We start from the raw sequence: 72,089 nt of genomic DNA, 5'->3' as shown, positions 1-72,089 counted from the left end.
GCAGTGATGCGAATTAGATGCAGCCAGGTGTGTTTCTTATAAGTCTGAATGTTTCATACTTGTCATCTATGCTGATAATATTTCAATTCCTGGGAAGAACAGCTCAATGCTTGACAGGTGGTAAAAGATGACACTAAGCCCTTGTTTGATACCCATTTTTCTTAAAATACATTTTTCTCTCTCTTGATTTCAACCACACATTCTTTAATAAAATAATATTACATACACTGAAACCTTTTCTTAATTCTTAACCATACATTCCTCGCCAATTAGCTATTTCAAAATGCATTCTTACTTAAAAATGGGAAACAAATAGGGGCTAAGCTAAAATCATATTTTTTCTTGTTAGGGTATTCAAGTTCAGGAGTACTTTGGAAACTTCTGTAAACGCATTCCAACAGATGTTGATCTACCTGCTGTACGTCTGTCTCTCTCTCCCTCCCTATACTACTAGATACTCATTCAGGTGTTGGTTAATGATCTGTAGGATCTTGACATAATTAAAGAAATGAAGGAATTTTATTACACAATTTAACCATTTTTAGGCATGAATTTACTTGACACTGATTTAGGCTTTAGTTAATAATAACCTATATCTAATGTCATAGTGGCCAACTGATCACTGAATCCATGATATTACATAGTCCTGAAGTATAAGTTTCTCATTCTTACTTGCATCCTCTGAACAGACGCAGATAGAGTGACGCTTCCTCTATTTTCTATTAATTAGAAACATCCATAGCATCAGTTTCCTCTCTTTTCTATTACTGAGAATAATATATAACATAAGCATGAAAATCTTTCAAGATCTTCGGTAGGAATGATCTGTAAGATTAGAAAAATAGTACTCATTATCTAGATTGTTTCATAGTTGGAATTGCAATTCATCCTTTTTTGTGTGTGTGTGTGTGTGTGTGTGTGTCTGGGGTGGAGGGTGGGGGGGTTGTTTCACATTTGTCCTTAATCCCAATTATTGAAGACACAATATTCATGAATACATATGTTTTAGATGTGATGGTTAAAATTTTATTAGAGTCATGCAGAAGACATACTACATATAATGCTACTACTTTTCATACTCGGGATGGTATTAATAAAGGTGGCATGCACAGGATGTTCATGGAGTCCGTGCCTTCCATGCCTCCCTGAGACTGGTGTCCAAGCTCTGAATAACTCTCGCATCCACCTATATATTAAAAGTTATGCATGTGTTAGGTCTTTGATGGGAAAAAATAACTCGGCTTGTACGTGAGGGGTCGTGTTGAATACACAACTTAGATTAATATATCTGACCCTCTCTGATGCTTAAGTTTTTAGATGTCATGGTTAACATAAAATTGCTGGGAAGAATCTTTGTTTATTATTGGTGTTGCACATTGACATTTAACTTAATGCTATTGTGGTTTTATAATGGCATTGGCCTGTTTCGACTTCTACTAAGACTTCATTTTTGCAGATTGACTGTGACAAAACAATAATGGTAACCCTAAAACATGATGACAAATTGCAGGAAGGTTCAGAATGTTCTTTTCAGGTACGATTTCAATTCTTAGCATGATATTTTTTACTTGGAACTCTTCATCTATGATGTTTTTCTCTGTTTCTTTTGTTGAAGAAGCCACTGGTCGACTAATCACTTGGTATAATTATGTTGTCTAGTGTGCTCTTCTCTACACCACTGTATATGGGCAAAGAAGAATCCGCGTTTCAACTTTGTCCCTTCCTTGCACCACACTGCTGAGTAATCTGTTTCGCTCTGCTGACTTAGATACCCAATTTGCTTGTGTCCTGAAGCAAGGTAGTTTGCTGGGCATGTCCCTTATTAATTTTGTCCTTAAATTTCTTAAAATTGAAAATTTATAGCAGATTTCATCTCTTTATTATATTTATGTATCTAATGGCATAAAATATTTTTATTGTAAATAGTCCCTAGTGTGAAGCTTGGCCTCTGCTCTTCCCCATCCCCACCCCCCATTTCCCTCCCACCTGTAGTTGCTTTTTGGCCAATTATAACAAATTCTAGCATTGATTTCTACTTGGTTGATTACATACTGACTGTGCTATCTTATTTTCTCATGTGACAGTGGCTAATGAAATTCCTTCAGCTCCACTCATGCAAGTCAGGGAGCAAGCAACAAATGTTTGCATTAACATTCTGCACTCTTATCGCAAATTTTGTGCTACAGCGTCATCTTCTGGACAACTCATTCTTCCTGAGGCACTTAAACTGTTGCCTCTATACACGCTTGGTATGTCTTAAAAATGTGATACTTTTCGTCTCTTTTAGAGTCTAACAATGTTAGCTAGTGGGGTTTCACCTCCTGAGTCCTTCTGTCCTGATTTTGCTTATAAATATGTAGTTGCCACTTCGTGGAAATTTCTCTTAATGTCATGAATGTCGCAACAGAATGTTATTATCATTTAGTTCTTCATCCGATGAAATCACTACAATTCATCAATACCAGCTTCTTAATCTAATTTTGAGGAACAAAAAAAGAATGAAAGAGAGATGGATTTTTTCCAATTTTGCTTTTATCTAGTTCCTTTCTACCTTTTCCAGCTCTGCTCAAAAGTACTGGATTGAGAGCTGATGGAAGAGTCGATGATAGGTCCTTTTGGATCAATTATGTTTCCCCTTTATCTACTCCTTTGGCAATCCCATTGGTGTGCCCCAGGATGATAACCATCCATGATCTTGATCAGAAGGTATGTAATTGTTTGTGTGATATTGTAATTTTAGTATTATGCTCCTTCCCCTAAAATCTTTATACTGAACTGTCAGGAGTTGGATCATTCCCCTATTCCTCCTCCCGTCCCACTATCTAGTGCGGACATTTCTGACGAAGGAATATACCTCCTCGAGAATGGTGAAGATTGTTTAATTTATGTAGGCAACTCTGTCAGTCTGGATATTTTGCAACGTTTGTTTGGTATTTCTTCAATTGAAGAAATCCCTAATCAGGTATTCTACATGTTGTTTTCGTAACTCTTATTTGTTGATTGTCATCTTAACCTTCATTTAGATTCCTTTGCCTGCTAAGATGTCGGCAACACATCCACAGAAGAGTAACTTTAGAAATAAATATTCCAAATATTATTCTACCCAGAATCGTTCGATTCCAGTGCCCTTTTAGACTGTGTATTGCTGAAGTTTCCGAAATCTGATTGCAAACAATTTTTTACTCATTATTTGTGTTGGAAAATGTCTAGTGTCTCCAACTTAATGGTGTTGTACTTTGTCAGTATGTACTGCAGCAATACGACAATCCACTGTCAAAGAAACTGAATGATGTTGTGAATGAAATAAGGCGCCAGAGATTTTCCTACTTACGGTATGATTATCCTTTTAGGCAAATAATGTTGCCCTTTATATTGAATAAAGTTTTTTATTTTTTAATTGTGGCAACTTTTTCTTCTAATATTCTTTCTTTCTTCTCTTCAGCTTAAAGTTGTGCAGAAAAGGGGACCCATCAGGTTAGTGAATCATACAACCCTTTAGCACAGCATAACACTAGACGTGTCTCCTTATGGGGAAAAAAATGAAGCAAAACAAACACGTTTTTTGATATAATGAGACAAGCATGGGAGAGTTTTACAGTGAATGGAGGACTTTAGGGGTTATTAAAATTTAGCCGGCATGAGAGAGTACAAGAAATATGAAATTTAGTGGGATTTTGGGGTTTGACTAAATGAGGTTTTATGCAGTACAAGACGTGGTTTTGTCTGAGTTGAGCTGTATTATTTTCATCGTTATTATCATTTTTTATTTTTTTTTTAAATATTTTGCAGGGATGATGTTTTTCTCTTACATGGTAGAGGACAAGACTCCAAGTGGGCTTTCATATGTCGAATTTCTAGTGCATATCCATAGGCAGATTCAAAATAAATAGGGGTGAAGATACACACTTCTTTAGTTTTGTTTACAAGTTTTGTTACCTTTAGAGGGATGCACATGGATACAAGATCCAAGTATCTGAAATAGCGCAGTAATCTGCACTTCAAGGGAGCCTTCAGTTGTTCATTTGTGGTGAAGAGAAGCCAATCCGGACTTTTATTAGAGGTTTAGCAGTTTTGAAGGTTCCTATACTTGCAGGTGTGAATTTCAGTAATAAATTATAAGGATTGTTTTTATTTATGTGTCAGCTTCGTATCTGTCGTATTACATTCATTTTCAGTCGAAACTTTGGTTTGTGGGCGGATAATTTTGTAGTATATAGACGAAATTTTTTTCTTGCATTGCCAAGGGAGTTGTAAGACGCAATATTGATGCTGGTTTTCAGGTATATGTGATGTACAATGAAAGTAGGACATGAATTTGAAGAATAATTTGTTGCAGATGATGATATTTTTGAACCTAAAACTTTTGAAATATACTTCGGTAAAGGTATTTGTAACTTATTTAGCCCTTGTTTGAAAATCTTTAAAATTTTAAAGCTTGTTTGTCATCCATTATGGGAGAAAACATAGAGTTTTGAATAGTATTTTTTAGAGAATCTGTGGTTGAAATTTAAAGAAGTTTTATTGGTTTGTGTGTAGAATATTTTATTATGTAAATGTGTGATGGAGAATGTTACTGTAGCAAATAATTTAATTTGTTAAAGGATGACAAATAGGGACTTAAATTGTTTACTACAGTATTATTTTTCATCACACTTTCACATAATAAAATATTTTATACACAAACCAATAAAATTTCTTTACTTTTTAACCACGCATTTTTCAAAAAATACTATTTAAAACTCTTTAATTTTCAAATAATGGGTGACAAACAGGGCATTAGTAGCCTATATTGGTATTTGATTGATATGATCGTTGAAATTTGGTAGTCAATTAGAGTGTGGGATGCAAAAAAGATATGTTAATGTTATTTTTGGTCAGATAACTTTGATTTCTCTCACATCATTGAACTGCGATTTCTTTTAAATGTTAGTTACTGCTTGGGTCTTTGTTACTAAACTTAATGTTAAAATCTTATGTGAACGTTAAAAATTGAAGGCAATTTGACGTGTCATATGTTTCTAGGTAAACATTTGATGATCATAAAGTTTGAAAACATTTGTGTTTAAAAGTACGACTCTCGAGGTCTATCCATTCTACTTTCAAGATTTTGCGTCTGCAAGATGATTAAACACGGGTGAACAAAGAATTGAGATATTAAATTTAGGAGGGTGTTTGAGTTACATTATTTTGGTAATTATGCATTCTTGAATAGGGTATTGATGGGAAATGTGTGGTTAAAAAACAAGAAAATTTTTTTTATTTGCGTGTAATATTATTTTATTGAAGAATGTGTGGTTGAAATGATGTCAAATCACTGTTTAAAATGCATTTTTTTGGAATAATGTGGCTCAAACATGCTCTTAGTAATTTGGTTTAGTCCCCATTTGGTTGCAATTTTCAATCAAAAAAATCAATTTTTTGATTGTTATTTCATTATTTCAACCTTAATTTTTTATTTCTTCTCTTACAGGTGGAACTTACTTTTCTCTCTGACGATTAAAAAATCAATTCAAATAATCAGTAGTGAACAAAACCTTAGCAAAATGACAAAGTAAATTGAAGTTCGAAAGTTATATAAAATAGATAGTTTAATCATGTATAGTATAGAATTAATAAAATTTGATTTCTTTTTCTATTTTATTATTGTTCATCCTGAACACTAATGTGTCCAAAACAAGACATCAATGCAATCAAATCTGGCTTTCACAGTTTAAACATTTAGAAAACATACAAGTATTGAGAGTGGTATATCCATCACCCATTAATAGCAAAATTGGAGAAAAAGGACTAATAAAAGGAAATGCAATAAAAAATAATAATAATAACAAAAGGTATGCAGGGTTTGTCTAGTACTGTTTATATGGCTGACGTGGTTTACAGGCTATTGCGTCAACTCGAGGGTTTACCCAGTGTGCATTCGAAAAATAGCGGTTGTAGTTTTTTCCGTCATTAAAAAAAAAAAAAGGTATGTTGTATCCTAACTCTTAGGGTAAGTCCCATGGTCCTCCACATTCTGAAAATGTCGCACCAATGTCCCCAACTGAAAAAAATAAAAATAAAAAAATTCTGAACATTACATTGTCACGTGACACTTATGTAATGTTAGACTCATTATGAGTTCAAGACAAGCCGCTATGGTGAAATTGGTAGACAGTGTAAAATTGTTCAAAAAGTGGGTTTTTTTTTTTTTAATTCGTAAATAAATCAAGTGACAACAATTTCGTTTAAACATCCAAATTTGTAGAAGTCTTCACAGTTCATGAAACGTATCATGCAATTACTTCAATCTATCTATGACATCACATAAGTGTCCCATGACCTTTTATTATCCAAATTAACTTTTTCTTAGGGATGAAAAATTGCATGCCCTGATGTCGAATGCCAACATTGACCTATTGATGGCAATGTATCAGGGCGGAGTGCGGTGGAAGGGGATTAAAAAAACCCTCATTTATTACCCTGTTGAATTAATTAAGGGACTAATATTAAGTGCGAGAAAAAAAAAATTAAAAAAAAGGTAAGTTTTTTTAATTAAATGAAGTTAAAATTTAGTAAGCTTGATACAATAAGAGTTCTTATAAAAGAGTGACTTTTTTTTTATTATAAGAGAATAATATTGGATAAAACACTTACTTAAAAATGTAACTTTATTTTGCATTAAAATACAATTTTATTTTGTTTAAATTTAGACAAAATTATTATTATAAATTTATATTTTGAAATACTTGTCTATTTTTGAATACATCATAATTTGTCTTGATAGACATGAAATTGTAAACAATTCATATCATAAAGCAATTTGTTTGTAATTTAATCGTGTCAAAAAAAAAAAATGGATTGGAATTTATTAAATGAACAAGAAATTGTTGCAGGAACAAGTCATTTTACCAAACTTCACGTTCACTTGATTCCAAAGTCAAACATATGAATGGTTCAACATCCAACTATTTTTGGTACTAAATAAATGCTTTTATTTGCATAAAATACAATTCTAACTTTCAATACTATAATTCATTTAAAACATATAATTGTTCAAGTTGTCATGCAATTTCAACTAGATAATATTTAACGTTTTCTTCGTCTTTGGAAGCAATGATTTAACCATTTTTCTCGATAACTTGTATCGATACTTTCATTCAAGATCAAACATGTTATCAATAATGTATATATATGTTCAAGTCGAGCAATTTCGCCTAGATATTAATATTTAACGTTTTCTTCGACTTTAGAAGCATGATTTAACCATTTTTCTCGACAACTTGTATCGATACTTTCATTCAAGATCAAACATGTTATCAATAATGTATAGCAAACAGAAAAACACTAAAAACTTGTTCGCATTACAATTATAATCAAGGACATTCACGAAATGGACGAAATAAAATCTCAAGTTAATACTCAGAATATCCACCATCAGCCCCACCGCCTGCGCCACCATCTCCACCGCTATCGCCTCCACCAATAATACCTTCCATGACATTCTGGCCAACCTGCTGGAAAGCCCCTTCAACCAGCCCCTGCACCGCTGCCGTCATCAAGGTGGCGCCGAGCCCATTTACCATGTTTGGTTGCTGAATATTGTTCTGCATAGGCGGCGCCGGCGCCATATTTGTTGGCACAAACCCTGTATTCACAGGACCCATATGAGGATTTGTGATTCCACCCATACTTGCACCGTGCATCATATTATGGGGAGCCTGAAATTGTGATCCAGTGCTTGCAGAGTGAATCGGATGAGGATAATTAGGGTTCATAGGGATCCCAGGAGCCATTAGATGATTTTGATTACTTGCACTGGGAAATGAATGGTGATGATGCACAACAGGTTTAGGTTTAGGCATAGCTGTTGTACAATCCAAATGCACATCAAATTCGCAAAAACTGCATCGGTAAAGCCACTGCTTAGACCCAATCTGTCTACAGATATCACAGGAGAATCCTTTAGCCTCGTAAGGAATCTTGAAAGTTAGCTCAAGCGGGCACGAATGTGCACGATGAGTAACTTTCATCGGTTTTTTCGCACACAGAACGTGGAGATCATAATCACAATTTCCACAGTGGTAGCTGAACCCTTCGCCATAGCGGTTGCAGGCGTCGCAGTTGAACCTGCCGCCGGCGTAGGGGGAGACAGGGAGGAGAGTCAGATTGCAGCCGGGATGGGACGGGTGGGTGATCAGCTTCGGTAATTGAGCACATGTTGAGTGAAGAGTGAAATTACAGGGACTGCATTCGTACATAATTCCTGAGGCTTTAAGTTTGCATCCTGAACAAAGAATCGGATATTGAGGATCGGTCGGGATCAGTTCGAGTTCGTGAGGGTGGCTGAAGTGCTTGATCGGTGCCGGTGCGCCGCTACTTTGATTTACCCTTCCCATCGTCTGCGTTAATTTCTTCGAGTGTGTGTAATGGAAGAGGGGAGGGTGAAGATTGAAGAAGAGAAGGAATGTGAGAGTAGAAAATAAAGATGGAAACCAAGTTGACTTTTGGAGCATGGCTAAGTCAATTATTCCAACGCGTTTCCTGGTAGATAATGTCATTTTTGTAGACTTTTGAAGTCTTCTATCAATCTCTTCATGCGGTGGATGCATTAATGCTTGCCTTTTCTTTTTCATTCTTGATAATTAGTCATCAAAATTAATTATCAAGACATTTTTATAGCAAGACATTTTTATAGCATGTTTGATAAGAAGTGTTGAACAATATGCTTTCTGTTGTTATCAACTGCTATATGTATCGCATTTGGATCAATGTTGATTAGGAATAAGATGTTGGGCACCCGTGAATCCTAATGTCTTACTGACTGACTTAAATGTGATTCAGTATCGATGTACGTCACTACAATTGATAAGTAAAGACTTAAATACGTGTATTTGTGGAAGATTAAGTCATTTTGTGCATTTAGTCATTTAGGTTATTAAGTTTCTTAGTCCACAGTGTTTTATTGATTAGGAGCTTTTCAACTTGGATGTCTGATGCAAATGAGTAAGATCAAGCACCGACAGCATTATCTGTTATAACCCACTCACTCATAGTCAAAGTCAAGAAAATTATTTAGTCAAAGTCCAAAAATTCAATTGGTCAAAGTCAATATCAAATAGGGATTTAAATGAAATAAATTATTTTATTGGAGTTTAATTTATTATGAAAAATAGTTAAAGGTTTAAAATGGATAAAACTTAATTTTAGGGATCTACTTATATATTATTGAAAGCAAAGAAATATATGTTATATTAAATTGAAGAATAAGGACTTCCTTTGCAAAAATGGGTTGTGGAGTACATGTGGCAAGTAATTAACCCATTACCATTTTCATATGATATACACATGCGGAGAGATAAGGCTGGAGACGGGCAAAAGCAAGAAAAATCAAGAAAGAGAGGAAAAAAAAAAAGAAGAGGAAGAGGAAGGGAAAAAAAAAAAGGAAAGTTCGTCTATGTTGTTAGAAAATAAGTGGTCTACATTATTAGGCTTAAATTCCTCAATTTTGAAAGGTAAGTATAAAGTTACTTATTATCAAGTTATGTTTGATTTTATAATTGTTAGATTGATAGATTAAATTCAATTTTATTGAAAAGGTTAAGTATAATAAACTATAAAATTGAGTAAGATGAAAGAAAAAATAGTTTTAATGATTAAAAAGACTTTAAAAATCGCTTGAATGTGAAATGATTAAGTTTGAGTATTGCCTATTTAATTATTGAAATTATTTAAAATAATTAATTAATTATTTAAAAATTATATCGTATTTCAGGTGACGATACTGATATCAGAACAGCTTATCAACCGGGTTGATTTTGCAAACATAGTATTGTGAATGGAAAAATATAAATATTTTTAAAGTATTTATAAATTAAGTCTATTATCAAAGTATGTATAAATATGTATTCGATTATATGATTATAATGGAAATCTCTTTTATTATGATATATGTGGAATCTCAAAGATTATTTATGGTACATTTGTGACTTGATATATAAGACATGTGATATTGAGATTTGTTTGATATGTTAGACATAGAATATTGAGATCGGCTAGAAAAGTACTCGTAATTATATATTTCTTCCAATTCACAGAAGAGCCTTGGACGTGTTCTATCCTACATGGAGGGTCTTGACCGGTTATTGGTCTCGACCGTGTATATATAGTTCACAGAGGGGCCTTGACCGTATTCTAGAATTAATTACCAGAAGTCTTTGAGATTGGCTTTCGTTCACAGAGGGGGCCAAAGGCCCGTGACGAAAGTGCTTAGCCCAAGGGACATATTACAGATTTTAGTCAGAGGGTACATTTTTTGTGGATCACATGTGATGTGATGAGCTGATGACTATATCGTGATTATGAGATGATATTTACAGTGTTATAAGAATGACTTACTTTTTGCTATAATTGTATGAGTCTATCATGTGAATATTAAACGATATGAACTAAATGTTTGGTAAAAATGTTTAAAGGAGAAAATATAATTATTTTTGAACTCTTTCACTCATTGAGCTATAAACTCATATATTTTTTCGTAATTTTCCTATAGGTGGAAATTGATTCTTTTTAGTTGGAAGAGCCTAATGATTTCGGAATGAGAGCCACGTGATATTTTGAGTGTTATAACTCATTTTGATGAAGCACGAAGTAAATAATTTGGGGCCATCGCATTATGTTTTACATAAGCATTTGATTTTGTTGCATTTTTTGAAATAACTCATAGTCAACCTTGGTGATAGATTTGATATCTAGTCAGCATCTATTATCGGCGCACGTCACGTTTCGGATCCACTAGGGTGATTCGGGACGGGTCGTGTCAAAGTGGTATCAGAGCATGGTTTTAAAAAAATTTATGGTTCGTGCATGTTTAGTGGGTATGTCCACATGTCGTGGTAGCAGAAATTACAAGCTCTCTAGCTCGAATGTCTGGAACCAAAAATGATAGAAAAATATTTTTTTAACAGATTTAGAAATGACTAGTATTTAAGTGTGGTAGTTGTAGTGATCTGATGGTTGGAAATGTTATTAGTTGTTGGGTTGGAAGTATGTGTATATATAACATATTAAGATTTGAACAGATTTTGATGGTTTTGATGGGCATTCAAAGTTACAGATGTTACAACCACTTAATTATCAATTTATTTGTAGAACTACATGATTTTTTTGTATCTGTACATAGGAAAATTTTAGTTATAACTTGCACGATAAATATAGGGAAATGATTTAATATGTGATTGGTGATAACCAGTGAGGAATTTTAATTATTTTTGAAGTCAAATGGTCTTTAGTGTTATCAAAATTTTGTGGTGATTTGTGGCCATTTATATGGGATGATAAAAGAAATTATAATGGTGTATATTTATGCTATATGATAAGAAATTGTGGAAGACAAAATGATGATTTGTTGATTGATTGATGACAATGTGTTATTGTGTATTTTAGGCATTGAGGAAATTAATAGTAATTCCAATTATTTCGATTATTTATGAGTGGTTTGATTACAAGGAATGTGAGAATAATATGGATGAACTTCATAATGATTACCTATTATTGGGTGATTTGTTGCTTTTAAAATAGAATTAAATGGATATGTGCATTTAGGTATGTTTATGTGGAAAAAAAAATTGAAATTGAGAATGGTAGAATTGAAGTTTGTTGAGATTGCAAAATTAACATGCGGTATATTGATGTGTGAAATGTTCAAGTGAGAAATATGAAGGTTATCATCTTGTGATATTAAGAAAAATTTATATAATTAAATGTTTCAGGCATACGATATGACGATAAATACCCAAGGTTGTAAGATCATAACATGATATGATGAATAGCATGAAAATGAATGTAATGATTGTTCTATAACAAAGTAATGTGATGATTTATTTGGGTTATTTAAGTTAATGAATTTTGTTAAGGCCATTTGTTGATTACTGTGTTATATTTCATACAATTTGGAAGCGTCGAGTTAAATTTTGAAGTTAAGATGAATTTATTGAAATATTAGTGATGTAAATTTGGGCTATTTTTAATTGTATTTTGGATCATGAACAAAGTATTCCATTTTTGTCAAAATAAATTTGTTAAGGAATATAAGTAGGACATGTTGGCTATGTCTAAAGTTTAAGATGATCATCAAATATAGATTTTACTCATTGTGAAATAGTATTTTTAGATTACATTATCTTAATTAAATGTCTTTATGTGATATACAAAAAGGATTATGCATTGACGATAGATCAACGATCTATTTATAAAATAAGAAATAAGAGTATAGATTTTCATGGATTAAATGTTATTATTGTCCCTTCATAGAAATAGTTTTGCTATCAGGAAAGATTGAAAAAATATTTGCTCTTATATCTAAAGATGATAAGCAATTGATTCACGATAATAATTTATATTATGGTGTAGAAAATGTTCTCTAAGTGGAATGATAAAATATGGATTATATTGCAGATTGATAAAGATATATGATTAAATCATGATATATGGTTGGTTATATTGGGATTGACATTTAGAAATTGTGGCGTTATCACATGGTGGGAAGATCAATACTTACGGACCACGTGAGGTTAAGGTATATTTGTATTCAAAAAGGAGCCGAACTTGAAGCTTTGTATATATTATCGTTAGTTGATAAAATGAAAAGTTAAAAATATCACATATTTATATTAGGATGATATTTAAGGTATCGGTTCAACATGTATTCCATATGTTCGAGGGTTAATAAATGGACGTCAGATTTAACTAATGCTATAAGGTCATCAGTGGAGTTGGTTAAAAATCTTACATATGAAGAAAAATCAATTCGGATCTTGGATAGGAAATGAATAGATTATGTGCAGAAAGTCTATTTTGCTAGTTAAAGTTTGTTGGATAAATCACAAAAAAAACCAACTGAATTTCGAGGACGAAATTCATATATATATATATATATAAAAGGTTAGGCGGTGGAATTGGATTGACTTTTATATCAATCCAATTCCATACAAATCAAAACTCATTTTCATAATACACAGGTGAGAGAAGCCAAGAATGGAGAGAAAGAGAGAAAGAAAAGGAGAAAAAGAAAGGAAAAAAAAAGGAGAAGAGGAGGAAAAAATAATCTGAAAGTTCACCTATGTTGTTAGAAAATAAGTGATCTACATTATTAGGCTTGAATTTCTTAATTTTGAAATGTAAATAAAAAGTTATTTATTGTCAAGTTATGTTTGATTTTATAGTTATTAGATTGTTAGATTAAATTTAATTTTATTGAAGGGGTTAAGTATAATAAACTATGAAATTGAGTAAGATGAAAGAAAAACTAGTTTTAATGATTAAAGAGACTTTAGAAATCGCTTAAACGTGAAATGATTAAGTTTGGAGATCGCATATTTAATTATTGAAATTATTTAAAATAATTAATTGTTTATTTAAAAATTATATCGTATTTCAGGTGACGATACTGACATCAAAACAGCTTACCAATCGGGTTGATTTTGCGAACATAGTATTGTGAGTAGAAAAATATAAATATTTTTAGAGTATTTAGAAATTAAGTCTATTATCAAAGTATGTGCAAATATGTATTCGATTATGTTACATGTGGAATCTTAAAGATTATTTATGGCACATTTATGACTTGATATGTAAGACATGTGATATTGAGATTTGTTTGGTATGTGAGATATGCAATATTGAGATCGGTCAGAAAAGTACTCGTAATTATATATTTCTTCTAATTCACAAAGGGGCCTTGACCGTGTTATGTCCTACACAGAGGGTCTTGATCGGATATTGGTCTCGACCGTGTACATATAGTTTACAGATGGGCTTTGACCGTGTTCTAGAATTAATTACCAGAGGTTTTTGAGACTGATTTTCGTTCACGGAGGGAGCCAAAGGCCTGTGGCGAAACTGCCTAGCTCGAGGGGCAGATTACAAATTTTAGTCAGAGAGTACATTTTTGGTGGATCACATGTGATGTGATAAGTTGATGACTATATCGTGATTATGAGATGATATTTACAGTGTTATAAGAATGACTTACTTTTTGCTATAATTGTATGAGTTTATCATGTGAATATTAAACGATATGAACTGAATGTTTGGTAAAAATGTTTAAAGGAGAAAGTATAATTATTTTTGAACTCTTTCACTCACTGAGTTATAAACTCATATATTTTTCCGTAATTTTTCTACAGGTGGAAATTGATTCTTTTTAGCTGGAAGAGCCTAATGATTTCGGAATGAGAGTCACATGACATGTTGAGTGTTATAACTCATTTTGATGTAGCACGAAGTAAATAATTTGGGCACATCGCATTATGTTTTACATAAACATTTGATTTTTGTTGCATTTTTTGAAATAATTTATAGTTAGTTTTGGTGATAGATTTGACATCTAATCAGCATCTATCATAGGCGCATGTCATGTTTCGGGTCCACTAGAGTGATTCGAGACGGACGGGTTGTGTCATATCTTTCACCTTATGGTGCAACAATATCTTGTGCTAGATGGTTTACCTAAAAACATTCATTGTAGAAGTTGACTCATGAAGATCCGCTCATATTCTCGAATGCGGAGCACTAATGGTTGGAATATAAGGTTGTTGTCCTCTATTTGCTACCAAACACATTTTTCATGTTTATGTATTTTTCCTTTCTCTTAATTATAGTGCCACAAAAATAAATTTACTTTTCACTTCCAATAAATATATTTATATTTTAATCCCATTTAATCATAATAAGACAATATTAAATAAAAAATATTTCGACCATTTAACCATATTAACACAATGAATTGAATTTATATATAAAAAAAATTAAAAATATTTTCAATCATACGTCAATATTCTTTTTTTTTCCCACAAAATTTTAGGGTCATAATAGTAATATCCAAACTTTACGGAGGTGATTGTAATTTCCCAATGAATATGATGAATATCCATTAACCGACTGAGAACCTTCTTCTACCTTGCTCCTCAAGCAAAGAAAACGAGTCCCTTTATTCTTAACAAACGAAAAAAGAAAAAAGTTTCAAATTTGTCCAACACCGAAGCAAAAAATGGCTCTGCAATGGGTGATTCTGACATACGTGGTGGCAGCGGAGGCAGCTGTCGCAATTCTTTTGACACTGCCATCACCAAAGGCTTTGAAATCTAGCATTGTATCGCTTATCTCGCTTATTCTCCAGCCTTTACTCTTTATCATACCATTCGCCGCTTTTCAGCTCCTGGGTAAGTATATTTTGTTTAACCTTTTAAATGGTTTTGTGAATTTTCGGATTTTGGGTGTTGATATTTGAAATGGGTTTTTTATGATTTTTGTTTATGTGGATTTGTAATAGATATATACTGGAAGAATGAGCATCGATTGATGTGTACTGGGGAGATCTGCACTGCTGCTGAGAGGGATCGCTATGAGAAATCGGTAACAATTTTGGTTATCATTTTATATTTTTGTATTTTATATTTTCTTGGGCTGGTTTCATTAGTATTTGTAAATGATAAAATTGAAAGTAATTTGAATGTGGGTGAAAAATTTATTGTTAATTACTGGAATACTAGTTTGCCCTGTATGTAGAATAGAATAAATATGTAGAATAGAATAAATTTATTGTTCATTGTTTATAAACATTGAGAAGATTAGGAGCACGCTTGGCTTAGCTTAAAAGCTAAAAAGAAGCCGTTTTAAGTGAGGCTAAACATATTGGATTTCACGTAGATCCCTGACTCAGCTTACATTATGAAGGCTATTTTGGGAATTTTATTTATTTTTTTTTTTCTGTTGGCTTCTTGTTAATCAGTTTTGTATTTGTCAATTTTCTATTGGTTGAGTTTGTTATGTATAGAAAGGTGATTATTCCTTCTATCGTGGTCATAGGCTGTACATAAATAGGCTGGTTCCTTTGTATATATTTTCATTTCGATTCTGATGATTACAATGGAGAATTCCCAAGTTCATATATCATTTTCTTTCTTCTCTAACTTTCATATTTAAATTCTTATATGGTATCAGAGCAGGTGAACCAAATCAACCATGACTACAGAAATTCCTTCCACAGATTCTTCCCCTACATCTCCATCCAAAATTTCTAACCCCTTCCTCAATTTCACCGATGTCACCAATCCTTACCGTCTTGACCATGGTGATAATCCATCAATCTCTCTTGTTCCTGAACTTCTTACAGTTGACAATCACACTACTTGGTCTAGGGCAATGCGTAGAGCCCTTAGAGCCAAGAACAAATTAGGCTTCATCAGTGGTGCTATCACCAAGCCAACTACTTCAGACGACCCTTTGTTTGAGGCCTGGGAACGTTGTAATGACCTTGTGACCTCCTGGGTGCAGAATTCCATCTCCCCATCAATCAAGTCTAGCATAGCTCTTGTGGATGATGCTGCTGAGCTGTGGGATGAACTGAAGGAGCGGTTTACTCAGCAAAATGGTCCACGAATCTTCCAACTTAAGAAAGCCCTTTCAAGTTTGCAACAGGAGCAAGATTCAGTAAGTGTTTATTATGGGAAGTTGAAATCAATTTGGGATGAGCTCAATATGTTCGACCCTTTGCCTGACTGCACCTGTGGAAAGTTAACTACACTTTCTAACAGATACCAAAGGGATTGTGTGATATAGTTCTTGATGGGTTTAAATGATTCATACACGAACTCACGAGACCAGATTATGCTCCTTGATCCTTTACCCTCAATTGGGAAAATTTTATCCATGATCCAGCAACAAGAAATGCAGCACCTGATGCTTAACAACCTACCATCACCTAATTTGATGGGCTTAGCCAGTAGGAAGTTTCATCCCATTTCTAAACCAAGTGTTAAGACTGGCCAACCCAACAACCGTGACCGTCCTTATTGTACTCACTGTCATGCACCAGGGCATGATCTAGAGGCATGTTTTAAAGCAGGGAATGCCGAGCCACCAATCTGTACTCATTGCCATATGAGTGGTCATGTAGTTGGGAAGTGCTACAAACTTCATGGGTATCCACCTGGGCATAAGTACTTCAACAAGGGAAAATCTCCCAGACTTTTTGCTAATGCTGTCATTGCAGATCAAGAGGATGATTCAGATTCAAGAGTTGGTCTTACAAAGGGACAGTATCAACAATTGCTTTCTCTGTTGCAGCAAAAGGACAGTCCAATAATGCCTTCTATGTCCACCAATCCATCCAAGACAGCTTCTCATCCTGTAGCTAATGCAGCAAAGGCCCCTACCATGTTTGGTATATCTATCTTTTGTTCCACTTCTTCTCAAAGACTCTTATTCTCTGCCGAAACACCTTGGATTATCGACACAGGTGCTACAGACCACATGGTCTGCAGCATCTCCTTGTTTACTACCATCAATTCAGAAGTATCTTATTCTGTCAAGATGCCAAATGGTGATGAAGCACTTGTCACACACGTAGGAACAGTTCATATCACTGGAAAACTCGTTCTAGAAAATGTTTTATGTGTCCCGTCTTTTACATTTAACTTGATTTCTGCTAAAAGACTTGCCCACTCACTTACTTGCTGCCTTATTTTTTTTCTGATTGCTGTTTCCTCCAGGACCTTTTGTCTTGGACAACGATTGGGAAGGGTAAAGTGAAGAATGGACTCTATCAATTGCAGCATTCTAAAGTGTCTCCTGAAGCTCTTGTTGACAACTTTTCTAAGTATTTAAATAAGAATATCTTTGTTTCCACTTCTGTACTTGACAATAGTTCTTCCATAGATCTTTGGCATTATAGACTTGGCCATACACCTTTGTCTAGGATATCTTTGATCGATGATCCTGTTGTAAGTACTGAAATTACTGACATTAATGAAAATCCTTGCTGCATTTGTCCCATGGCTAAACAACATCGCCTTCCTTTTCCTACCAGCACACATATGAGCACCAGAATGTTTTAACTTATTTCTTGTGATATATGGGGGCCTTGTTCTGTTCCTGCACATGATGGATCCAAGTACTTTCTTACCATTGTGGATCATTTCTCTCGAAGTACTTGGGTCTATTTACTAAAAACAAAATCTGAAACTCGCCACTACATAGAGACTTTTTGTAACCTTGTTGAGAACCAGTTTGATGTCAAAATCAAAATCTTAAGAAGTGATAATGGGGCAGAGTTTAAAATGACAGATTTCTTTTGTAAAAGGGGTATTTTGCATCAAACAAGTTGTGTGGAAACACCACAGCAAAATGCTATTGTTGAACGTAAGCACCAGCACCTTTTAAACATTGCGAGAGCACTTAGGTTCCAAGCTTCACTTCCTATGAAGTTTTGGAATGAATGCATTTTAACTGCTGCTTACATTATCAATAGAATCCCTTCTCCTGTGCTGTCAAATAAAACCCCCTTTGAGTTACTTTTCAATAGAAAACCAACCTATGGTCACATGAAAGTATTTGGTTGCTTGTGTTTTGCTTCAACTATTTCACAAGGCAGAACTAAATTTGATTCCCGAGCTAGAAAATCCGTCTTTCTTGGCTATCCTTTTGGTGTTAAGGGATACAAGTTGTTTGACCTTGATACCAAGACCTTTTTCATCTCATGAGATGTTGTTTTTCATGAAATAGTCTTCCCCTTCCACACCATCACACTTGACAACCTGCCGCCAGAAACTACTAATAACAATAATTTCTGTCAACTTTCTCCTCAACCATTTCCTTTTAATGTTGAGCAGATTAATTCAGATTTTTCTCCTTCTCAATCTTCAAACTTAACACCTTTAGATCCTCCTTCTACTCCTGTCTTCATTAATAGCCCTGTTCAAACTTCTGAGGTAGTTGCTTCCTCTCCTACTTCTGATTTACCTCATACTACAGAAGAAATCACCCAAGAACAATCACCTATCCGCAAGTCAACAAGAGTTAGAAGAGCACCACAGTACCTGCAGGACTTTCATTGTCAACAAGTGCACTTCACTTCTCCAGACCAATCATTGACCAGGCAATTGTCTTCCAATACAGGTACAAATTTTCCTTTAACCAATTCCTTATCATATCATCGTTTATCTCGTAATTATGATGCTTTTTCAACTTCTATTTGCTCTCAAATTGATCCTCAAACATATCATCAAGCTGTTAAGGATCCGGGTTGGTGTGAGGCTATGAAGGCTGAATTGGATGCTCTTGAACTCAATCAGACTTGGGAATTAACTGATCTGCCACCTGGTAAGGAACCAATAAAGTGTAAGTATGTTTACAAGACCAAATTTAATTCAGATGGGACGGTTGAAAGGTTAAAGGCCAGATTAGTGGCCAAGGGCTATACACAACAAGAAGGGATTGACTATCACGAAACTTTTTCTCCAGTAGCCAAAATGGTCACAGTTCGTTGTCTCCTTGCACTTGCTGCCATACATGGCTGGCATTTGCAACAATTTGATGTTAATAACGCTTTCCTTCATGGGGAGCTAGAAGAGGAAATTTATATGTGTAAACCCCCTAGTTATAACAAAGGAAAACCCGAACAAGTGTGCAAACTGTTCAAAAGCTTATATGGCCTTAAGCAGGCATCTCGCCAATGGTACTCCAAATTTTCAGACTCACTTATACACTTTGGTTTTCAACAGTCCAAATCAGATTATAGCTTATTCACTATGATCAAAGAAGATGTTTTTACTGCCTTATTGGTTTATGTGGATGATATTGTGGTTGCTAGTAACTCCATTGATTGTATTAATTCTCTCAAAGTGTTCTTGAATACTGAGTTTAAGATTAAGGATCTTGGTGCCCTTCGTTATTTCCTTGGTATTGAAGTGGCAAGATCCATAAAAGGGATTCATTTATGTCAACGGAAGTATACACTTGACATACTAGCAGATTCAGGTACCCTTGGTTCCAAGCCAGCTAAACTTCCCATGGACCAAAATATCAAGCTTAGCAAAGAATCAGGGTGTATTCTTTCTGATCCAAGCATTTATAGAAGACTTGTAGGAAGGTTATTGTATTTAACTATTACAAGACCTGACATTAGCTATTCGGTGCAAGTACTCAGTCAGTTCATATCTAAGCCAACTGATCTTCACCTACGAGCTGCCCACAAAGTACTGAAATATCTAAAAGGTAGTCCTGGCCAGGGTATTTTACTTTCTTCTTCATCCCCTTTGCAATTAAATGGCTACTGTGATTCTGATTGGGCTTCATGTCCAGACACTCGACGCTCTATCACTGGCTTCTGCATTTTCTTGGGCAACTCTCTTATATCTTGGAAATCTAAGAAACAATCAATTGTTTCTCGCTCATCTGCAGAAGCGGAGTATCGGGCAATGGCAACAACTGTTTCTGAGTTTACTTGGATTAAACAATTGTTAAAAGATCTGCATATTTCTCATTCGTCTGCTGCAATTCTTCACTGCGACAATCAAGCAGCTTTGCATATTGCTGCCAATCCAGTATTCCACGAACGTACTAAACATATAGAGGTTGATTGCCATCTCATTAGAGACAAAATTCAGGAAGGTAGTATCATCACAGCTCATGTACCAACTCATTCACAACTGGCCGACATCTTCACTAAGGCTCTCTCTTCTTCTGTTCTTACTACTCTCCTCTCCAAGATGGGAATAGTAAATATCTATTCTCCATCTTGCGGGGGGGTATTGGATTTCACGTAGATCCCTGACTCAGCTTACATTATGAAGGCTATTTTGGGAATTTTATTTATTTATTTTTTTTCTGTTAGCTTCTTGTTAATCAGTTTTGTATTTGTCAATTTTCTATTGGTTGAGTTTGTTATGTATAGAAAGGTGATTATTCCTTCTGTCGTGGTCATAGGCTGTACATAAATAGGCTGGTTCCTTTGTATATATTTTCATTTCGATTCTGATGATTACAATGGAGAATTCCCAAGTTCATATATCATTTTCTTTCTTCTCTAACTTTCATATTTAAATTCTTATAAAACATGCTCTAGAGTCTTTAATGTAATTGTATAGTTGAGGTATATATCTTGCAAAGTAATCCATTTAACAAACAGATAGCCCAGTTTGGTTTGACTGGTTTTTGAAGTTTGATTCTCTAGTCTTCTATTGCTTGAAGTTGTCGGTCGATGTTTATTTCGATCATGACTTGTACTCTCCTAAACTATAGGTCCGTAGACGTTATTCCCCTGTCAGTACCATTGGCTGAGTTTTGAATTAACTGTTGTGAGACTTTCTCTGCTGGTACACATGCATTGAGATGAGGAACATCATAGATTGTGGTTTCTAAGTGTATAAACTCCAATTTAAATTTTGAAAGAGAAAAAGGTCCGTTAGATTTTTGGAATAGGTTAGCTCTCCGTTCCAATCCCCCTACACCAATGAAAAAGTTTGAAAAACCAAAAGGACCAAGAGGTTTTATGAAAGCACCCTTAGACTAGTATGGATCCAGAAATATGCTATTCTGGAATTTGAAAATTTAGAATAGCATTCGTTCAATGTCCGTGTCAGGTAGAGAACTTATTCTCCATTTTTGGTCTTAAATTCTCTTACCAGACAACTTCATTCTCCATTTATCCCCCCTTTTTGGTTAAAAAACTGAATCCTAAACCAAATTATAACAAAATTAGATGGGAGCTTGGCAACTTTAGCTGTATTTTGTCATCCATCAAAAGATAGATCTTGATAACACGTATCCTCTCTTTTTTTAAGCTATGTTATCCTTTGTGTGTGACTTGATGGTGGTCGTCTATGGCTTTACGTGCTACCTGTTATCTACCATTTGATCCCAAATGCTTGATAAGTATGGCCAATATTGCTGATGACGGGGTAAAGGAGTTATAACTGTACCGTACCATTTGATCCCCAGTGTTTGATAAGTAAGTCAAATATCATTGATGGCAGAATCTTTAATATGTTAAGATTCATAAATCAGTTCGTTTATTCTGGATGACATTTGTTTCCATATTTCTCTTTTTAATCCAACTCCGTTGATATTTACATCTTTGTTTTTTTCCTTATTCAAGATTTCTTTATGACTTTCAAATCCTATTGATTTGTTCTAAACAGCTGTATATCATTTTTGAAAGTACTACTCTTTCTGATATAGACGCTGATTCAATACACTAAGAATTTTTACTATTGGCAATAAGCATATTATTATTTCAGAAAATATTATGTATACATAGACTTGTGATTTGTATTCACAGAGCATGTTATAATACGGAAATTACATTTGGGAAACTCGTGTTGTGAATGCTGCCTAATAAATCTCCCAAGAGGTACCTAGAAATTACAAGTCTTCAGCATAAATCTAATAGCTGATTTCCTATGCTTTGTGATGGCATCATCTATCTTTAGCTTTTTCCGGGGAATTTATTAGCATAGACAGTGGAATCGCTATATTGTGTCTGTGACATGATGCTATTTTTATTACTCTATTGATGTTTTAAGCCTGTAGCATTAGGCCATCGGTTGCCTGTGCTTTTTATCAATTTGTGGTGTTGGGTGTGTGATGTAGATCTACAAGGCTCAGAGGAACGTTGTTCTATGCATTGCTGCGTGCCTCCTTTATTGGTAAGTGACCAGCACGTCCGACTACCTTATCTTCATATACAAGTATCTAGCCTTGTTTTTCACTAATTTTATGTGCTATCTCCTTTTAATGTTCATGCAGGTGCATCTACCGTATTTCCAAATTATACAGGGAGATTCAAATAAAGGAGGAATCCGAGAAGCGTTTAAAGGACGAGTAGATTCTCTTATGGCCTCATCTTCTGCCAAAACCTGTGGAGCGGACTGACAAGGCTAGCTGTAGCTTAATGGAAGAGGAAGAGCAAAGTTTTCTCTAATGATAGATATGTTTAATTTTCGTGTATCTACAACTGCTGTCTTCTATATGAATGTTTATTAGCATCTCGTTTTACTCTTATATGATTTATGAAGCGATGCGACTTGAATAAGAATGAAGAAATTAGAACCCTAACATCTATTAAGTCCTCACAATTTTTAGAAGTGTCAAGCTGTATAAAATAGTATCATATAACAGTAGTTAGTCCTGTCAAATAGAAAACTTGTTAGGGTTATGTTACTTTGACAGAGAGTGGTTGATAGATGGAGTGACATAATGTAATTTGGTAATATATAATTGGATGAAAAAGTTGACTATGTTTAAAACAGTCCAATGATAAAGTGTCGTGACATTATGTCAACTATTATGTTGCTTTAGCATGATTCGAAAGCAGAACTATTTGCACTTCGTTTAACAAAGTTCTGTACGGTTCTCCTATCCTCGTGGACTACATTCTTTTTCTTTTACGAAGAAGAAGACGGAAGTAGTATTTCACATATATATCCTTTATAAACAGTGCCAACAAATAAGCATTCTAATACTCAAGTTTAAAACAAACCACAATTTGGTACATTCCACAAAATGACAAGAGCTTGCATTAAAACATGGTAAGGAAGTTTACTCCCATTGCGATAATTGGACATATTATTTAGGTATTGAAACAAAAGCACCTATATGCAAACGCTCGCACGAAATCATTGATACTCGAGAAAAAACTTTTACACAGTTGAACATATCGTGTCTTACACTTTCATGGAGTGTTTAAATTCGTTTAGTATTGACGCAGAACGTAAGTAAGAAAAAAAAACAAAAGATTTACCAACTTAAATCTTGAAAATAAGAAAATTGGAATTCTCCAAGAATCAAACTTGTATATTCTTCAATGATGACAGAAAACGTTCCAAAAGCCATTAAATAGGCGTTACAAGAAACCCTAAAATATAGAAAAAAAAAAATAAAACGTTCCAAAAATAGCGAAAATTCAAAACGGGAAATACGGAAATTAATTATTCGGAGGCCTAAACGAAGGAATTTGGCTAAAATTCCGAGATCTCGGAATCCCGAGTCCAATTTTTCGGGCCGTTTCCAATCAACCTGCTAAATTTCAACTCATTTCGACACCGTCACGACAAATGACAAAATTACCCTTGGTGCGATTTTTCTTTGTTAATTTTCTGTTCAACACTTCTTCAAATTCCAAAGCTAGTTGTCCTATATCAATCTCCCCCACCTGTGAAGAACTCGACCCTAAGTTATATTCTGGATAGAGTGGAACATCATTACGAAACTCATACAGATCAGCCACATTGAATGTGCGAGAGATGTTCATACTAGTAGGCAGGTCGATCACATATGCATTGTCATTGATCTTCTTGATCACCTTGTATGGCCCATATTTTCTCGGCTTCAGCTTGTTGTAGGAACCAACAGGAAATCATTCCTTGCGCAGAAACACCATCACTTGATCACCTTCCACAAATAGTTTCTCATGCCTCTTGCTGTCTATTGCAGCCTTATACTTCGCATTTTTTTCCTCCAACCAAGCCTTCACTTCCGTCTGAACATCACGAGCTTGTTCAGCAGCCACATTGGAACCAGCAACCTTAGGGAGGCGAGCCAAGTCCAATGCATGTTTAGGAGGCTTCAAATACTCCAAAGAGAAATGGGATCTACCAGTGGTAGTGTGGATTGCATTATTATACGCGAACTCGGCCTACGCCAGCGCCACATCCCACTACTTTAGCTTATCACCACAAATGCTGCGTATCAAATTCCCCAGTGTCCTGTTCAGATTTTCGATCTGCCCATCAGTCTGCGGGTTTCTGTGCTACTGAACTTCAGAGTAGTATCCACCCGCCGTCAAAGTGTAACCCAAAAATGACTAAGGAATTTCGAGTCCCTATCAGAAGTGATGGACTGAGGGACTCCATGCAACCAAACCACTTCACGAAAGAATAGCTGAGCTACGTGAAAAGAATCAGACATTTTTCGGCATGGGATAAAATGCTCCATTTTGGAAAACCTGTCAACCACAACAAATACATAATCTAGCCCACGTTGAGTTCGAGGTAGCCCCAAAACAAAATCCATCGACAAATCTTCCCATATCCCATTTGGTACAAGTAGAGGCATGTATAGACCAGTATTCTGAGCTTGCCCCTTTGAAGTCTGACATACATAACACTTACGGACCAAATTTCCCACGTCACGCTTCAACTGAGGCCAATAATATCGCTCGGCTACCCCACTGATAGTTTTATCACGTCCCAAGTGACCACTCAAGCCGCCACCATGTAGTTTTCGTATCAGTTTCTCCCTCAAAGAACTCCGCGGAATACACAACTGGTTGCCATGGAACAGGTAGTCATCAACTATATGGAACTCGTCATCTGTTTGTTTCAGAACACACTTTCCCCTCACTTCCACGAAATCCTCATCTTCCACATATAAGTCTTTCAGATACTCAAAACCAATAACCTCCTGCTGCATGGTTACCAACAAGCTTGCACGCCAGCTCAAGGCATCTGCTACCTTATTCAAAACTCCAGATTTATGCTTCAGAACAAATAGGAATTTCTACAAATAAGTCGACCACCGAGCATGCATGTTACTTAAATTTCTCTGGCTGTTCAAGTACTTCAAAGCCTGATGGTCGGTGTAGAGTATAAACTCCCACTGAATCAGGTAGTGCTCCCAATGTTTCAAGGCCCGAACAATTGCAGAGAATTCTTGGTCATATGTACTCCACTTTCACCGTGCATCACTAAGTTTCTCGCTGAAAAATGCCACTGGCTTCTTCTCTTGTGACAAGACCGCTCCGACCCCAATTCCACTAGCATCACACTCTACTTCGAACAACTTCTCAAAACTGGGCAGTGTAAGGACAGGAGTGGTACACAATTTCTCCTTGATGACTGCAAAGGCTGTTCTAGTTGCTTCACCCCACTGGAATTTACCTTTCTTCAGACACTCTGTAATGGGAGCCACAATGCTGCTGAAATCCTTGATAAATCTCTGGTAAAATGTCTCCAATCCGTGAAAACTTCTTACTTCTCTAATTGTCTTCGGTGTAGGCCAATCACGAATGACTCTCACCTTTTCCTCGTCAACCATTATCCCCATGGAACTGACTACATACCCCAGGAATAAAAGTCGCTCTGTCCACCAACTACACTTCTTTAAATTAATGAACAATTTGTTATCTAACAACACTGCTAGCACAGCTCGAAGATGCTTCATGTGTTCCTCCTCACTACGACTATAAATCAGTATATCATCAAACTAAACCACTACATATTTTCCAATGAAAGGCTGCAATACCTGGTTCATAACTCGCATAAAAGTACTTGGCGCGTTGGACAGCCCGAAAAGCATCACCAACCATTCATAGAGCCCATCCTTAGTTTTGAATGCTGTTTTCCATTCATCCCCAGGTTTAACTCGAATCTGGTGGTACCCACTTCGAAGGTCGATCTTGGAGAACAACTTCAAACCATCTAGCATATCCAACATGTCATCCAGTCTTGAATTGGGAAGCTATACCGAACAGTGATTTTATTAATCGCGCGATTATCAACGCACATCCTCCAACTGCCGTCTTTCTTTAGGACCAATAATGTAGGCACAGCGCAAGGGCTCATGCTCTCACGAATAAACCCCTTCTTCAGTAACTCCTCTACCTTCTCCTGCAAAATTTGATTTTCCTTCGGACTCATCCGGTAATGAGGTATATTCGACAAACTTGCTCCAGGCACCAGTCAATACTGTGTTGAATGTCTCTCAAAGGTAGGAGGTCATCTGGTAACTCATCAGATACTTGCTCGCTGATTTCATCCAAAAGGGATTGCACCGCTCCTGGTATCACCATCTCAGGTTGATTTTTCTCTTCTATCACGAGGGCTCGTACTACCACCACATGGACCTCCTGTGCTTCCTTCACCTCTGACTCGAAATCAGCTACTGAAGTTACTAAAGAAAGTAGAAGTTGACCTTCTGTAGTAACCATAGTAGGGACAGTTGGGTTTCGTTTTGGGACCATGGCATTTTTTTTACCCTTCCAATTGAAAACATACACATTATCACGCCCCCTATAAGCCACATCCACGTCAAACTGCCAAGGACGCCCCAACAACACATGGTTAGCATCCATGTCGACAACATCGCAAACCACTTCATCTCGGTAGTGCTGGCCAATTGAGATAGGGACTTTACACACTTCCGTCACGCTCACCTTAGACCCCTTCTGAATCCACCCAATCACATAAGGTTTCAGAAGCTTCTCAACTTGCAACTTCAGATGCTCCACCAGCCTCTTGGACACAAAGTTCTCACAACTACCAGTATCGATAATCAAATCATAGACCTTACCTTGCACACTGCAACAAGGCTTAAAAATATTATTTCTCTGTGAGGACTCCTCTACCTTTGTTGAGCACATGACACGTTGAACCACACAGTTTACGAATTCTCCCTGCTCTTCTGCAATTTCTGCTCCATCCAATAGTTCCTCCACTTCAGCCCCTTCCTCCACATACTGCTCCTCTTCACCATCCTCTCCAGCATCCACAAAATTCACTGACCTCCTAGCTGGACATTCATTTGAGCGATGACCCAATTGACCACATCTGTAGCACTTAAAACTAGCAGGTTTAGTATATGGATTTGGCACTCGCGGGGCTTCCTTTACAACTGTTGCTGGGCGAGTCCCAGCTTGGTTATTATTGGGGGCAGCACTTCTTAGGGGCCTGATCAGCAACAGACTTAAAAGGAGTCTGGACTTCACCAGAAGTGAATCTGCCTCTATTCGCCGTTGTGTAAGACGACTCACCCATGTCCTTCTTATAGTTGGAAAAATGAGCGGACGTTTTCTCCATCAATTCTGCTTTCAGCGCCAGGTTATGCACCTCATCTACTGTCCACACCACATGCAGTCCAATCTTATCTCAAATGGATGGCTTTAATCCTCCCAAATACCTGGAAACCTATTGCGCCTTTGACTCGCTTAGATTATTCCGAACAGAAAGTCTGGATCATTCCTCAGTATAGTTTGCAACTGATTTGTTTCCCCGTACACAATTCTGGAAATTTTGAAATATGAACTGTTCATAATCAGGTGGCAAGAATCTGCTCATCATAAGTTGTTTCATCCGCCTCCAAGATCAGATAGGTGCCTTGCCCCGACGTCCCCTATCTATCTGCAACCGTTCCTACCAAATAGTAGCCCCACTTCTCAATTTATACACTACCAATTTCACCTGTCGTTCCTTCATAACCTCAGTAATATCAAAGAACCTCTCCACCTCAGAAATCCAATCCAAAAATTCTTCGATCTGCAATTTTCTATGGAACAATGGTATGTCTGCCCGAATCCTATAATCAGACTGATTCCGATTTAGTTGTGGATTTTTCGGGTGTTCAGCAAATTCGTCCTCAGAATCCACATTGCTGAAATCTTCAGGTTGTCTGTTTCTTGCAACCCTATGAGGATGCTCGCCACCAGGTCGACCATTGGCATCTTCCTCACCCAGGGCCGGAACATTGACAGGCAGAGGGTTTGGTTGCTGCTCCAACAAACGCTGAACTATAGCCTCCAACCTCCCCATCGATTGTCGCTGTTTGTCAATTGCCGCCCACAGTTCCGCATCCGTTTCCTTGCGACCAGTGTTGCGAGGATGAACTCTTCCTCCGTCGTTGTTGTGGGCCACTGAAGAACAAGGGAAATCCTCACTTTGATACCACTTGACGCAGAACAGAAGTAAGAAAAAAAAACCAAAGATTTACCAACGTAAATCTTGAAAATAAGAAAATTGGAATTCTCCAAGAATGAAACTTGAATATTCTTCAATGATGACGAAAAACGTTCCAAAAGCCATTAAATAGGCGTTACAAGAAACCCTAAAACATATAAAAAAAAATAAAACGTTCCACAAATAGCAAAAATTCAAAACGGAAAATACGAAATTAATTATGCGATTTTTCTTTGTTAATTTTCTGTCCAACACTTCTTCAAACTCCAAATCTAGTTGTCCTATATCAAGTACATATAGCACTTGATATATGTTTGAGAATTCTAATAAAGGATTTCGTGCCAGAGCAAGGTAAAATTGAACTTAATCCATTACCAAAACTTAATAGGATCAATGAAGGTTCCTAGTTGTTTAAAAGGTAAAATCTTTGCTAAGTTTTATATTGTAATTGACGATTCTGTTAACAAAAGAGACTAAATTGAACATGTCGTAGAAGTCAAGAACTTGGGTCGCAATTTGTATTGATGGTTTAGGCTAGGGTTGAGTTTGGAACAAGGTAGATGCTCGCCAAGTTGTTGCTCGAGCGGATGAAGCAAAACCATCGTTGCCCGATTGGGACCCTTGTGCCGCTCGAGCAAAGAAGTTGTCGCTCGCTTCTCGCTAGAGTGTTGCTCAAGCGACAGTGTCACGTGGCCAAACCCTAGGTCGCGATTTGAAGAATTTTAAACGGCCCATGACATCTATTTGCCACCAACTATAAATACTAGAGTCATGGACGGTTTTTCTTGAGGTTGCTTCGATGCATAACACATTCATCTTTGAGATCCAAGAACGCAATTCATCGATGGAATCATACACGTTCATCTTATGATCCAGCAACTGTCTTTTGGAGAAAACATCAAGGTGCAATAATCTAAAACATTACGCTTCATTAATCTGTTGAAGAAGGGATTTTCTCATTAAAGGATTGAGAGAGGTGAATTAAAGCACAGTTACAAGCACAAGAACAGGCGGTTCTTAGTGTTTCACTTTGAGAGACATTTAGCGTAAGACCAAGAGGTTGTAGGAGACAACAGATTGGACTGTAGGAGGTAGATCAGGAAGTCTAGCACAAGGCTCGAGGTATTTGCAGCAGTAGATCGTGAGACTGTGACAGTGAATCTTAGTAGGTATAAGCATTAGAATTACTGTGCATTCTTGAACTGTCTATAGTGGATGCAATTGGTTTGGTCCCGAAATTTTTCTCATGTTGGGCTTCTCCATTATCAAATATTTTGTGTTTTTTACTTTCCAGCAAATTATTACAAGACGCGGTATTCAAACATAGAGTTAATTAAATTTTATGCTTAATCATCTAGAAACTAATTAAAAGTGACTTGTTTGGTGTAATTGATCTATTTCGCACGTAAGGTCAAATTAATCGGTAATTTGAAATGTAAACTTGGTAATCTTAAAAGTTGAATCAGCGTGTAACATCATAGCCCGAACTCTCAATCTTGAATCAGATATTTTTTTTTTTTTTTAATTATATCTATTCTTATCTGTACCACGTTTGCACGCACAGTAGAGTCATGGCCTACGGGTAAAGCTGAAAAAAGTGGGTCCACTTCAGATCCTGTGAGTTCCATCAGACCCGAATATTCTCTGGGTTCCCCGCGAAGATCCAATAGCATATTCGAATAATCCATAACCAATAATTCTCTTCCTAATCATTTAATTTTTACATAATTTGTTAATCTTTTCTTTGCCATTAAGAGGCGGATTTTATGAGTAGCCAAGTAATAGAGAAATCAGATCGAAGTGTTGTTAATAATTAAGACTAAGATTGCAAAATCGATAAATAATGCAGAATTAATCAAAAGACAAATACTTACAATGCTCCGTTGAATAAAAATAATATTTTAAGAAAGACTCTCAAAATTCATAAGGTAAAGAAGAATAAGATAATCGATTTATACCTCAAACGAGCATTCAGATTTCAAAATTAACGTGATTGAATGAGTCACCATCTTAAACGGATATGATACTAATAAAACACCTGACCTTTCACGATGAATCGAAGTAATTTTGTAACATAATTCTGTGTAGTATTAAAACTTTTTTGTCCTTTCTTAGTCAACCAATCCTTTTTGTGTTGGAATTTACTTCAAAATTATGTGTTACTGCACCTCTCTCGCTTGGCCATCACCTCTTTCCCTATATCTGGGTTTGTGCGCGCCATGTAATTACACTTTCATGAAAAACCAAGCTCTAATAAGAAAATAAAAGAAAAAAAAGACGAACTTTTTTTATTTCCTTAATTTCTATTTCTCTATTAATTTGATTCCTCATCTTTGAAATTTTCACAGAGCCATGGCTAGTTTCGACAACAAAACCATGGTTCTGTGCCTTTGGTTGGCAATCAACTTTTTGTCAACAGTTTCTTCAGAGCTTCCTCGATTTGAGCATCCAATTAGAGGCGATCAGAGGCTCAAATTCTTCGTTATTGGAGATTGGGGAAGAAACGGAGCCTTTAATCAATCTGAAGTTGCTTTTCAGGTACATGGAATTTTTTATAAGATTGAAGTTTTCAGAAGGATTTTCAATTTTTCTTTTAAATTTAAATTTATGTTTAATTTTAATTAATTTGGCAGATGGGAAGAATTGGAGAGGAACTAGATATAGATTTTGTGGTGTCAACTGGTGATAATTTTTATGATAATGGATTGAAGGGGGAGCATGATCCAGCATTTATAGATTCATTTACTAATATTTATACAGCAAAGAGCCTGCAAAAACAGTGGTATACTGGTAAGTATTATGATTCGGGATTGTTTATAATTTCGATATTTAATCGATGTGGAATGTATCTTTTAACATGTTTAGTAAGATCGTGGCTCGTTTGAAAATAGCAATTTTGACGTAGGATGTATCTTTTAACATGTTCAGTAAGATTTTTTATTACTTTTGTATGCAGTTTTAGGGAACCATGATTATAGAGGTGATGCATTGGCACAATTGAGCCCAGCACTTAGGAAAATAGACAATAGATGGCTTTGCTTAAGGTCTTTTGTACTCAATGCAGGTAATATTTGGGTCGAACAGTACGGGATAGAATTAACAATGTACCGTCCAATTTTGTGTACTAAATGTCCTGAATTTTTAATTTTAATTAATTAATTATTTATTTTTTTGCAGAAATTGCTGAATTGTTCTTTGTGGATACGAGTCCTTTTGTGAAGGATTATTTTACAATTCCAAATGAACACACTTATGATTGGCGTGGCGTGACACCAATAAAGATCTATACTGAAAATGTATTAAAAGTAAGTGAATTGATTTATTTATTTTTCCATTCTTCTTCTTCTTCTTCCTCCTTTTTTTAATTATTGATTATTAATTAATGCTGCATTTATTGAGGTTGGTGGTTCAGTTTGTCTTCATGTCGATTATATCTATCTATATTCATAAATAAGAGATAATGTGACGAAGGACATTAATGAATCGATGAAGACTATTTGAAACAATCCGTAAGAACAATATTGTAGCTTTTAGATATGGCTGAATACCTTAGGTCAAAAGCTTGGTTGATAGAAAAAGTAAACCCGGGTTTTGTAAATTATTATTATTATTATTATTATTATTATTATTATTATTATTATTATTATTTTAAAATTGATTTTTGAATTGTTTGGTTATTTTTGGCCTTATAGGAACTTGAATCAGCACTGAGGGAATCGACTGCAAAATGGAAAATTGTAGTGGGGCATCACGCCATTAGAAGTGTTGGTCATCATGGGGACACTGAAGAGCTTGTAGAACGGCTGCTTCCAATTCTTCGGGTATTGTTCGAGGAAACAAAATGATATGATTAACGTTGTGCAGTATTATTCGTACTTAACATTAGTCTAGACGATATTTGTAGGATGTAATATTTTCTTGAAATACCTTCGTAATGTTAATTTAACTTTTCAAGGAACTGAATTGTGTTTTCTTGACAAAATTTCAGGCCAACGATGTGGATCTCTACATGAATGGACACGACCATTGTCTTGAACAAATTGGCGATAACCAAAGGTATTTTATTTAAACTTTGTTGTAAATGAATCGTTGAACGTAAAATTAATTATGATTTGATTATTTCATGTATGTCATTCGATTAAATGAAGAAATTGACGTGATAAAATAATTGATGGTCTAGTTAGCAAATAATGATACTTTTACGTCAATTTTTTAGTTAGTCAAACTAACAAACATAGAAGAAGAGAGATGATATTTAAGTTAATTTCAGTCACAGTCATTGTACTTCGACCCAATTTTCAGTTGGGTCTCCATACTTCAATTAGATCAGCATATATAAATTTGTCTCAATTTAGGTCAATCTATTCAATTTCGTCATAGTTTAGGATGTCAAACGGGTCGAGCGGCTCGTGGACGGCTCTGACGAGCCCAAGCTGAGCAGGGGCTCAATCCCATGAGCCATTTCGGCTCGTGGGTTCGTTAAAAAATATGAAATTTTTTTTAAAAAAAAAAAAGTCCAAAAAAGTGCAAATTTACCAAGAAACTAATAATAATAATAATAAATTAAAAAAATCACGAGCTCATGGGCTCAGCTCGACTGGCCCCATGAGCTCGTCTTTCATGAGCCACGAGCTTGGCTCGGGCTCATGAGCTTATGGGTTAAAGGGCCGGTCCATTGTCATCTCTAGTCATAGTGTTTAAGACACTGACGTGTCTATTACAGACCAATGACCATCCTATGTGATTGTCAAAAAATGATATGAAAGAGATGATAAGATCGAGAAAATCATATTACACACTAAAATTGTGGACCAAAGATAATCAAATTAGTAGGTTTTTCGATTAAAAATGAAACTGCAACTGATTTATGTATCTCTGTGTTGCAGCCCAATCCAATACTTGACAAGTGGAGCAGGCTCAAAGGCATGGAGGGGAGATCTTAAAGGACTAAATCGAAGAGACCTCAAGTTTTTCTATGATGGACAAGGTTTTATGTCTGTCCAAATGACACCAAGTGATGTTGAGATTGTGTTTTATGATGTTTTTGGCAAAGTTTTGCACAAATGGACTATGTCCAAGCAGCTTCATGACCTTCATCCGATTATGTAAAATGTAGAGCCAGTCGAGGATATCGAAACCTTGGATAGGTCTAAATTGAAGTACGTAGGTGCTTAAGGTTCGCCCCTTAAAAAACAGTTCAATAGAATTTTGGGTTAAGGAAAATGAAAAGTTGAAGCGATATAGATTCGACTAAAATCTATACTATTCGGGAAGGAAGTTTAAAAACTTCGATGTACATATTTCGGGAATTTTAGTTTCTTCTATTTATCTTGAATTTGATCCTGTTTCATTTCTTTTGTTGTGTTACAAATTGTTAAAAAGTAAAGAAAATTTTTTAAGTTTACGTATAAAATTATTTTATTAAGAGAATGTGTAATTGAAAATGAATTTGGAGAATGAATTGAAATTATGTGCGCTCCGTTCTCACTTTGGTTGGGGTCTCAAAGAAGGAATATAATAGCGGGACAGAGCAGCCATCCTCCACCCTTCATCCTGAGGATTTCTAAGGTGCGAGAATTAAATATACATATTTTCCTCACTATTTACTTATTTATTTCTATTGTTTATATACTATTTAAATTTTTGCAACTTTATCTTAACCTTTAATTTATTACGGTCCCAAATATTTTATTCCTGTGTAGCGGAGCTGCGGAAGGATATATGAATGATTTCCATCTATATATTCATTAGCTGATAAAAAAATTGACTTTGACCACATTTTTAATAATTTTAAAGAAGGTAAATAGTAATTTTACATCTTTCCACGTAAAACAATTATAATTAAATTAAATTAATAGAAAAAAGTAAAAATAGAACTTCATCTTCTTTCCCCCACCTCCAGCAAACCCACCCCACTACGACATTTATGTACCTATCCTTTTTAATACATTTTTATCATTAACAACCTTGCCTGTAATGATGCCTGTAATGATGGTTTTTCTCCAAAAATTATATTGAGATCTATTTGTTGTTTTATTTTTGCTTATTCAAAAATATGAATACCGAATAAATCTTTTTGTTCCTTTTTAACATTTTTTGGGACAAAAACTGTTATTAGATACAAGATTTGCTAATTAATAAAATATTGAGAAAAATATGCGATGAAAAGAGTTGAGGATGATAAAAATGATTAAATATTTCATGCAACTAAAATATGGGGCACTTAGAAAAAAAATATGGTATAAATATATTTATACTTTGTTCAATTCATTGCGTTAAATGCACATTCAATATATCGTACACCATAAAAGATTATGGAAGGTAGCATTAGGAGGGAGAATATTAGGGATGGTTGAATGAGCGTGGAATACGGAGATTGTATTAACGCGGAGTTTGGTGTTATACTGTATTAGAAAAAAAATTAAAAGTATTGACAGATAAAAAAAAATGTATTTCAATATTTTTTACATATAAATAGTTTCTTACTTATATGTTAATTTACTCTTAAGTAATTTTTAGTAAGTGATTTCTTATAACTTATAAGTGAATTTACTCATAAGTAAATTTTTACTTGCACATAAGTATTTACTTAAAAATAACAATTATTAGTTTTTACATACATAATCTTTTTACTTATCAATGATTTTTTACTTATACTTAAAAATCTTTTTTTTTACTTATACAAAACTTTTTGCTTAAAAATTATTTATTACTCATAAGTGATTTTTACTTATACTTAAGTCATTTGCTTTACTAGTTATTTACTTATAAGTAATTTTTTAATACTTATTTATTTATTATTGAATTTTATGCTTATAAGTAAATTTTTTATTTATTGGTTATATTTTATTAGTAAGTGATTTTTTATTTTTTATTTTTGTTTTTTCTGATTTACTCTTGTAAATTAGGTAGTTTTACAAGTACAAAATTTATTTATAATTTACTTATAAGTAAATTATGTAGTTCAATTTAATCATTTTTTTTCTTAATTCGTAAATAGTGTGAAAATAATATGGTTTGAACCTGTCTCATATGACGTAAAAATTTATACAATTGATTAGAGAAGGAAAACCATTCCGATTAATAATCAATTAGTAAGCTGCATTCAAGTGCCAGATGAGGATGAAATAAGATTATATTATCCTTATTAAATCTATTACGGCAAATGCCTGACATGCCCTTAGTACTTTTAGTTTTGTAAAGTACAAATCGTTCCTACATTTCTAATCCTGTCCCATATAGGTACTCGAACTTTCAATTCCTACGCGCACCCCTATATACGTATTTTATGTATACTAAGCACAACCCAACTTCTAATTATGTTTCCATATGTTCCTCCTTTAATAAACCTTTCTCTTAAGAGCTCAAACTTTCAATTCCCTAATCCATACATAATCTAACCAAACGTTACTCGATTTGTGCAAAGGTAATCCATATTTTGCTATAAGCTTCTAGAAATTGATTCTCCGTTTGGCATCATGTTCTTGATATTTACATAGTATTGCAATTTCATCGTGCAATGACCAATCTCGTAGAGAAGTTGACATGGAGAAGCAAATTATATGTAATACGATATGAAAAGCCGAAGTGAATACAGTGGCAGAGGGATTGTGTGTATGAGGCAGTCCCCCTACAACAGTTTTAAAATTTTCTAAAATTGTGAAGTACATTTTTTCACCCCTTAACATTAAAATCTAACTGCCACTACAAGTATGGGCGATGATCAAGTGAATTATAATGTGTTGTTGCAGAAAAACTACATACTGCAGATGTCAAAAACGAAAATAAGGGAGAAGAAGGTCATTTTTAGGCGCTCGTAGAGCCGTAGAAGATCCCAAATGAGGCTTTCTTTTAAGTTACTTATTTAGAGAAGATGCATTGCTAGTGAATGCAGAAGCAGAGGAAGAATTTTTGTGATTATGCATCTACACGCTGAAAATTTTCCTACTAATTCTAATCCCTCTGCAAAAACTCTCAGTTTCGTCTTCTTCGTCGTTCCTCTGCAACTTCCACCCCAATTTCTATGCAAATTCAAGAATTTTCTCTTTTTGTTCTTATGTAAACTTTGTCCTAAACCTCCTATTGATGCTTCGCTCTAATTCTAGCGATTGCACCACCTACCATCATCCATCACCCCCGCCTCTGCCATATTCTATCATCTCTGCTCCTATCCCATGTCCTGTCCTACGCCACAAACTGCTGTAACTTGCTCCGTAGCTGATTTTTCAATGGAAGTTGCGGTGGCAGTTATTGGAAGAAATCAGACTTACCAACAGCAAATATTTACTTACCATATTTCTCTTTGATATTCTTGTTATGTATTATAGTTACTATCAGTACTATCAATTTGTATCTTCTATTTAAGGGCTTATTAGGAGCTCATTTTTTGTATATAAACTGATTTGCTGGTAATGAAAACGTGAGCTTGGCATCTTCCATTTACCTTTTTACATGGTATCCGAGCAATTGGAATCCTAGGGCATTATTTCTTCTTCTTTTTTTCTCTCTCTTCGTCGTGGCTGAAGAGAGCCCTATCCCTGTGACTTCCAATGCTTCAAACAACACCACAAATAACAATTAATTAAATACCATCCAATCCAATTATGATGCCTCATCACACTCTATTCTTTATGCCTCTGATAACCCAGGCACAACCTTGGTAACCTGTCTTCTCAAAGAAGATAATTACCCCACATGGCATCGTGCAATGACAAACGCACTTCAGGCCAAAAACAAATTTGGCTTTGTGGATGGATTTGTCAAACGTCCATCAACTGGTTCGCTGGAAGAATTTGCATGGATCCAATGCAATCAATGGTAATCTCTTGGATTTTTAATTCTCTTTATCCTACCTTCCACGACAGTGTAGCATATTTCGTGATGGCATATCAGATGTGGAATGACTTCGAAGAATGATTTTCACAAGATAACGCTCCTCGCATTCATTAATTGAAAACTGAGATGATGAATACCTTGCAATATGTCATGACTGTGTCTGTACAATACACCAAATTAAAAGGCATTTGGCATGAACTTAGCACTTATTCCCAGATTCTACTATGCACTTGTAGCTCTGCAAAGGCACTTGCTATAGAAAGGGAGAGAAAAGGAGCATCAATTTCTAATGGGATTGAATGAAAAATATAATGTAGTGTGCTCTCAGATCTTGAATACAGATCAATTGCCTTCATTATCTCATGCTCATGCTTTTGTCGCATAAGAGGAGTGCCAACAACTAGTGACAGCATCAAGATCACCTTCCATCGAGGCAGCATCATTCATTATTAGTAGCGTCAATAGTATCAGAGGCAATCATGATCCCTCCAAGCAATTTTGTGAATATTGTAAAAAGATCAAGCATATCCAAGATAATTGTTTTGAGTTACTTGGTTATCCGGAGTGGTGGGACAAAGGGAAGAAGCCGTTCAAACCCAAACTGGCTAATAACTTATAACATAGAGAGATTTCTAAGGGTAACAATACAATACCAATCAAAGGGTTGACAAATGAGCATTACGCTCAACTTATATCTATGTTCAATCTTGAAAAGACTCGTGATTCTACAACAAATTTTGCGGGTAAGGCAACTTCTCTATCCAATAGCATAATTGAATGAGTTCTGGATTTTCATTGAATGCTTCTAACCATATGACATGCCACGAAAGTGTCTTTACTTTTCCCAAAATCGTACCTCATTTTTCACCAATTAAAATTCCAGATGGATCATTCCTTCCGGCTAAGTCTTATGGAGGTGTTTCACTTAATCTTCCTTTACTTGCAATCTTATATCTATTAGCAAATTAACCAAAACTTTAAATTATGTTGCTCATTTTTTCCCTTCATTTTGCGCCTTATAGGACCTAACCACGAGGAAGCTTATTGGAATGGGTGAATTAAGAGATGGGCTCTATTATTTCAGGCAATCAAAAATCCTATGGCTTTAACCAACACCGGTACTCCTAATTCTAAACTTATTTTGTGGCATCAGCGTCTTGAACATTTGTCCTTTAATAGACTATCTCTTCTTACCGATTTAGGTCTGTCCACCATTAAGTCTTTTAATACATGTTGTGACTCTTGTAATCGAGTAAAGCAGGCTCGAAAACCTTTTCCTATTAGTTCGAGTAAAACACATGAATCTTTTGAGTTAATTCATTGTGATGTTTGGGAACCGTATCACACCACCTTTTTATCTAGCGCCAATCATTTTTTAAGAAATGTGGATGATTTCACTAGAAGCACCTAGGTGTATTTAATCAAAACCAAATCCTAAGTCTATATCAGGTTGATTTCCTTCATAACTATGATAACTAGAAAGACTGAAACAAATTAGCAGTGATAATGGAACCAAATTCACAAATCATAATTTTCAACTCTTCTGCCAACAAAATAGGATTTTGACCCAATTTTCTTGTGTCCCATGCCCCAACAAATTGAAATGGTTGGAAAAATAAGCATAGGCATATACTTGAAGTGGCTAGAGCTTTGAGGTTTTAGGCTCATTTACCTATAAAGTTAGGGAAGATTGTATTTTAACGGTAGTATATTTGAGAAATTATACTCCCACACCTTTGTTAACTGGAAAGAGTCCTTATGAGCTTTTATTTTCTTGAAAGCTAAATTATTTTCAACTTCGTGTATCTGGGAGTCTTTGCTATACTTCTATCCTTCCTCGATCTAGAGACAAATTCCAAGAACGTGCCACCGCTTGTATTTTTGTTGGCTATCCTCATGACTAAAAGGGTTACAAGGTAAATGATTTAACCACACATACAATTTTTACTTCTAGAGATTTGAGGTTTTATGAACATATTTTTCCCTTTCAAGATAAAACGTCATCCCTTTCTCCAAATCACAGTCCGTCAACAACCACACCTGTCCCTGATCATGAACCTGTGTTATCCCCTACAAATACCACCATCTATGTTATAAATCACAACCAAGTTATCACAAACTCTGATCACTACACAGACGTTGATGCACCTTCTTCACGCACCAACTTAAATGACACTCCCAGTCATGTTCAACCCCTCATATATGGGTAAGGCATTTTATGTAATTGGCATTAAGATTCATGAAGATAGATTACGAAGGATCTTGGGTCTGTCTCAGAAAATATATATCAACAAAGTTTTAGAGAGATTTCGGATGAAAGATTGTTCACTAAGTGTAGTTCTCATTGTGAAGAATGATAGGTTCAATTTGAACCAATACCCGAAAAATGATCTAGAAAGAGAACAAATGAAGAACATTTCATATGTTTTTGCTATTGGAAGCCTAATGTATGCTCAATTCTCATAAAGCCTAACATTGCATTTGTTATAGGAATGTTAGGAAGATATTAAAGTAATTCAGGTTTGGACTACTAGAGAACAGCAAAGAAAGTAATGAGGTACCTTCAAGGAACCAAAAATTTCATGCTTATTTATAAACGGACGATAATATGGAAGTGATTGGATACTCAAATTCAAACTTTGTCGACTATGTTGATTAACGAAAACCAAAATCAGGTTATATTTTTATGATGGCTGATGGAGCTATATCTTGAAGGAGTGCCAAGCAAACCTTAACTGTTACTTCCACTATGGAAGTCGAGTTCGTATCTTGTTTTGAGGTTAATTCGCATGGTATATGGATTAAGAGTTTCATATTTGGGTTTAGAGTTATGAATTCCATTTCTAGGCCATTGAGAATTTACTGTAACAATTCGGCTGCTGTCTTTATGGCTAAGAACAAGAAACATGGTAGTCAAAGTAAACATATTGACATTAAGTATTTAGTTATAAGAGAACATTTTAAATAAAAGAAAATAGTCATTGAGTATGTAAGCACTGAATCGATGATCGTTGATCCTTTGACTAAAGACATGCCACTATTGAAATTCAAGGATTATGTAGAGAACATGGGACTTGGTTCCACTATGTAATGGTATATACAGTTTTTGTACGAAAACTCTTATTTGTGGTGATATTTTTTCATATTCTTGCGTGCCTTAATTTATTTGAAAAAAATATATTTTTGTAGGACCAAGAATAAGACATAGGGTTTTTTTCATTAAGTATTGTTACTACATAAAAAAATTGTGAGAAACTAAATACATTATAATATATGGAAAGTAATACTCGTTATTAGAGGACTCATCGCCATGATTCATGTGTTTTTCTCTTAAGAATGATAATTGATGGGATTAGGTTGAAACATTAGGTTGAATGTATAGACAAAGTGGGAGAATGTAACAAATCTGTTTCTTTCAACAATCAACTGTTACTTTCCTTCAACACTCAATTGATGGTCCAACATTCATTGGAAAAGTGGTAACCTAAGCCATAATTTAATGAGAATTTTGGCTATATATATGGATGGGTTTGGTCCCTAAGCTCGACCATTGAAAATACTTTATATACCGTCAATTTCAGATGGTTAAGAGTTTAGAAATGCCATTACCTAGAGCAAAAGAGCTTTTTGAAACTACATCAACGGCCGGAGGTATGAATTCGATCCGTGAGATTTTTGATTTTTCGATCTAATTTGTTTTTGCATAATTGCTTAGGATCGATTTTCAGTCTTATATGATGTACATATAACATTATTTTACTATGATTAAAGTTAGATATGAGGTTTACAAATGCATGTTGTACACGATCATGAACCTTGCATTAGATATTAACTAATCATAACATATACGTGAAGAGTTGATAAAATCAATCCTGATAGTCATTCATGTATTCGATCGCCAAAATTTAAGATCTATTGAAACTTCTCATCATAAATTTGTATTTGTCGATATGTACGAAATACATATTGATGTAATGCAGACAGTCCCATGTTTAATTTTTTTCATCACTAGATTCAAATATTGTACTTGTGACATGATACAGTTTAAACTAAAAATGTGATGCAATTCACATCCTCCCAAAGCACAAATACTTTGTTGCAGTTCGAAAATTTTAAATTTTACAAATGTATGTAAATCATTTTCAAAAAAAATTTAAAATGAGAAAATGACAAAAAAATCACAATGAAAATCATGAGGCCTCACAAGAGTGTGGCACGTGTCCTCATGCATGAGCATGACATTAGTTATTTTTCTTTATTTGTAACAATTTCCCATTTCCAACACCAAAACCTCCATTTCCTTAACAAGGAAAAAGGCTACACTCTGGAAAAGGCAAAAAACAAACCCTAATCCGGCCGACCTTCATTTCTCTCTGTAAGCTCACTGTATCTATGTTTTTTCCTACTTTTGTTAGGGAAAATGTTTTTTTATTTTTTTATTTTGATTAACTTAAATTTATGTTGTAATTTTTTTCCCCACAGATCTGAGTTCAGAAACCCAAAATTTGTGCATTTCTAACGTTATGGATTTTTTTTGGATTTGTGGGTCTGTTTGCATTTTCTGAAAGTGAATATGGGTAGATTTGTTTTCTGGTAGTTGTATATTCTTGTGCGGTTTTGGTAGGGTTTGTAATTTAGACTTGTAAAATGTACTAAATTTACAGTTTGGAATTCCAGGTAAACACATTCATGTGCCGAATTTTGAGGTTTTTTCGTTGTTTCACAGTTTAGTGATTCCGTAAAGATGGACGGAAATGGTAGTATGAATTTGAGGAATTGGGGGTTTTTTGAGAGGGCAACCACCCCACTCAAGAGCCATTTGGGCCTCCAGCTAATGTCATCAATGGCCGAAAGGCCCCTTTTTGGTGGTGATGTTCATGACCAACACCGTGTCCCCCCCTCTGGTGTCATGGCTTCGATCAATGGCGGGCCTTACCATCACCATCGTGTTGGTGGCTTTTCTGAGTCCCACATTCCCATCGACTATATGAGGGAGAATTGGATGAACCATGGCAGAGAAAAGTATGTAAATAACTTGCCCGTGAACCAACACCAATCCTATTATCAACTGAATTATGGGCTTTCAGCGGAGACTTCATCAGCTCATTCCATCCAAATGCCCCAGCAAATTAATATAACAAAAAATGTAAATGTCATACCTCAGATGGAAGAGGTAAGTAAAGAGGGAGATAATGGTGGCAGTGGTGTTCCTCTTGCTAAGAAGAGGGGAGGTGGGAAAGTGCTAAAGTCTCCTGCCGAAGAGAAAAAACCTAGGATTAGAGCTCCTAGAGAAGGGTCTAGCCCTTCAGTTCAGCGGACGAGGGCTCCCAAGAAACGGGCTGAAGTTGTGATCAATGGAATCAATATGGATATTTCAGGAATCCCTATACCAGTTTGCTCGTGCACTGGGACTCCACAGCAGTGTTATAGGTGGGGCTCGGGTGGGTGGCAATCTGCATGCTGTACTACTGGAATGTCTGTGTATCCCTTGCCTATGAGTACTAAGCGTCGCGGTGCGAGGATAGCAGGGCGTAAGATGAGTATTGGTGCGTTTAAGAAGGTCTTGGAGAAACTTGCTTCAGAAGATTATAATTTCTCTAACCCGATTGATCTGAAGAGTTACTGGGCGAAACATGGTACAAATAAGTTTGTGACAATCCGGTAAATCTATATGGAAGTGCTGCACCTGGCCCCTAAAATACATATGCTTTTTGTTTCTTCTATACATATATGAATGGTCTGGCCTGCAGCAGAGGCTTCTCAGGTAGTTTCTAACTGGTGGATTTCCCTATTGAGTCAGCTTATGCCCGGTAGGGAGCCTCATATAAGTTATTCAGTTTATTCCATTTGTAGTTCAAGCAAATGTTGATATTGTCTCAATGACAGGGGATGAGGATATTTGTTTAGATTTATTTGCTGCAATTACTGATATCTTATTTTCTTTCTAAAGATTTTGGTTGAGATAATGGTTGTTTCTTTTTCTCTACTAATTTTCTTGAAATGGTGATTGATGAGAGGATAATGCGTTTAATTTGTGGAGGTTTATCATTTTGATATTTATTATGCCGGAGTTAAAGTATTCATGGTGCTATACTAAGGAACGAATAATTGAACAACGATTATGCTTATGGAATATTACGTGTTAAAACTGCCTAATTTCTAAGTGAGTTAACTGTCTAATGTCTCAGTGAGTTACATTTGTGACCGTAACTGTGCATGCCTTTGAGTTAGAGCTAGACTAGCCTGCATCAGATTAAGTCTCAAATATGTGTCTAAATTATGCTAATAACTTGAGTTAGAGAATAACATTCTTGGAATGGTAGACTATTATGCATGCCTTTGAGTTGATTTAATCAAATTCAGGGTTCTGGGATATTTCAGAATTCAAATCTAAGAAAAAAGGAGATGCTGTTTTTGTTGAAATCCGTCGTGGGAATGAGGAGGAAAGGATGAGATATTGGATACTCATTAGATCATAGGTCAGGTAAAACTGAGGCTGACTGATATGCAATATAAGGCTTAAAGGTGAACAAATAACAGAGCTCTGGAGGCTTCTTCGTAAATGTGCTGTTCAAACACTGGAAGTAAGGAGATACCGGTGTTAAAGTACTTTACTATTTTTAAAATTAGTGCTAGACAGAAATTATTCAGAACTTAATGTTATCTGGATCCAGTTCTTTTTTGATAACTCAAATGATTATTTCTAAAGTTGATGCACAATTGCAAGACAAAATAGCGACGAGACTGTTTTATAATGGATCAAATGAATTGTTTGAAATTTCCTTTCTTAACTGCCTGTAAACAGCTAAAAGAAGGGTTAACAGATGATTTTTAATCATAAATTGAAATTAAGTTTTTGTGTGCTTCCTATATGTATGTCTTGATAGAAGTGAATACAGACTATCTATGGAATGGTTGTAACCTGTCTCTTGCGCCATGTGAGGTGTATCTACGGCTAATTTATCATTTTTTCTCCGTAGACTAAGAATATGCCGGTAGGCTGGTAAGTGCATCAGGTGAGATGGATATCGGAAGCAAGTCTATCTGTAAACAGTGAAATGTCCATGATATCATTTATGAATGATGGAGTTAGCTTAGAACTTGGTTCTCTTCTTCTTGTGAAATGCTTTATACAAGAAAAGTAGTCCATAGATGATGTGCTATGCTTCTTCCCAATTTGATATCATGAAAATACAAGCCTCAATCTCCATTTAACGAGTCTATGTGCTTGAAATCTACTTAACAATTGAAGTTGAAATATACCATTGTAGTCCTGTCCTTCACTAACGGTACAAAGTCCATTTTTCACAAAATATTGCTCTTGTAGTTCCACTCGGTAGTTTTGAACTTTCCAGTTGGACGGCCTATAATATCCGGTTTCCTTGTAAATTGGTCATTAATAATTGTGCTCCCGTTTGGTTGTGATTTTTCAAGGCAAAAATTCAAATTTTGACCATTATTTAGTGTAGTCAGTTATCATTTTTGACTTCTTTACTCAGAAGTGGGGACCTATCTTTCAAGCAAACGATCAAAAAATTGATTCTCATAATCAGCATCAAACAGGTTTTGTATATTGCAACTAGAAATTTTTTCTTCTCTTTTTCAGCTTGGATCATCGAAGATTTTGTTAAGCTGTAATTTCAAATCTGGGAATTTGTCAGAAACTTTAGGTGCTAAGAAGAACAAAGAGAAGTGGAAGCCATCGTGGAATGGAATCGGATAAAATCTGTTGTTCCCTTAACTGAAATCTTACGGTTTACCACAATTTTGACGTGTCGAAATCTTACTAGACCTCGCTACAAGTTTTTGTGCGATATTCTAAAAATTTGACACCTTAAAATTGTTTACAGAATTGAGGAGATAATCAAGGAAACAACCTCAAGTTGACAGCAGATCTAGCCTTGAAATGCACCGGTCAAAGTGTGATTAAATGTATCTGATGCTTGTAAATAGGAATGTTACTTAGTCTTAAGTTTTACTATTGTCCGGTTCAATGTCCTTGAACCTAGGATAGCCAGTGAACTTCTGTTTCTCAAAGTTAAAGCCACTTGTCAGTAAAATCTGAAAATTTGCCTCCTATTCAACCAAGTTCATGTTTATCTTAGTTTTCTGCTACTTATCATAAGTTATAGCATACAAAAGCTCACAACACAAAATCCCTGCAACCCATTTTTAATTTGCAATGAAATTATTTATATGATTGTTCAAATTTTGTCCAAAACGCCATTTATCTGGTTTTGTGGAGATTACAGTAAGTTCCATGAGTTGTAGGTAGCTAGGAATGGATGAAGAACTTCCCAAACTAAAGATATCGCCTTCGTTCAAACGCATATTCGACTCAACAATCTCACTAAGCAGCGAGGATTCTTCTTCCGACATTGAAGATCATCGATATACAAGCCTGAAGGACATAATCTTTAGCACTTTGCCACAGCATGCAGTAAATAATGATCCATCAAATGCATTTGATTCTTCCAACATTTCCATTCGCAATGAACTGGTTAAGCATGCAGCCTCGGCCTACGTGCAGTCGGCTGCCATTCTTCTCAATAGAGATCAAGATTTGATCTCTCGTTTTTGGGAAAAGATGAAGATAACTTGCGTTGGATTCCTTTCGTGTTGGCACACGTGTGTTAGGGTTCCATTGAGAGCTATTTTCCATCCGGTTCTCCACTTTCTTTATCGGTCTGTAGACAGGATTCGCAGTGCTTATATCAACCAATGAAGGGGTCTAGCGCGAACTCTTTGTTGGGTTTCTTAGATTTTCACCTAGGCTTTTCTACAAGTGTTATTGCCTATGTTGTCACTGGTATTCATATATTTGCAGGACTTTATTCTAGGCTACCTTTGTATCCTAATTTATTGGGCCATAATGGCAAACATTACAGTGGAAATTACACCTAGTACATTTGTAGTTATGAATCCCCTGTAGTAGTTTGCGCTGCTAATGTTATTAGTGAATTTTTGCCCAAACATTTTGAATGCCCACATCACATCCATGGTTCAAAATTAGAGCATTCATGAGTGACATCCTCGTTGACAGATAGGATTATGTCATTAAACTATTTTAAAAATTGTCATCATTTTCATCCAACTACACATCTGTCAAGGAGGATGGTAGAAATCATCTGGAAAAGTAGCAAAATTCTAATCCGAAAGTCAAGTGTAGACTTCCCAATGTTAAAGGGACGAGTGAGTTGTGGATTACCTAATCAAAATCATATTATTTTTCAGTTTAAAGCCCATTGGGCTTAAAATTGGATTCCAAAAAGAAACAAATAGGCCCAAATGGAGACCAACATAAAAATGGACTTTCAATCAAGTTTTTATGTTTTTTCATTCTAGGGAAATTACAACATTTCAGGCATTTAAAAATCAGAATGCAAAAATCATATAGGAAAGTTTTTTATTAAGAATTCAGGTATTAATTTAATTATTAATATTAATATAAAATAATTCAACCTTATTTCAATTCATCCCAATATTATTCTAAACCCTAGATTAAGATCTGTCTCTCCTTTCTCACCACTCGCCATCAGTGGCGTCGCTATAAGAAGGTCAGCGACATTGCAAGAGAGCGATGCTGTTTGCAAGAGGCGTGACGACGACCTAAGCGGCACTGTTTGCAAGAGGTTCCCCTCGCTACTGTGAGGATTTCCAGCCAAGGTGCGCCATGCGAAGATGTTGATGGTGTTGGTCTCAGTGGTGACGACCAGTTTTGCAGGTGAGGTGTTGGTGGTGTTAGTGGCGGTAAATGATGGTGGTCATGTCGACGGTATTGGTGGCAGTTTTTCAGGTCAAAGATGTGTGGCAACAGTTTTGTAGGTGAGGTGTTGATGTCTGCGCTACCCTTTTTCCTATGCAAAGATGTGCTGGCTGCTGCTTGTGGTGGTATGTGCTGTGGTGTTGCTAGTACTGTGTGCAGTACCTTTGGTAGTGTTGGTGCTATGGTTGTGGTGGTGCGGTGTTGGGGTAGTGCCTAGTGGTGATGTTGGTAGTGTTTTTTGGTTGTTGGAGTGGAGGTGGTGGTCGTGTTTTGGTTTTGTCAAGGAATTGGATGGTTATTGTTGGTAGTGGAACTCGCGATAGTGGCAGTGGAGGTGGTGGTATGTAATGTGACCAACTATTTGTCCTGTGACTGACTATTTGATTACCTGTGACCTTAAAATTTGATAATTGTGACCAACAAATTCGAAAATATGTGATTGATAGATAAACTGTGACCTATAATTTTTTCATCTGTGATCAATTAAATAAACTGTGATCTATAAAATTTTTGATTTATGACCTCGAAATAATTTGTGACCAATTAATTCGATAATACGTGACCAATAAATAAGTTTGGCACAACCTTGGTAACCTGTCTTCTCAAAGAAGATAATTACCCCACATGGCATCGTGCAATGACAAACGCACTTCAGGCCAAAAACAAATTTGGCTTTGTGGATGGATTTGTCAAACGTCCATCAACTGGTTCGCTGGAAGAATTTGCATGGATCCAATGCAATCAATGGTAATCTCTTGGATTTTTAATTCTCTTTATCCTACCTTCCACGACAGTGTAGCATATTTCGTGATGGCATATCAGATGTGGAATGACTTCGAAGAATGATTTTCACAAGATAACGCTCCTCGCATTCATTAATTGAAAACTGAGATGATGAATACCTTGCAATATGTCATGACTGTTTCTGTACAATACACCAAATTAAAAGGCATTTGGCATGAACTTAGCACTTATTCCCAGATTCTACTATTCACTTGTAGCTCTGCAAAGGCGCTTGCTATAGAAAGGGAGAGAAAAGGAGCATCAATTTCTAATGGGATTGAATGAAAAATATAATGTAGTGTGCTCTCAGATCTTGAATACAGATCAATTGCCTTCATTATCTCATGCTCATGCTTTTGTCGCATAAGAGGAGTGCCAACAACTAGTGACAGCATCAAGATCACCTTCCATCGAGGCAGCATCATTCATTATTAGTAGCGTCAATAGTATCAGAGGCAATCATGATCCCTCCAAGCAATTTTGTGAATATTGTAAAAAGATCAAGCATATCCAAGATAATTGTTTTGAGTTACTTGGTTATCCGGAGTGGTGGGACAAAGGGAAGAAGCCGTTCAAACCCAAACTGGCTAATAACTTATAACATAGAGAGATTTCTAAGGGTAACAATACAATACCAATCAAAGGGTTGACAAATGAGCATTACGCTCAACTTATATCTATGTTCAATCTTGAAAAGACTCGTGATTCTACAACAAATTTTGCGGGTAAGGCAACTTCTCTATCCAATAGCATAATTGAATGAGTTCTGGATTTTCATTGAATGCTTCTAACCATATGACATGCCACGAAAGTGTCTTTACTTTTCCCAAAATCGTACCTCATTTTTCACCAATTAAAATTCCAGATGGATCATTCCTTCCGGCTAAGTCTTATGGAGGTGTTTCACTTAATCTTCCTTTACTTGCAATCTTATATCTATTAGCAAATTAACCAAAACTTTAAATTATGTTGCTCATTTTTTCCCTTCATTTTGCGCCTTATAGGACCTAACCACGAGGAAGCTTATTGGAATGGGTGAATTAAGAGATGGGCTCTATTATTTCAGGCAATCAAAAATCCTATGGCTTTAACCAACACCGGTACTCCTAATTCTAAACTTATTTTGTGGCATCAGCGTCTTGAACATTTGTCCTTTAATAGACTATCTCTTCTTACCGATTTAGGTCTGTCCACCATTAAGTCTTTTAATACATGTTGTGACTCTTGTAATCGAGTAAAGCAGGCTCGAAAACCTTTTCCTATTAGTTCGAGTAAAACACATGAATCTTTTGAGTTAATTCATTGTGATGTTTGGGAACCGTATCACACCACCTTTTTATCTAGCGCCAATCATTTTTTAAGAAATGTGGATGATTTCACTAGAAGCACCTAGGTGTATTTAATCAAAACCAAATCCTAAGTCTATATCAGGTTGATTTCCTTCATAACTATGATAACTAGAAAGACTGAAACAAATTAGCAGTGATAATGGAACCAAATTCACAAATCATAATTTTCAACTCTTCTGCCAACAAAATAGGATTTTGACCCAATTTTCTTGTGTCCCATGCCCCAACAAATTGAAATGGTTGGAAAAATAAGCATAGGCATATACTTGAAGTGGCTAGAGCTTTGAGGTTTTAGGCTCATTTACCTATAAAGTTAGGGAAGATTGTATTTTAACGGTAGTATATTTGAGAAATTATACTCCCACACCTTTGTTAACTGGAAAGAGTCCTTATGAGCTTTTATTTTCTTGAAAGCTAAATTATTTTCAACTTCGTGTATCTGGGAGTCTTTGCTATACTTCTATCCTTCCTCGATCTAGAGACAAATTCCAAGAACGTGCCACCGCTTGTATTTTTGTTGGCTATCCTCATGACTAAAAGGGTTACAAGGTAAATGATTTAACCACACATACAATTTTTACTTCTAGAGATTTGAGGTTTTATGAACATATTTTTCCCTTTCAAGATAAAACGTCATCCCTTTCTCCAAATCACAGTCCGTCAACAACCACACCTGTCCCTGATCATGAACCTGTGTTTTCCCCTACAAATACCACCATCTATGTTATAAATCACAACCAAGTTATCACAAACTCTGATCACTACACAGACGTTGATGCACCTTCTTCACGCACCAACTTAAATGACACTCCCAGTCATGTTCAACCCCTCATATATGGGTAAGGCATTTTATGTAATTGGCATTAAGATTCATGAAGATAGATTACGAAGGATCTTGGGTCTGTCTCAGAAAATATATATCAACAAAGTTTTAGAGAGATTTCGGATGAAAGATTGTTCACTAAGTGTAGTTCTCATTGTGAAGAATGATAGGTTCAATTTGAACCAATACCCGAAAAATGATCTAGAAAGAGGACAAATGAAGAACATTTCATATGTTTTTGCTATTGGAAGCCTAATGTATGCTCAATTCTCATAAAGCCTAACATTGCATTTGTTATAGGAATGTTAGGAAGATATTAAAGTAATTCAGGTTTGGACTACTAGAGAACAGCAAAGAAAGTAATGAGGTACCTTCAAGGAACCAAAAATTTCATGCTTATTTATAAACGGACGATAATATGGAAGTGATTGGATACTCAAATTCAAACTTTGTCGACTATGTTGATTAACGAAAACCAAAATCAGGTTATATTTTTATGATGGCTGATGGAGCTATATCTTGAAGGAGTGCCAAGCAAACCTTAACTGTTACTTCCACTATGGAAGTCGAGTTCGTATCTTGTTTTGAGGTTAATTCGCATGGTATATGGATTAAGAGTTTCATATTTGGGTTTAGAGTTATGAATTCCATTTCTAGGCCATTGAGAATTTACTGTAACAATTCGGCTGCTGTCTTTATGGCTAAGAACAACAAACATGGTAGTCAAAGTAAACATATTGACATTAAGTATTTAGTTATAAGAGAACATTTTAAATAAAAGAAAATAGTCATTGAGTATGTAAGCACTGAATCGATGATCGTTGATCCTTTGACTAAAGACATGCCACTATTGAAATTCAAGGATTATGTAGAGAACATGGGACTTGGTTCCACTATGTAATGGTATATACAGTTTTTGTACGAAAACTCTTATTTGTGGTGATATTTTTTCATATTCTTGCGTGCCTTAATTTATTTGAAAAAAATATATTTTTGTAGGACCAAGAATAAGACATAGGGTTTTTTTCATTAAGTATTGTTACTACATAAAAAAATTGTGAGAAACTAAATACATTATAATATATGGAAAGTAATACTCGTTATTAGAGGACTCATCGCCATGATTCATGTGTTTTTCTCTTAAGAATGATAATTGATGGGATTAGGTTGAAACATTAGGTTGAATGTATAGACAAAGTGGGAGAATGTAACAAATCTGTTTCTTTCAACAATCAACTGTTACTTTCCTTCAACACTCAATTGATGGTCCAACATTCATTGGAAAAGTGGTAACCTAAGCCATAATTTAATGAGAATTTTGGCTATATATATGGATGGGTTTGGTCCCTAAGCTCGACCATTGAAAATACTTTATATACCGTCAATTTCAGATGGTTAAGAGTTTAGAAATGCCATTACCTAGAGCAAAAGAGCTTTTTGAAACTACATCAACGGCCGGAGGTATGAATTCGATCCGTGAGATTTTTGATTTTTCGATCTAATTTGTTTTTGCATAATTGCTTAGGATCGATTTTCAGTCTTATATGATGTACATATAACATTATTTTACTATGATTAAAGTTAGATATGAGGTTTACAAATGCATGTTGTACACGATCATGAACCTTGCATTAGATATTAACTAATCATAACATATACGTGAAGAGTTGATAAAATCAATCCTGATAGTCATTCATGTATTCGATCGCCAAAATTTAAGATCTATTGAAACTTCTCATCATAAATTTGTATTTGTCGATATGTACGAAATACATATTGATGTAATGCAGACAGTCCCATGTTTAATTTTTTTCATCACTAGATTCAAATATTGTACTTGTGACATGATACAGTTTAAACTAAAAATGTGATGCAATTCACATCCTCCCAAAGCACAAATACTTTGTTGCAGTTCGAAAATTTTAAATTTTACAAATGTATGTAAATCATTTTCAAAAAAAATTTAAAATGAGAAAATGACAAAAAAATCACAATGAAAATCATGAGGCCTCACAAGAGTGTGGCACGTGTCCTCATGCATGAGCATGACATTAGTTATTTTTCTTTATTTGTAACAATTTCCCATTTCCAACACCAAAACCTCCATTTCCTTAACAAGGAAAAAGGCTACACTCTGGAAAAGGCAAAAAACAAACCCTAATCCGGCCGACCTTCATTTCTCTCTGTAAGCTCACTGTATCTATGTTTTTTCCTACTTTTGTTAGGGAAAATGTTTTTTTATTTTTTTATTTTGATTAACTTAAATTTATGTTGTAATTTTTTTCCCCACAGATCTGAGTTCAGAAACCCAAAATTTGTGCATTTCTAACGTTATGGATTTTTTTTGGATTTGTGGGTCTGTTTGCATTTTCTGAAAGTGAATATGGGTAGATTTGTTTTCTGGTAGTTGTATATTCTTGTGCGGTTTTGGTAGGGTTTGTAATTTAGACTTGTAAAATGTACTAAATTTACAGTTTGGAATTCCAGGTAAACACATTCATGTGCCGAATTTTGAGGTTTTTTCGTTGTTTCACAGTTTAGTGATTCCGTAAAGATGGACGGAAATGGTAGTATGAATTTGAGGAATTGGGGGTTTTTTGAGAGGGCAACCACCCCACTCAAGAGCCATTTGGGCCTCCAGCTAATGTCATCAATGGCCGAAAGGCCCCTTTTTGGTGGTGATGTTCATGACCAACACCGTGTCCCCCCCTCTGGTGTCATGGCTTCGATCAATGGCGGGCCTTACCATCACCATCGTGTTGGTGGCTTTTCTGAGTCCCACATTCCCATCGACTATATGAGGGAGAATTGGATGAACCATGGCAGAGAAAAGTATGTAAATAACTTGCCCGTGAACCAACACCAATCCTATTATCAACTGAATTATGGGCTTTCAGCGGAGACTTCATCAGCTCATTCCATCCAAATGCCCCAGCAAATTAATATAACAAAAAATGTAAATGTCATACCTCAGATGGAAGAGGTAAGTAAAGAGGGAGATAATGGTGGCAGTGGTGTTCCTCTTGCTAAGAAGAGGGGAGGTGGGAAAGTGCTAAAGTCTCCTGCCGAAGAGAAAAAACCTAGGATTAGAGCTCCTAGGGCTCCTAGAGAAGGGTCTAGCCCTTCAGTTCAGCGGACGAGGGCTCCCAAGAAACGGGCTGAAGTTGTGATCAATGGAATCAATATGGATATTTCAGGAATCCCTATACCAGTTTGCTCGTGCACTGGGACTCCACAGCAGTGTTATAGGTGGGGCTCGGGTGGGTGGCAATCTGCATGCTGTACTACTGGAATGTCTGTGTATCCCTTGCCTATGAGTACTAAGCGTCGCGGTGCGAGGATAGCAGGGCGTAAGATGAGTATTGGTGCGTTTAAGAAGGTCTTGGAGAAACTTGCTTCAGAAGATTATAATTTCTCTAACCCGATTGATCTGAAGAGTTACTGGGCGAAACATGGTACAAATAAGTTTGTGACAATCCGGTAAATCTATATGGAAGTGCTGCACCTGGCCCCTAAAATACATATGCTTTTTGTTTCTTCTATACATATATGAATGGTCTGGCCTGCAGCAGAGGCTTCTCAGGTAGTTTCTAACTGGTGGATTTCCCTATTGAGTCAGCTTATGCCCGGTAGGGAGCCTCATATAAGTTATTCAGTTTATTCCATTTGTAGTTCAAGCAAATGTTGATATTGTCTCAATGACAGGGGATGAGGATATTTGTTTAGATTTATTTGCTGCAATTACTGATATCTTATTTTCTTTCTAAAGATTTTGGTTGAGATAATGGTTGTTTCTTTTTCTCTACTAATTTTCTTGAAATGGTGATTGATGAGAGGATAATGCGTTTAATTTGTGGAGGTTTATCATTTTGATATTTATTATGCCGGAGTTAAAGTATTCATGGTGCTATACTAAGGAACGAATAATTGAACAACGATTATGCTTATGGAATATTACGTGTTAAAACTGCCTAATTTCTAAGTGAGTTAACTGTCTAATGTCTCAGTGAGTTACATTTGTGACCGTAACTGTGCATGCCTTTGAGTTAGAGCTAGACTAGCCTGCATCAGATTAAGTCTCAAATATGTGTCTAAATTATGCTAATAACTTGAGTTAGAGAATAACATTCTTGGAATGGTAGACTATTATGCATGCCTTTGAGTTGATTTAATCAAATTCAGGGTTCTGGGATATTTCAGAATTCAAATCTAAGAAAAAAGGAGATGCTGTTTTTGTTGAAATCCGTCGTGGGAATGAGGAGGAAAGGATGAGATATTGGATACTCATTAGATCATAGGTCAGGTAAAACTGAGGCTGACTGATATGCAATATAAGGCTTAAAGGTGAACAAATAACAGAGCTCTGGAGGCTTCTTCGTAAATGTGCTGTTCAAACACTGGAAGTAAGGAGATACCGGTGTTAAAGTACTTTACTATTTTTAAAATTAGTGCTAGACAGAAATTATTCAGAACTTAATGTTATCTGGATCCAGTTCTTTTTTGATAACTCAAATGATTATTTCTAAAGTTGATGCACAATTGCAAGACAAAATAGCGACGAGACTGTTTTATAATGGATCAAATGAATTGTTTGAAATTTCCTTTCTTAACTGCCTGTAAACAGCTAAAAGAAGGGTTAACAGATGATTTTTAATCATAAATTGAAATTAAGTTTTTGTGTGCTTCCTATATGTATGTCTTGATAGAAGTGAATACAGACTATCTATGGAATGGTTGTAACCTGTCTCTTGCGCCATGTGAGGTGTATCTACGGCTAATTTATCATTTTTTCTCCGTAGACTAAGAATATGCCGGTAGGCTGGTAAGTGCATCAGGTGAGATGGATATCGGAAGCAAGTCTATCTGTAAACAGTGAAATGTCCATGATATCATTTATGAATGATGGAGTTAGCTTAGAACTTGGTTCTCTTCTTCTTGTGAAATGCTTTATACAAGAAAAGTAGTCCATAGATGATGTGCTATGCTTCTTCCCAATTTGATATCATGAAAATACAAGCCTCAATCTCCATTTAACGAGTCTATGTGCTTGAAATCTACTTAACAATTGAAGTTGAAATATACCATTGTAGTCCTGTCCTTCACTAACGGTACAAAGTCCATTTTTCACAAAATATTGCTCTTGTAGTTCCACTCGGTAGTTTTGAACTTTCCAGTTGGACGGCCTATAATATCCGGTTTCCTTGTAAATTGGTCATTAATAATTGTGCTCCCGTTTGGTTGTGATTTTTCAAGGCAAAAATTCAAATTTTGACCATTATTTAGTGTAGTCAGTTATCATTTTTGACTTCTTTACTCAGAAGTGGGGACCTATCTTTCAAGCAAACGATCAAAAAATTGATTCTCATAATCAGCATCAAACAGGTTTTGTATATTGCAACTAGAAATTTTTTCTTCTCTTTTTCAGCTTGGATCATCGAAGATTTTGTTAAGCTGTAATTTCAAATCTGGGAATTTGTCAGAAACTTTAGGTGCTAAGAAGAACAAAGAGAAGTGGAAGCCATCGTGGAATGGAATCGGATAAAATCTGTTGTTCCCTTAACTGAAATCTTACGGTTTACCACAATTTTGACGTGTCGAAATCTTACTAGACCTCGCTACAAGTTTTTGTGCGATATTCTAAAAATTTGACACCTTAAAATTGTTTACAGAATTGAGGAGATAATCAAGGAAACAACCTCAAGTTGACAGCAGATCTAGCCTTGAAATGCACCGGTCAAAGTGTGATTAAATGTATCTGATGCTTGTAAATAGGAATGTTACTTAGTCTTAAGTTTTACTATTGTCCGGTTCAATGTCCTTGAACCTAGGATAGCCAGTGAACTTCTGTTTCTCAAAGTTAAAGCCACTTGTCAGTAAAATCTGAAAATTTGCCTCCTATTCAACCAAGTTCATGTTTATCTTAGTTTTCTGCTACTTATCATAAGTTATAGCATACAAAAGCTCACAACACAAAATCCCTGCAACCCATTTTTAATTTGCAATGAAATTATTTATATGATTGTTCAAATTTTGTCCAAAACGCCATTTATCTGGTTTTGTGGAGATTACAGTAAGTTCCATGAGTTGTAGGTAGCTAGGAATGGATGAAGAACTTCCCAAACTAAAGATATCGCCTTCGTTCAAACGCATATTCGACTCAACAATCTCACTAAGCAGCGAGGATTCTTCTTCCGACATTGAAGATCATCGATATACAAGCCTGAAGGACATAATCTTTAGCACTTTGCCACAGCATGAAGTAAATAATGATCCATCAAATGCATTTGATTCTTCCAACATTTCCATTCGCAATGAACTGGTTAAGCATGCAGCCTCGGCCTACGTGCAGTCGGCTGCCATTCTTCTCAATAGAGATCAAGATTTGATCTCTCGTTTTTGGGAAAAGATGAAGATAACTTGCGTTGGATTCCTTTCGTGTTGGCACACGTGTGTTAGGGTTCCATTGAGAGCTATTTTCCATCCGGTTCTCCACTTTCTTTATCGGTCTGTAGACAGGATTCGCAGTGCTTATATCAACCAATGAAGGGGTCTAGCGCGAACTCTTTGTTGGGTTTCTTAGATTTTCACCTAGGCTTTTCTACAAGTGTTATTGCCTATGTTGTCACTGGTATTCATATATTTGCAGGACTTTATTCTAGGCTACCTTTGTATCCTAATTTATTGGGCCATAATGGCAAACATTACAGTGGAAATTACACCTAGTACATTTGTAGTTATGAATCCCCTGTAGTAGTTTGCGCTGCTAATGTTATTAGTGAATTTTTGCCCAAACATTTTGAATGCCCACATCACATCCATGGTTCAAAATTAGAGCATTCATGAGTGACATCCTCGTTGACAGATAGGATTATGTCATTAAACTATTTTAAAAATTGTCATCATTTTCATCCAACTACACATCTGTCAAGGAGGATGGTAGAAATCATCTGGAAAAGTAGCAAAATTCTAATCCGAAAGTCAAGTGTAGACTTCCCAATGTTAAAGGGACGAGTGAGTTGTGGATTACCTAATCAAAATCATATTATTTTTCAGTTTAAAGCCCATTGGGCTTAAAATTGGATTCCAAAAAGAAACAAATAGGCCCAAATGGAGACCAACATAAAAATGGACTTTCAATCAAGTTTTTATGTTTTTTCATTCTAGGGAAATTACAACATTTCAGGCATTTAAAAATCAGAATGCAAAAATCATATAGGAAAGTTTTTTATTAAGAATTCAGGTATTAATTTAATTATTAATATTAATATAAAATAATTCAACCTTATTTCAATTCATCCCAATATTATTCTAAACCCTAGATTAAGATCTGTCTCTCCTTTCTCACCACTCGCCATCAGTGGCGCCGCTATAAGAAGGTCAGCGACATTGCAAGAGAGCGATGCTGTTTGCAAGAGGCGTGACGACGACCTAAGCGACACTGTTTGCAAGAGGTTCCCCTCGCTACTGTGAGGATTTCCAGCCAAGGTGCGCCATGCGAAGATGTTGATGGTGTTGGTCTCAGTGGTGACGACCAGTTTTGCAAGTGAGGTGTTGGTGGTGTTAGTGGCGGTAAATGATGGTGGTCATGTCGACGGTATTGGTGGCAGTTTTTCAGGTCAAAGATGTGTGGCAACAGTTTTGTAGGTGAGGTGTTGATGTCTGCGCTACCCTTTTTCCTATGCAAAGATGTGCTGGCTGCTGCTTGTGGTGGTATGTGCTGTGGTGTTGCTAGTACTGTGTGCAGTACCTTTGGTAGTGTTGGTGCTATGGTTGTGGTGGTGCGGTGTTGGGGTAGTGCCTAGTGGTGATGTTGGTAGTGTTTTTTGGTTGTTGGAGTGGAGGTGGTGGTCGTGTTTTGGTTTTGTCAAGGAATTGGATGGTTATTGTTGGTAGTGGAACTCGCGATAGTGGCAGTGGAGGTGGTGGTATGTAATGTGACCAACTATTTGTCCTGTGACTGACTATTTGATTACCTGTGACCTTAAAATTTGATAATTGTGACCAACAAATTCGAAAATATGTGATTGATAGATAAACTGTGACCTATAATTTTTTCATCTGTGATCAATTAAATAAACTGTGATCTATAAAATTTTTGATTTATGACCTCGAAATAATTTGTGACCAATTAATTCGATAATACGTGACCAATAAATAAGTTTGTGACTTATAATTATGAACCTGTGACCATTAGTGGTATAAATATGACCTTATTATTTTCAATTAATAAAATATATTTAATTAAAAATTGAAAACCTGATTTTTGCATTTTCAAAACTTTAGACATGAGAATTGAATTGTCAATACTTAATACCCTAATTGTGAATTTTTCCCTTCATTCAATTTCAAGTAGGCGCCTAAAGAAACTGAAAATTCTAATTCCCTTCTTTTTCTTTCAAATAATCATAAGTTGCATAGAGATAGCTATAGCATAATGCAAATAATGATAACGGATTCGAAAAATAAAAAAATTAAAAGAAAATTAAGTTCAATTGCAAAAAAATGACCCATGTAACGTTCAGTGCCTAAAAGATTTTTACTCAAACTGATTATTAGTTATGTTAAAACTAATTCAAATTGAATTCCTCGAACATTGTCCGATATTGGACTCTTGACACGTCCGATGTTGGACTCTTGACACATATCAATTCGGTCAAAATCACACAATTTTCGAGATTCTTGTCGTGGACCGAGATACTCAAGGATGTCATTTAGACTTTTATTTACCTTCAAATTTCAATTTTCATTTGGTGGTTAGCCTTCAAATTACAATTATTTTTTTGAATAATGTTATTGGTAAGCAATGGTTACAAATAATATGTATTCTAAAAAGTTCGTCTAAACGGTGCTTATGCGCTGCCAAAGCACGAGGCTTGGGCGAAATGTCACGTCTAGTGGTGCTTTATTTTTATTTTTTTTTAAAAGCTTATTAATTGATTTTAGTTTCAATTATTTAAATGAATTTATTTGTGTAAAAAAGTGAAAAATGAAAGCATGTTAGAATATTTCAAATAGGAATTGTCTAGCTGAAAGTTGAAATTATAAAAAGTAGTCCAACTTTTGCATTTCGAAAATTTGAAAGTTGTATAATTGACTAAGGGGGTGTTTGAGCCACATTATTTTGGTAATAATGCATTCTTGAATAGTGTATTGATGGAAAATGTATGGTTAAAAAATAAAGAAAAGTTTTTGATTTGCGTGTAATATAATTTTATTGAAAAATATGTGATTGAAATGATGTCAAATCACTGTTTAAGAATGCATTTTTGGGGAATAATGTGGCTCAAACAGGCACTAATTGTAGAAATTATTAAGTAAAAATAGTATTTTATAATTTTAGATATTTGATATATATTATTTCAATTATTAAATATTTTTAGAATTTCTTATGCCTAGGCCTCGTCTAGGTTCGTAAAGTTTAAAGTGTGGTCTCCACGTCTAACATCATTTTACGCTTTTTAGAACATTGTAAATAACATTCTATATTACAGTAAATTACTACAACATTCATCAAAGAATTAAAATGCATTCGTATTTCAATGATTATGGCACTAACTCCACCACAACTGTTGGTTATAAGCATTACTGTGAATAACATTACTCTTTTATTTTCTAGACACATATAACCTAGGTGCACTTTCCAATAGAATATGGACAAAATAGTGTTTGGTCTTCAATTTTTCATGTGACGTGGATATGGATCCTCAATTTTAAAAAGTAAAGTTTTGGTTCCCTAACCTATTTGTTAAATCACTTAACATTTATCTTCAATTAAATTGAAAATTATGTGTGATTTTAGCATTTAAATTAATGATTTTCACTATCCAAAATCACATTTGTAATGGGGTTGGACTCAAAACCTCATTTTTGAAAGTTTTGGACGTATGAATACAAGATGCAATTAGTTGAAAAACTAAACCCTTTATTTATGTTAGAATTTTTTATGAAAGTTTAAATTTATACTTAAAAACAAAAATAAGTAGAAATTTTGTTACTTTGCTTCTCTATTTGAATGGAAAAAGTAATAATTAAAGTTGATAATACTAAATTAAAATTATACATTATAACAATACCATATGGACTATGATAACTATATTTAAGCCCCATATTATTATTATTATTATTAGGTTTACAAGCAAAATTATTTTATTAAAAAATATAGAGATAATTGCAACAGAGGTCCAAAAAATAAAAAATAAATTTTAATTAAATAAAAAAACAATAAAGAACAAGGTCATTGTTAATATTCTTCCCCAACCCTATCCTCCACCGATTCCCACCTCCAACTCCAATCTTTTGTCCTCATATTCTCTGCAATATCTTCCACAATGATTTGTTTTCACAGACTATCCTAACAAATGTGCAATAAAACCTGCATTTCCAATTGTATCTCTCTACTTTTCATAGCCGATTAACCTCGAAAGATGATTTCCTCAAAGCACTATGGTGTAATTTGTGGTCACTGACATTTAATTCATTTTCCCCCACACATTAAATCCTAGAGTGATAGCATTGCTTGAAATTTTTTCCCAATTCAAATGCACAGAGGTTGCAATAATTTGATTTTTAGGCCCACCAAAGAAACTATAATGTCAGCCTGAGATTTCACAAAGAAAGAAACAAGGCACTCAAACAAAGAAAATTTTTCTAACTTGGCTAATTTGGTTGTCTAAAAAGCGAGAAAGAAAAGAAAAAAAAAATCACAAAAACATAGAGTTGTGGAAGAAGATGAAATGGGTAGAGATAGAGGTAGGACCTGTTTTAGTACAAAAAAAACATTGCTTCAGGTACGAATTTTCATCCCTGATACCACAATATTCCTTACTATTACTCTTTATCAACAGAATATTAACAACCATAAATCCTTACTAATTTGAGGGTCGCTGATAGTTTGCAACGGATTGCATTATAGGTAAAGAGCGCATTTTTTGCCAATGAATTTTCCGTTGGTAAATATTAAACTACTTACCAACGAATTTTTCATTGGTAAAAATCTTAACCATTATCAATCGACTTCCATTGGTAAATGTCTGTCATTATAATTGGTAAAAATTAGTGTTGTAAATAGCTGCATGAGTGTGAGGCGTGGTAAAAAAAAATTATTTATTTATTTTTTATTATTGTTATTATTTATTTAATAATTATAAATTTTTTTATTTTTAACTAACTAAGTTGAAAGGCCGAAAAAATTATTTAACCACAAATTTATAGATGTCAACTTCAAAGACTTTGTTATGAATTTCGAAAATGCTATTGGTAAATGGTACGTATATTAAACAATAACATTAGGCATGGAATATACGTTGGTAAAGAGCTACCACTTTTACAAAACGAAAATTTGAGTTGTGATTTTCGAAGTTAAAAGTCTAATATCTTTACCAACGTATAATCCGTCTCTAATCATCAACGGATACAATCTGCTAGTAATTATTTTTAGGTGAAAAACTGATTTTTAGTAGTATTTGGGAAAGAAGATAAAATGGTTGGAAAAGCCATCGTCATCGATAGCAGTGGCGAGTGGTATAATTATAAATTTTTTTATTTTTAACTAACTAAGTTGAAAGGCCGAAAAAATTATTTAACCACAAATTTATAGATGTCAACTTCAAAGACTTTGTTATGAATTTCGAAAATGCTATTGGTAAATGGTACGTATATTAAACAATAACATTAGGCATGGAATATACGTTGGTGAAGAGCTACCACTTTTACAAAACGAAAATTTGAGTTGTGATTTTCGAAGTTAAAAGTCTAATATCTTTACCAACGTATAATCCGTCTCTAATCATCAACGGATACAATCTGATAGTAATTATTTTTAGGTGAAAAACTGATTTTTAGTAGTATTTGGGAAAGAAGATAAAATGGTTGGAAAAGCCATCGTCATCGATAGCAGTGGCGAGTGGGAGTAGTTGTGGAAGACGACAATTTGGTTTGATTTAAAGAGTGAAATGGGATGGGATGGGATCGGATGGGGTTGAGTGGGTGGAGAGAGGGAGATGAATGGGGGCTCATGTTCTTTATTTTGTATTTCTTTTTATTTTTTTATTTTTCTAATTTAATTTTTAACTTATTTTGATGTAGTAAATGGAAAATTACTATTTTACGATTTTAAAAATATTAAAAATATGGTCAAAAACAATTTTCTAGTCAATTAACAAACATTTGGATGGAAATTGTCCAAAAGGACTTCCGCCGCAACGTTTCAAAAGGTTTGGGGCGATGATTACAACAAATTAAAAGTTTGGAAAAAGTCTGCTAATGTTTTAAATGTTTTGAACCTTTACTGCAATTATCCTAAAAATATATGTTTGAAATGAATTTGAATTATTATTATTATTATTAATTTTTTTTTTTTTTTTTAAGATAATGAGCCTCAAACATGGGCTAAATTAATCAAAAAGACTGAGTTATTTGTAGTCACTCCCCACCCCGCCACCCCCCGGAACAATCCACAAAAAGATAGGACTAAATTGCAATTTCCTATAAGACTTTTTTGATAAGAAATTATCTTGGAGCCTTGTACAAAAGATTTTCTGCCAGAAATTATTACTGTCCTTGATCACTGACGAAACACACAATAGAGATCCTAAGTTTTGCAAAGAAGAGCCAACAAAAATCCAACTTAAGGAAGATAAAATAAAGGATATGAGTTTTAATGTTTTACAATATAGTTGTCTTTCGTTGTCAGCATGTGTTGATGGAGATATTAAAAACTATATGGGCATTTGTATTAGAGCAAATCATTAAAAAGTTCCTCTTGATTTTGAGCAATTATTTTCTTTCTTAATGAGTTCAAAAATGCAGTAATAAACAGTTAGATAATGAATGAATCGATAATGGACGAACCTACAGCAACAGAGACGATGACATGGGGCTTGACTGAATATCCACATATACAGGAGGTCGACATTCTTTTTATTCAAATGGGACCCGCGGCAATGTGAGATGATGTCACCCCATCGGTCAAGCATTTTCGGGTAGTTCAGCAAAATTCATCGATAATAGATGTGTCAGAAAAAATAATTGTACGAAGAAATGGTTTTCCAATGAATGAGAATCTCGCCAGATACGTTGTAGCACCTGCAAAACGTTAGACAAGGAAAAAAAAAGAAGGGAAAAAGAACATTTCGAACAATATTGCTGAAAAACTTAACGAGGCAAGTGGTCTGATCATAGTTTTGTATGGTAGGAAAACTAGGCAGCAAATTACCTTTTATGAAAAACACTAATGAACTTCTTCGGAATAATGTTAAGCTTGTCACGACCATTAAGGAAAAGACAAACATCGCATAACTCTTTTGGAATGGCAGCTAAAGGTACCCTAAGAAGAAGAAGAAGAATTCGACCCAGTAATTTCTTAAATCACCGTGGTCCTGATAGAACTGAAGCAAGTAATGGAGATGCATTTTGAAAATCAACTTACTGGAATTTTGTTTGTCGCAGCCATAGTCTGAGAGTTTGAGAAGTTATATATAATCTAAAAATATTTATGGACATCTTGAACACCTTACAAGACCTTGATTACCATTGACATTGAAGGCCTGCTGGCATAGTAACCTTGTAGACACCAAGCAGCAACGTGCATCATTTCTATGCTTCTAGTGCATGAGACGGCATATCTTCACTGGATTTGTCGAACCATATCTAAATATTGTCCTTTAAAGCAAAAGATCCTAACTCGTCAAAACGAGGGTATCGCCGTTAATATTATTGGTACAGTGTTGTGTTGAAGACTACAAAATCATTGGATAAGAATATACCAATATTTAGCCGATCAATTGGAGCAAAATTTGAGCATCTCAAACCAAGAAAAGTCGTATCATATGGCTGATTTTTGGAGTATGAATGAAGTTGGTGTAGCAAGACTAAAACTCAGATTTTATGACTTTTGTCGAATTTTAGTACTTCCTTTATTTAGCTTAACTGGTTCTTTCATTTTACTAGAGAATCATTTCCTATATTAATCATTATCTAATATTATATTACGCATAGTTCTCGATATTCATTCTCAAAATCAAACGGCCTTTTAGTCACGTGTTAGTCTAACACTTTTTAATGCTACATTGTGATACTTGTAGCACATTTATATGATATTTCACATGAAAACACGTATTGGTTTTGAAACTTAGAGAATACCTCATATATGACCAAGGTTGATTATGAGATTTTGAGGTTACTGTACAAAATCTAAAAGGTGCCTTCTTTCATCAAATTAACAAATATGTATAAGAAAAAAATAAATAAAAGTAAAGCTAGTTATTATATTAATTTGTTGAATATAACACTTCAAGCAACTTGAAGACTTAATGCAAAAATTTTAAAGGGGAGCTTTTCCAGAGCAATAATAGCTAGCTATCTTTTCGATATGATTGATTGAGATTTTTGGGCCCTGCTAATGTGATAGGAGCCGTGACAGGCCCTATGATAGGGAGCCAATTTGGCGCCTGTCACGATCCCTATTTGTTTAGAACTATCCAAGGTTTTTACAGAAATCAATATTTCAATTATTCAAACGAGGGAGTGCTATATTTTTTATGACTATAAACTCGCCTTTGACAGTGATTGTTGAAGACACTATCTCATTGAAGAATAATAAAATAGTTAAAAAGAGGCATGTAAAGTATTAATAATGTTACTGAGGAGTTGACTTGACCCATATTGTATTACCAAGCGAACGAAGGTGAAGCGCTAAAAGGCTACCCTAACTTGAATGATTTTAAGGATAAGATTGACATATGATGAAATTTTGGAGCTTTTTATATATTGAGCTACTAGCAGTGTTTTGAAAAGCACAAGGCATGGCTAGACATGAAGGTCAGGTTTCAAACTTTACGAGCTTAGACAAGGTTAGACGATATCTAGACGTTAAAAAAAAATGTTTTCTTGTTTTTAATATTATTTTGAATTTTTAATCATTTTAAAAATCATTAGTAATTAAAATAATATATAATAAACTATAAAATTATAAAATATTATATTTATTTAATAATTCCTACAATTAATGAATTGTACAATTTTCAAGTTTTCAAAATGTACAAATTAAACTATTTTCAAAGGAATACATGGACTTTTTTTGTTAATTCAGTCGTTGGAACAATAGACACTACTATAATGCCAATCATAGCTACTATTAAAATAAGCCTGTCAACAAAATAAAGACGAAAATTGCTTTTAAAATTTAAGGGTTGGGGTATGTGTACATGATAACACGGAAACCCCACACACACACACACACACACACACACACACACACACACACACACATATATATATATATATATAATATATATATTCCAAATTATATCTCTTCCCTTAAATCTAATTTTTGAGGCACACTTTTTATATGGTAGAAAATCATAAGTTGCATTTTAATACTCGTGGTTGAGAGAGAATTGTATCACAATAAAAATAATGACAAATACAAGAAAACAAGGGACCTAAGGCTGTCCAATAATTATTTTATTCTGTTGAAAGAATGGGGACATGATGGGAAGTGGATCCTTAACACACATGACACATGCATCCATCGCAAAAGAATGTCTTTAGCTATCATCTCTCTCATTTGTTCTCATCTTCCATTAATCTAACTTTCCGTGCATACCCATTAACTCTCGATTGTATTCCATATTCTTGTAAAAGATCTATTTTATGAATTTTTTTTGGGACACCCTCCTTGCACAATCAAGTTTTAAGGATGAATTTATCAAAATGATAATTGATAATAGAGTGGACACTCTTTTTTGAGGGACTCTCGTTGCGAAAAGACAACCTGTTGAGGATTACTCGAGTCAAAGGACGAGTTTTGTGGAGTCACTCAACTACGAAAAATGGGCAGTTTAGACATCAATTTTGAAGAGGTACTTGGCTTGTGGAAATCTTGCTTTGTAGATTTGTAAATACTTCTAACACCATTTCTTTACAAATCAGGTTTTTGGCAAGTTCTACCCGAAGTGATTGTTACGTCGGCCATTATTTTGAAGATCACGTATCTTTACTTCTAAATCTCAAACATGATCTTGCACTACAAGTAAATAACTTCCACGCAATAGAAATAAAGAAGTAGTGATAGGGTTGAGATGATGATATCACGGTAACTAATAGAAGATCCCCATACATTAAACAGGACATGAGGCCACATTTTTTTGTGTCAGAAGAGATTCCTTTTCTTATTACAAAATTATCTTTTTATTCTTTCGAAAAATAATATCCGCAAACCAATTTTGATTCACATTATAACTAAAGATGTAAAGCTATTGATCGAGTTAATCTTTACAGTCTTTCAAGAGGATTAATATGACTTGCTCCAAGATTCATTGTTGTTTACAGTTTTTGACTAGCGAGTCATAGTCGAATTGCGAAAAGAACAAAAAATATTTATAGAAGGTGGCCCAAGGGTTGAGAGAAGGTCCCAACACAACCGTCTCTTGCCCAAATACATTGGGCCGACACAATTTGATCATTTTCAAGACCTCTACATTCACCAAGAAGAAGTACTTTCATAAATTTAAACTTATTTTTTATATGTAATATTGTACATATATTGTATAATCTAGTCAGCACAAATCCTTGTACTCAAAATGGGAAAGAAAAAGGTATCTAGTCCATGTGTACTGAAGTTACAATTTTTAATGCGCAAAAATAGCATTAATGGTACCATACCATGCGGTCCATACCACACCTGATTCCACAAAGAAAATTGAAACCTATCTATGTATTATTTCTTTGTATTGTCGTCCCACATAATGATTATAATCATGACGAAGAACGCATAAGAAAATATTTGCAAAAAAAAAAAATACTATTTTTTTATTAGTAAAAATAGTCGATTCAAGGGAAGTATTGACATTTTTGTAAGTGTGATTGTGAAGTTAAATTTAGTCGACCCTGACATCATTACGAACATATGTGCTACATCATAAGATGAACTACACCTTCCACGCTAGAATTTTTTAAGCTTTATAAGTGATCTTAGTTGGATAGTCATGTTGTATGCATTGATAATAATAATGTAAAATGAGTGATAGCTAGTTAGCTTACTTATTCGATCGATTATTTTATTTAAAATTGTCCACATGAGCTCCATGACGACTTGTTTAATATCTTAAATTGTATATTTTACTTAGTTTACTATGAATTTTTGTAGGTAATAATAGAATTTTCAATTGTTATGCACAAAGTGTAAGATTGTTGTCAACACAACAAATTTTTTATCGTGGAAACTTGTTTCAAGAATCTTCAAAACGGTTCAGCTCAACATTACCCTTTTCTACCAAGCACCAATCCAATCGGTTTTGATTCACAACCAATATATTCACTTCGGTTGCTTTTTAATCTCATCCACAAATGACAAAAATAGCGGTGATGATTTGTAGCCACAAAGACAAGAAGAAAACACCACAAATGTAGGCTATAGAGAGACCACAAAGTACACAAAGTAATTGATCGATTTTTGGACACAAAGGGACCGATTTCTTCTCTTCAAAGGGGCAGCCGAATTCTCCCTCTTTCACACACAAATCACACTAGAAAAATAGCTAGGTTTGTTATCTTACAAGTAGGCTAGGTTAGGTTTTTAGTTTGACCAATAAAAAAGCTAAATGGGCCCAGGTTCAAGCCATCCAAGAAGGAATACAATTGGATCGAGTATAACTTATGGTCTTGGTGGTTGTTACTTATTTCATTCATCGGCATAAGCCTATGAAATATATTATCCTACATTAACATCATAGGCCGAGATTTATTGGTTATCAAAAAATCAAACAAATCTCCACATTGATACCCAATAAATTTGCAAGCAATTAAAACAAACAATCAATACTTGCATAATCAAGGTAACTAATAAAATTGGATCACAGACATTGCCTCATGTTTTCAACCTGAAACACATACTATACTTGCTCCATGTACTCATAGGGGCTAAGGTCAAGAACATCTTAGTGAAGCACATATTCACAGTAAACAATCAAGAGCAAATAAACATGTGATGACAATATAATATAGGATAACCCATAAAGATTTTTTCAGAAACAAGTTCACGCAAAATCACAGATTAACACTAAGTTCATCAAATACACGATTAACCGCATATATAACAAATGCATAAATGACCCTGCGAAAAGATCACACCACACTCATCCTATCCCATTTTGCGTTACTCACACCTCGAGAAAACATATCTTTTCTCATCGTCCACCATGCTCAATAGATTGATCACTCAACGCATGTCTAATTGATAAGTTACAATAGATCCTAAGTCCACGGAATAATCCTCTATCACCACATCACTTCTCCCAACCTACGTGGATAATAGGTCTCCATCTAATGAAAGTGATAGAAGTGTATCTCTCATACTCCACCTGATCAATGTTTCTTTACAGATAAAGGATTCTAGTTATTTAATCACATCTCCACTCGTGATCTATATGTCACACTCCACATCCTCGATACAAACCATAATGTACCTCTAGGCATTTAAACTTCACCTCACCAAAAGACATACAATACACTACTAATGCATTCTAACTCACCATGTATGCAAACAATTACACTAAGTAATCATATTGCCTCAAATTTGTCCAAACGCACATATCAAACACATTGAAATACAACATATAATCATGCAACAAGAATTAGGCAATCACATACATGCAGTAAGAATTACACACAGATGCATATGCAGTAGATTTACTCTCAACAAACCTCACTACGGTCATCACTTGACCCTAAAGCCAAATTTGTCTCATCTCTCATCCTATCCTTTTACTTGTCTTTTTTATTGGGACAGTCCCTAATAAAGTGTTCAAACTTACAACAACTGTAATATCGTATACCACTTGACTTGTCCCTTCCATTGCCCTTCTTCTTGCTACCCGCATCACTCAAATCACTACTCGAATAACTACTATCTTAAGTTCTACCTAGATTCATTTGCTTAAACTTCGTTCTATTCCTCATCATATGTAACCCACTACTCCTCTTATCTTCTTTTTCAGCTTTAATTTCCATTTTCCTTACTCTTAAGAAAGTATATGACAATTTCAGGTGTTAAAGTATTCCTACCATACTTAATTACATTCTTAACATCTCTATATGAATCCGACATTGAATTAAACAAAATAATAACCTTGTGTATTTTAGACATATTTTCATCGCAATTAACAATATCTTGAACTAATTTGTTAAAAATATCCAGATTGTTATCCAGATCCTTTGAATGATCCATTTTAAAATTAAAAATGTTTTCAAGCAAGTACAATTCATTAGAAGTAAACTTAAACAAATATAAGTCCTCCAACTTTTGTCAAAGTTCTTTTGTAGAATTAAGTTTTTCAATTTTTCTCAAAACAGTATCAGGTAAGCATAAAATAATTGAAGTGGGAGCAAGTTCATCATACGCTTCTTTTTGTGTTTCTGCCAAATTTGCAGAAAATTTGTTATCTATAATTTTTGAAACTTTTTGTTGGGCCAAAATACCCTTAATCTTTTGTTTCCTCCTCTTTCCCATTAAAAATTGCAACTTCGAAATGTGAAGATATTTTTAAAATAATAAAACAACCAAATGCACAAATAGGTTACATAAAGTAATCCTAAGGATGCAATATAAATCATTCTAGATTCCCAAGGTTTTGCAAGATTTGCGATCTTAGATCAAGAGAATATTCAAACGGGTCAAGTCTAGGTGTTCTAACAAAATAATCAATGCAACATGAAAGTATATAAACAAAAAAAAATTCAAATTCTCATGCAATACAGTCTCAAACAGTAACTATATGACAATTAGAGCACAAAATCATTTACCAACTTACAATCAAATTCCACACTTCAAATATGACAAATAACTCCTAAATTTCTAGTACAAGCAATGTTACTCCTTCACGATAACCACAATCCTATTGTTATCCCATACGATGACGCGCTCATGCTGAAATTGAAATTGAGATAAACTAATCTACTAGAGCGGACCAATCTGAGTTAGTAAATTATGAGAGAGATGAATTTATCACTTTAGGACCATTACTATTCGTCCTAAAGTGTCTAGCAACTACAGCAACCAACAAAACATGATTGGGTCCTGAACGTGCAAAGAACTAAGAACAAACTACCTGAAGACACCTTAACCAGAAGACTCCACACGCGCCTGCGCGCGCCACTAAATAGCTTGTGCGCATTACCTTCATGCGCCACCATAGAATTTCACGTGCCAGACAGCCTAGACCGTCGTCGCCTGCATGTTACACCAATGGTCTCCATTTTACTAAAAGCTTTCTGGATCGACCCAAACGGATCCTTTTTTACATAGTTTTCTGGCAGTTTCTTCAATTTGATTTCTTCCTTATTTTAGCCTATTTTCTAGATGTTTTCTGGTATGTCTTACAAGCCAAAACCACTACCTTGATGTTCTTATACCAATTGTCGTGGAAGCTTGCTCCAAGAATCTTCAAAACGGTATTTTTCGTGCTCAGGTCAACATTACATTTTCCTGCCAACCACCAATCCAACTGACTCTGATCCACAACCAATATATTTATCTTAGTTGTTTTTCAATCTCACCGACAAAAGATAAGATAACGGTGATGATTGGTAGCCACAAATGCTAGAAGAAAATACCACAAAGATAGGCCATGAAGACACCACAAAGTACACAACGTAATTAACCAATTTTTGGAGATAAAGGGACTGATTTCTTCTCTTCAAAGAGGCAGCCGAATTCTCCTTCTTTCACACACAAATCACACTAGAAAAATAGCAAGGGTTGTTACATTATAAGTAGGCTAGGTTTGGCTTTTAGTTGGACCAATAAGAAAGCTAAACGGGCCAACATTTAAGCCATCTAAAAGAGAATACAATTGGACCGGGTAGAGTCTATGGACTTTGTTGTTAGTAATTATTTCATTAATCGGCTTAGGCCTATGAAATATATTATCTTACGTTAACATCATAGCCCAGGTTTATTGGGTATAAAAAAATCCAATAATTTTCTCGAAAAAGAGTATGTTCGTAACAAATCAAATAGCAGCACATGGTTGACTCGAACGAACCCAATCATTTGGTCAAGTTTTTTTTTTTAAAAAAAATATATTAAAGTAACATATCTCGAAAATTCGATCTCTCAACCAATAGTATACTTGTTTGTATACCTTTTATTTTTGTAAAAAATATTATACAATTTCAATTATTATCTTTAAAAGAATGATCATTTTTTGAAGGGGTGGACCGGGGGAGAGGGGGAGTCCTATAGAGTCAATTGACCTCTTAGTTTTTGAAAAAAGAATTAAAAAAGTCTGTTTTTCTATTAGAACCTACATTGTAAATGTATAATGCAATCGGTAGTTCCAAACTCAACTTTGCGCTTTTGTCTTTCTCTCCCAATTTGCTGACTGCGGACTGCTATAACTATTTATAGTTTACCTTTCATTTAAAAGTTTGATTGTGACCCCCTAATTCAAAGTGTCTGGTCCGCCCTCGATATTTTGTCTAGATTATTTTGAAATTCAAATAGATGTAATAATAGTGTAGTGATAAGAAACTTGATTTTTGGCTGATTATTGAGAGGCTGTTACCATACGTCACTTGCATGAAACAATATTTTGGTTGCCACTTACCAACCGTTGTTACATTGGGGTTCTTGTCCACACACTTCCCACCCTTTTTTCTTAATTATTAAGATAAAATTCAATCATATGATGCGATTTACAGTCACATTGCCCTTTTCCCCACCCGACAAATTAATTTATACGATGCTAATTAATAATACAATTTCATCAAACTATTCAATCATGTGTATGGTTGCGTAAGTGATCAAATTAAATTTAAGTAATTATAAATTGTTAGCTCTATTTGAAATGTATATATTATAATATGTTTGGTCAAAATAATTAAATTATGCAAACATATTGTTACTGATCATAAATAGTACTCTTGATAGGACCACGTGGAAGCCCCATGTTCACACATTTAGCATTGAATCAAGAGTAAAGAAAGAATTATGAAAGTGACTTAATCAATAGCCTAGGTAAGTTCTTCGAAGTGGTGTAACTCCTTCATTC

At 34.9% G+C, this 72,089-nt stretch overlaps 6 protein-coding genes and 1 pseudogene across 7 annotated transcripts; 6 read left to right on the top strand and 1 right to left on the bottom strand.

Moving 5' to 3' along the window:
* Positions 1–4,340, top strand: part of LOC111374793 — a 13,234-nt pseudogene extending 8,894 nt beyond the window's left edge.
* Positions 4,341–7,271: 2,931 nt separating this feature from the next.
* LOC111374801 lies at positions 7,272–8,518 on the bottom strand. Its single transcript, XM_022997537.1, has one exon. It carries the CDS (start codon positions 8,490–8,492, stop codon positions 7,392–7,394), a length of 1,101 nt encoding a protein of 366 aa, XP_022853305.1. The 5' UTR covers positions 8,493–8,518; the 3' UTR covers positions 7,272–7,391.
* A 6,405-nt stretch (positions 8,519–14,923) lies between these two features.
* Positions 14,924–22,899, top strand: LOC111374800. Its single transcript, XM_022997536.1, has 4 exons — positions 14,924–15,197; positions 15,308–15,390; positions 22,408–22,463; positions 22,564–22,899. Exons 1-4 carry the CDS (start codon positions 15,026–15,028, stop codon positions 22,640–22,642), a joined length of 390 nt encoding a protein of 129 aa, XP_022853304.1. The 5' UTR covers positions 14,924–15,025; the 3' UTR covers positions 22,643–22,899.
* Positions 22,900–30,681: 7,782 nt separating this feature from the next.
* Positions 30,682–33,838, top strand: LOC111374799 (purple acid phosphatase 17). Its single transcript, XM_022997535.1, has 7 exons — positions 30,682–31,022; positions 31,118–31,274; positions 31,441–31,548; positions 31,662–31,789; positions 32,177–32,305; positions 32,473–32,540; positions 33,371–33,838. The coding sequence occupies exons 1-7, from the start codon at positions 30,837–30,839 to the stop codon at positions 33,591–33,593; spliced, it is 999 nt and encodes a 332-aa protein (XP_022853303.1). The 5' UTR covers positions 30,682–30,836; the 3' UTR covers positions 33,594–33,838.
* Positions 33,839–41,592: 7,754 nt separating this feature from the next.
* LOC111374797 (protein BASIC PENTACYSTEINE2-like) lies at positions 41,593–43,352 on the top strand. Its single transcript, XM_022997532.1, has 2 exons — positions 41,593–41,694; positions 41,997–43,352. Exon 2 carries the CDS (start codon positions 42,064–42,066, stop codon positions 42,982–42,984), a length of 921 nt encoding a protein of 306 aa, XP_022853300.1. The 5' UTR covers positions 41,593–41,694; positions 41,997–42,063; the 3' UTR covers positions 42,985–43,352.
* An 8,771-nt stretch (positions 43,353–52,123) lies between these two features.
* LOC111374796 (protein BASIC PENTACYSTEINE2-like) lies at positions 52,124–53,892 on the top strand. Of its 2 annotated transcripts, none has more exons than XM_022997531.1 (2): positions 52,124–52,225; positions 52,577–53,892. In XM_022997531.1, the coding sequence occupies exon 2, from the start codon at positions 52,595–52,597 to the stop codon at positions 53,522–53,524; it is 930 nt and encodes a 309-aa protein (XP_022853299.1). In that variant the 5' UTR covers positions 52,124–52,225; positions 52,577–52,594; the 3' UTR covers positions 53,525–53,892. The 2 variants fall into 2 exon arrangements, with proteins under 2 accessions (XP_022853299.1, XP_022853298.1); XM_022997530.1 differs by having other exon boundaries at positions 52,528–53,892.
* A 904-nt stretch (positions 53,893–54,796) lies between these two features.
* On the top strand, positions 54,797–56,739 carry LOC111374798. The gene has a single exon (XM_022997534.1). The coding sequence runs from the start codon at positions 56,141–56,143 to the stop codon at positions 56,582–56,584; it is 444 nt and encodes a 147-aa protein (XP_022853302.1). The 5' UTR covers positions 54,797–56,140; the 3' UTR covers positions 56,585–56,739.
* Positions 56,740–72,089: the final 15,350 nt, after the last annotated feature.

This window comes from Olea europaea, unplaced genomic scaffold (genome assembly GCF_002742605.1).
Source record: "Olea europaea var. sylvestris unplaced genomic scaffold, O_europaea_v1 scaffold1292, whole genome shotgun sequence".
In the NCBI taxonomy this organism is placed as follows: domain Eukaryota; kingdom Viridiplantae; phylum Streptophyta; class Magnoliopsida; order Lamiales; family Oleaceae; genus Olea; species Olea europaea.
This window is presented reverse-complemented; position numbering and strand designations above follow the sequence as displayed.

What these genes read in the sequence shown, in the direction of transcription:
- LOC111374801 (XM_022997537.1), bottom strand. Translation starts at nt 8,492, where the DNA reads ATGCTCCAAAAGTCAACTTGGTTTCCATCTTTATTTTCTACTCTCACA.
- LOC111374800 (XM_022997536.1), top strand. Translation starts at nt 15,026, where the DNA reads ATGGCTCTGCAATGGGTGATTCTGACATACGTGGTGGCAGCGGAGGCA. An exon ending in GGGATCGCTATGAGAAATCG is followed by an intron (nt 15,391 to 22,407) that starts GTAACAATTTTG and finishes TGTGTGATGTAG; the next exon opens with ATCTACAAGGCTCAGAGGAA. An exon ending in GCTGCGTGCCTCCTTTATTG is followed by an intron (nt 22,464 to 22,563) that starts GTAAGTGACCAG and finishes ATGTTCATGCAG; the next exon opens with GTGCATCTACCGTATTTCCA.
- LOC111374799 (XM_022997535.1), top strand. Translation starts at nt 30,837, where the DNA reads ATGGCTAGTTTCGACAACAAAACCATGGTTCTGTGCCTTTGGTTGGCA. An exon ending in AATCTGAAGTTGCTTTTCAG is followed by an intron (nt 31,023 to 31,117) that starts GTACATGGAATT and finishes TTAATTTGGCAG; the next exon opens with ATGGGAAGAATTGGAGAGGA. An exon ending in CAAATTGGCGATAACCAAAG is followed by an intron (nt 32,541 to 33,370) that starts GTATTTTATTTA and finishes TCTGTGTTGCAG; the next exon opens with CCCAATCCAATACTTGACAA.
- LOC111374797 (XM_022997532.1), top strand. Translation starts at nt 42,064, where the DNA reads ATGGACGGAAATGGTAGTATGAATTTGAGGAATTGGGGGTTTTTTGAG.
- LOC111374796 (XM_022997531.1), top strand. Translation starts at nt 52,595, where the DNA reads ATGGACGGAAATGGTAGTATGAATTTGAGGAATTGGGGGTTTTTTGAG.
- LOC111374798 (XM_022997534.1), top strand. Translation starts at nt 56,141, where the DNA reads ATGGATGAAGAACTTCCCAAACTAAAGATATCGCCTTCGTTCAAACGC.